Source organism: Azolla caroliniana, unplaced genomic scaffold, assembly GCF_043228905.1.
Source record: "Azolla caroliniana isolate FFs.n. ecotype wild unplaced genomic scaffold, voAzoCaro1.0.p SCAF_10, whole genome shotgun sequence".
In the NCBI taxonomy this organism is placed as follows: Eukaryota; Viridiplantae; Streptophyta; class Polypodiopsida; order Salviniales; family Salviniaceae; genus Azolla; species Azolla caroliniana.
In genome coordinates, this window is record NW_028230445.1 from 5,853,104 (window position 1) to 5,924,771 (window position 71,668).

The following is a 71,668-nucleotide window of genomic DNA, read 5'->3' on the forward strand; positions in this document are numbered from 1 at the left end:
TAATTGGAGGCATTGTAGGATCATCCAAACTTAATTAGATTTTAATTAGAGGCCGGATTAATTGGAGGCAAAACTCTTTCTTATGTAATTTTTCTGTTAATTGGTGATTTTTCCTTTTTTTCTAAAGTGAATTGAATAATTTTTATTATGTAAATTTATTTTCCATAAACGAATGGTTTTATAATATTCTTGGAGCAATTTTATATTCTCGAATACCACGAATATTGCAGATGTCAAATACCATGCATATCACGCATGGGTTAATCTATGGAACTTCTAACCATAACTGCCAGTATGAATTTGGAGATCGAACAATTGGATGTCAAGGAAACATTCCTGCATGGGGAGTTAGACGAGGAGATCTACATGCAACAGCCCGAAGGCTTTGTAGAGAAAGGTAAAGAGAACTTGGTGTGTCGACTGAAGAAAAGCTTGTATGGTCTAAAACAAGTTTCACGCTAATGGTATAAGAAGTTTGAATCCTTTATGTTGGAACATGGGTTCCATAAAAAATAGGCCGATCACTGTGTGTTCGTCAAAAGGTACAATGAAGGTGACTTCTTAATTCTCTTATTATATGTGGACGACATGTTGATAGTCGAACAAGATACAAGGAAGAACGGAAGCTTGAAGAAAGCACTCGACAACTCATTTGCCATGAAAGATCTGTGCGAAATAGCGCTCAGCCACAATCGAGTCTCAAACTAACGATGGAAGAAATAAACAAAAATAGGCAATGCACTTACATAGACAACACCGAATGTTTACGTGGGAAAAACCCTAATCGAGAAAAACGATGGGAGCCCACAAACTCCAACTATCACTATGAGAGGGAGGATACAACAAGAGACTCGGAGGCAACGACCTTGAGTTCTATATCTTCGTCAATCGGCGGTTACAACAGAAAACTTTATGTGTCTATCTCGCCCTCTATCTCTTTATACAATGATGATCACCACCATAGATTGACATATTCGCATTCGTCGCATTTCCTATTCGAATGCAAACGAATACGAATATGAATGGGTGGTCAAGTATTCGTTTAACCAAAAAAAAAACACTCTCTCTTTTTTAATTTCCTAAGATAGAAAAAAAGAAGTTGACAATAAATAGGGATAATAAAAGAGGGACTTGGGGACTTGACACTACTTATAAGTATTCGTTTTATTTTTAATAAATAAATAAAATAAAATAAAGGCTCATTAATTTCTCACTTTTTATTCCCTCAAAATTTATGGATATTTTTATCTTGACATTAAAAATAGTACTTCAAACTAATCATATCTTCAAAGTTCATACTAATCATATTTGTATAATAAATATAAAAATATTCGTTTTTTAAAAATTAATCAATTAATTGATTAATTAAAATAAGTTTCATAAATTCTCTTAACACTATAATCTTTTAATGAATAATTGTTCTTTTTTTGGTAAAATATATTTATTCAAATAAATAAATAAATTTTTTATATTTATTTTGCAAAACGAATGGTTTTTTAATATTCTTGGGGCCATTTCGTATTCTCGAATATTGAGAATATTGTGCGTGGAGAATATCACGAATATCACGCATGGGTCAATCTATGGTCCCAATAGTAGAGAATCAACATGCTTGGAAACACGAGTTTTTGCAATTGATTTAACTAATTTAATTGGTGAAAATAAAGTTTACGTAATATATATAAAAAGTTTTGGATATTGTTCAACATCGACAACATGATCCTTGCAATTTGTTCTCACAATGAAATAATAATAATAGTAATGTTGATAACGAACCTTTCTCAAATTTTATGGTATCTAACTACACTCAACAATATCATAGTAAACGTTGTAAATTTTGGACCCTCTTTACGATTTCGATTATAAGTTATTGTTTGTGACGGTTTCTCTTGTACATTTTATGCCATAGGATGTCACTTGCAAACAATCAAAAGGTAATAACGAGTTTACAATACATGACATGTTGAAAGGCTAAAAAGGGATTTAAGAATGTTTTAGTCAATGGGTACATTGAGTGGTTGTTAGTATCAATGCACTATATTCTTATTGTAGGACCCAAGACATTTATGGGACCTAGTATATGGATCTGTGTATATCAAGAGTCAAGACTTTGCACAACACCTCGACTATAGGGTTTTTATACCCAAAAAAAGTAACCATGTAGCATTCAAAGTTCAGCAATATAAAGTCAAGGTCCATAACCGAAAGAAAGCAAAGTGCATGTTAAAAATATCGTTGAGAATGAGCAATTATGCTCATAATTACTGTAAAGAGTCAAGTGTATGATTGAATGCAACGGAATGAAGATATGTGTGTGTGTGAGATAGTCAACAAAGACAGAGATAGACAGAAAACAAGAAACTATATTCACAAGAAAAATCATGCCAGACAACTACAAAAAGGAGGAGACAATTCTTATGTAGTCACCTTCTCTCTATATTCTCCTACTACAACTACCTATTGGGAAAGAGGTGGAGACATAACTACCTACTAACTATGTATGATAGGAGTTGAGTTCTATGACACATGAGTTATGATACAAAGTGGTGGGGTGTTCACACACTTGGATTCTCCTAAGGTGTGTGTTCCCATACTAGGGAAGTTGAGTTTGATTCTCAACACGCCCCTTCGAACACAACTTCCTGTCACTAGATTGTTGGCTTGGGTCTTTATTGGTCTGGCTCTGACATCATGATGTCCAGTTTCGGCTTCAACTTTGATGGCCGGCTTAATATGTTATCTATGTTCATCTATGTCTTCTTTTCGTCTGAGCTCCGTGTCGGGCGACTCACTCCCCGTCAAGATCGGCTAGACAGTTGTCACGAGTCTTAGGTTCGTCGTAAACCGCCGTAACTTCTTGGCTCCTAGGGCCTTCGTGAAGATGTTGGTCGTCTAAAAACTTGTCCGATATGTAGTAGGTCGACATCTCCAGTCAGGACACGTTCTAGGATAATGTGATAGTGCACCTCGATGTGCTTAGTTCGAGCGTGGAAAATCGGGTTTCGAGCAAGATGTATGTTGATGAGGTTATCATAGTAGAGGATTAGATCTTTGATGGAGACATCGAGAACCATTAGAATCATTTTTAGCCATACGACTTTACAAGCATCAACAGTCGCACCCCTTTATTCAGCCTCTGTGCTTGACAACGCAATTGTCGACTACTTCTTATTGCTCTGCTCCTGAGGGAGAAGACGAACCCGGAGGTTGATCATATGTCGGCTTTGTAGCTGACCCAATTGGCATTGCCGATTTGTAGAGAATGTCATAATTCATCGTACCACTTACATATCGTAACACTCTCTTAGTGCAATCTAGATGAATATTGCGAGGTGTCAACATGATTTGGTTAAGGAGGCCGACTGGATAGCTGAGGTCGGGTCATGTGATGGTGAGGTACATGAGGCTTCCGATAAGTTGCCGATATTGTGTCGGTTCGCACTGTATGGTGCTAAAGTCGGCATCAAGCTTTAGGTTTCGATCGAGAGGGATTGGCACAAATTTGCTTTCAATCATGCTAAAATTATATGGTAAGTTGAGAATGTAGTGCCATTGACAGATCACGATGCCAATCGGGGTTTTAATTACCTTTATACCAACGAAGTAATGGAGCTCCTTTATATCTTTCATTTTGAATCGGCTGGAGAGGAGCTTTTTGATGTGATCAATATCGACTAAGTGCTCTCCTCAAATGACCAAATAGTCGACATATATTATGATAAATAACTGTCCTTTGGAGTCGCTCGGGATGAAAAGGGAATTGTTAGATTTGGACATCTTGAAGCCGATTTGATGAAGATATTATGTTGTCTTCGAGTACCAAGCTCTAGGTGCCTACTTGAGGCTGTAGAGTGGCTTTTTGAGTCAACAAACCGCTTTTGGGTGAGAGCTCCACTTGAAAGTGGGTGGTTGTACTACATACACTTCTTCTTCTAATTCGCCTTGAAAAAGGATGTTCTTTACGTCCATTTGATGAAGGTACCATACTTTGGTTGCTGCCAGCGCAATTTCAGTCTGAATGATCGTCATCTTTGCCAACAGGGCAAAGGTTTCTTCATAATCGACCCTTCCCTTTGTCCGATTTTGGACTTGGGCCGTGTCATGCTTTGATCACTTAGAGGCCGTTGAGGTCCACTCAGTCTTGTTGAGATTGGACTATCCTCCAGTGTAGGCCTCAACCGATCGCTTTCCTCTGAGTCTATTTCAAGGTTGGTCGAAAACGGTTCAACGTCTGATGCCTAGAAGGACACTGATTCATTGAATATTACGTCCCTAATCACACGAACTTTTCGAGTAGAGGGGTTAAAACATTTGTCCGACGAAGATACACTTCTCCGATTTCGGATCCAACTTCTATCGTTTTGTCATTGGGAACGTGCACGTATGCAATAGTGTCGAATATCCGTAGATGGAATAGATCCGGCTTTCTTGCGTAATATTTCTCATGGGGGGTTACGTCGTGCACTCTAGATGTTCTGCACCGGTTCATGAGGTAGAAGGTAGTATTTGCTACGTCAGCCCAACACAATTTCAATAGGTTTTTTTCGTTCATCATTGCCCTAGCCACCTCTAGTATGTGCCGATTTATTCATGTAATAACTTTCATGTAACTAATGTTTGGAACTAAAGAGCTATTCAACATTGATGACATGGTGGGTTAGGCTTGGTTGAGACAACCCAATATATTCAACGATAGTTTTTCCACAAGACCATTTGAAACCATTGAAGATCGCATCATTTCTCCACAAAGCTATCTTAAACACACAAGAAGATCAACGAGGTCCTCACAATTTGCAAGATTAACGAGGTTCTCACAATATGCAAAGAATGCGGAACAAGAGATTCACCAATCCGTGTGGAATATGAATTAGTTTGGGCTTTCCATGTGCTAAAGTCATGAGAGACATGGACAAAGACAACAAACAGTTATACCTAGAGCCATTGGGAATGCATGACAAGGACCATGGATTGATTTGAGGAATCGTGTGATTTCCACATTCAGAAATCTTCTCTCTATTCTGTTCTCTCCTATTTTTGCTTCTTGATTGTGCAAGATGAGGCTTGACAGTAGTCACCAAAAACAAACAAAACTTACCTCTGTCTCTCTCTACTTTTTGGGCAAAGAGTACTTAAGGCAATCAAGGAAATCATCATGCAATGCTCTTCTTTTGAAGATAATCTTGGCTCAAGTTTATCACAATTTTCTTGAGCATTATATATAGGTGCATTTGCAAAGAATTTTGTGGATTTTGGCTCAATGTTTGCCAACGTTTTGCTAGATATGCAAGAATTTAGTGGGATTTCACTTTGGCTCAATGTTTGCCAAAGTTTTGCTTTGGTTCTCAAACTAAGGTTTATTTGTTTAAGTGTCTCGATTTAACGACTTACCCCTACAAATTAAAAAGTTACTTCAAGAACAAATTTTGAAAGATGTGAACACTTAAACAAATACTTCATTATAACAAATTCTTCCGTTTTTTATGTATATTTGGAAATGACAATGAGAATGCCCTAGCATCCATTTGTCAATAAGTTGCAAGTTGAAAGTTACTGTAACTTGCAAAATCAACCAAGTTAGTTTTGATGCAAGGGAACACTGTAACTTGCAAAATCAATCAAAAAATATATATTTCCACTTCATTAGAAATAATACTTCCGCTTTTACATATTTCGGGTAAAGTAGGGGTAGGATCCAGAGAAAGGATCTATTCAAGGATTAGTGACTAACAATGTCTATTTATTATATATAAGCGAACAAATGGAACTGATGTCTCCTTAAAGATTAATTAATCTCTGAATGTCCCGTGACAAATAATGATAGTTACCCTATACAAAAAGAAAACTGTCTGCCTTTTCTTTACCTATTTATATATTTTGTTCTCTATAACCTTTTGTGTATGACCTCCTGTATAAACAAGTACCTATAGTTGCTCTTTTTAAAGTATATTTCCTATAGTTCCTCTTCTAGTTATTTCCTAAGTGAATTTTACTCAGTTTCAGGCAATCTGTATCCCCATGGATTTTTGCTCGCCCAGTTCCACTGGTCACGACACATTTCATCAATTCCATATTGAGCCCTGTTATGCCAAAATATACAGTTAGGTTTTACAATTCAGAAACACTCTCTCCTTAAAAGAGCATGAAAATGTGATACACATTTGGCCGACAACAGATCATATATAACTAGATTTTCACGCTGCCCCCCAAACCCAAACTTCAAAAAGATACATCAAAGAACATGAAATTGTAAACATTCTGATTACCAAACAAACCAAAACACATTTTGACTAACATCAATCGTGAAAGCAAAACTTACTCCCATATAGCTACATGCACAGTTCATAAAATACTAATCTAAAAAGTCCTTCAAATGGTATGGAAGTGTACACATATTTGGAGTAAGACATCGATCATGAAAATCAAAACCAACTTCCATTGCAATTCAATTTCAGCTTTTTCCATAGAAGCATGAAGGTCAAAACTTACTTCCATTACAATTCAATCTCAGCTTTTTCTATAGAAGCATGAAGGTCAAAACTTACTTCCATTGCAATTCAATTTCAGCTTTCGCTGTAGAAGCATACACCTCACTGACATCACCAGGCCGACGATCCGCAAACTTGAGGGGTATCTTCTGCAAAGATAAAAATGATAGTGAGTAAAGGGTTCCTCAGAAAACTTAAAACCTTCTACAATATTCATATAAGTTGATTACACAAACCTTTCCAGATGCTTTTTCAAAGCCAGTTACCATTTCCAGTACTGATGTCCCACGCCCAGTTCCCAAGTTATATACAGTGCAGCCTGAATATGCAAAAACTGATGCGTCAATAACAGTGATGTGCTTTCATTTTCTAAAGACAATTGCGTAAATCTTTTTACCTATGTCAGGTGACTTGAAAAGTTTACGAAGGGCTGCAATGTGCCCATCCGCCAGATCCATTACATGAATATAATCACGAACCTACACAACCAAACTAATTCTACATTAAAATATTCACAAACTTTTGGGGTTGGCGATTGTAGAAATAACCAGGCTAATGCCAGTTAACGGGTAGGGATCATCCCAAAAGGTTTTCCCCAATCAGCCAATACATCTACTAGTCTAAATATTGTAGTATCTATGTAGAGAAATGTATAGATTTTACTAAGCTTATATAAGCTCTAAAATAATAATAATAATAATAATAACGCCCCATATTTTCATAATTTTAGATCAGAAGTAAATGAGTACACGTACCCCAGTGCCATCTTTTGTAGGGTAGTCCTTTCCAAAAACCGTCAATTCTTTTTGCCTTCCAACAGCTACTTGTTGAATAAATGGCATCAGATTGTTAGGAATTCCCTGTGGATCCTCTCCAATCATTCCACTAGGGTGCGCTCCCACTGGATTGAAGTACCGGAGAAGAATAACTCTCCAATCAGGATCTGCTCTTTGAACATCACGAGCTATTTCTTCGATAAACAACTACATATCCAATGTTTTGATACACTTAAACTTTCTAAACTTCAATATGCATCCATATCCATCCATACATTTGATGGAAATTCACATAAACATAATAAAATTCTGAACTTCGTTTATAGGAAACACTCACCTTAGTACGACCATATGGATTTGTTGCAGATAATGGAAAATCCTCAGTGCAAGGAACCGTTTTGGGTTGACCATACACAGTTGCAGAAGATGAAAATACAAGCTACAAATTGAAGAGCTGTGTGTGAGCACATACTTATGACTATCATAATTCTAACTAAGCGTAATGAAATGTAATTCTAACCAAGTGTAATGAAAAGTAATTCTAACCAAGTGTAATGAAAAGTAACTCTAACCAAGTGTAATGAAAAGGGGCACATGCAATTGAACGATACAATTTATAAGAGAAATATTAATGAAAGCATCACACTCCTGAATTTGAAGTGCCTCACCTTTTTACATCCATGGTCACTCATAACTTCTAGAAGATTGAGAGTTCCTACAAGGTTGTTCTGATGGTATAACAATGGCTTCGCGACACTCTCACCAACAGCTTTTAAGCCTGCAAAGTGAATGACTGCATCGAAGCTGAAGAATAAAAACACGAGAAGAGTTAGACATTTAAGCATGTCCACATTGCTTCTTGGTTATCAAATGACTAAAGGTGCAAGGTCTTGTAGAGTACATGCAAACCCAAAATGACATTAATGTGAATGCCAATGAAAACATACCTTAACATGTTATCATATCAAGCCTGAAGGCTTAACTCTTTGTGTTAAGTAAATATCTAGTGTTACTGATATGTACTATCTGCTAATTTGGAGATTAGTGCTATGCATTCACAAACTGAACATTGCCCTATGTGTGTATGTGTGATTGAGGAATTACCTGACTGTTTGAAAGACCTGCTTTAACAACTCCTTATCCCTGAGGTCTACCTGCAAACAATAGAAGGTCAGAGATTTTGATGTTTAAGTACACAAATGATTATGTTCTTATACTCTAGATCCACGATAGGAAGTACATTTATGTGACAGATTAATATTGACCATTCTGTGGAATAACAATGCTTTTAAGTAAACAAACGATCATATTGGTGTGTAAATTTTAAATCCATGGTTATAAAAACTGTGTAAGATGTTAATTGTACACACCATTTAGAGTATTTACAAAACTTCAGTATCCTTTCATATCTATATACTTTCATATCTATATAACTGAATGCAAAGGTTTCATGTCAGAACTCCTAGATCATAAACTATATTTTATAACGCAGATTTAATGTCATGCAATTACAACAAGTTCTTTATTGTTTATTATTTACCTTGAAAAAATAGAGGCTTTTTCCATTCTCCCCAGCAAGATCAGCAACTCTTTTCACCGCATCCTCCACAGAATTGTCTAGGTTATCAATAATCACAACTTTATAGCCAGCCTCAAGAAGCAACAAAGCCGTATGACTACCAATATAACCAGCTCCACCCGTCACAAGGATAAATTTCTCATCAGAATTTGGATCCCTTCTGATCTCTCGAAACCCATGACCCATGATGATGGATACAGGTTATCCAAATAATAAAACAGCAATACACCCTGCATTAACAAGATGAAATGAGTTCAGATAAAGGTATCTTCCAATTTGAAGTCTAGTGCTGAAGAAATTCCAACCATGGAATAAAAAAAGCCTTGTTTGAGCAAATATTATTTCTTGGATAACTCATAGACTCTATCAGTTCTTCAAGTCATAATCATCGCTTATCAGAGATTAATATGTAATAATCACTTGCATAAGTTTACATGCGTGCATAATATAAACACATACATATGTATAGCCCAAGAAGAATAGAATTACCGCCATGATTAAGCTTTTTAATTCAATATTGGATTGCAGCTTTTTATGAGCCAGAAATGACAAATAGCTTTCTACGGAAAAAAATAAGGCATTATATACGAACATCACATGCATGCATGCATGCATGCAAACCTACACAAATGCATACATATACACACAGACACATATATCTACCATTCAGACACATGCAGACGCATACAAACACATATACCTACAGTATGTATTCATTCTGATCAAAATAATGACCAAGAAAATAGAAGGAAAAAAGAAAAAGAAAAAGAAAAAAGAGAACCCAAAACAGGGCACTTGCCTGTTAGAGAGTGGATGTGATGAAGAGGAAGATTTACGTTAACACGTTTGCTCTTGCTTTCTCTCCTTTCTTGTTCTATTGTTGTGTGTATGTACGGTAGGTTTTGCTGCGTCGATGGATGGATGGATGGATGGAAAGCTTCTCAGTATGTTCTGAAAGGGTAGGAGAGGAGGGGTAGAGATATGGGTATGCAGCGATGGAAAGATTTCTGGAGCAGAGCAGAGCAGAGCAGAACAGAGCTTTCAAAACGTATTTTGCGTGAGTTTCTTCTTCTTCTTCTTCTTCTTCTTCTTTTTGAACCTTCCTGCGTTCGCAGGGAAACCAAAATCCGCCCGCCACGTGGCACGACTCCACGTCATCACCCCTCGTCCTACGTGGCTCCCCCTATCCCAAAACCAATCAATCCCTATGCTGACGTGGACTCTCTCTCTCTCTCTCTCTCTCTCTATACATATATATATCTCTATATATATATATATATATATATATGTGTGTGTATATTACATAGTATGAACCCTACTTGCATTCGCATTCGCGTATGTTTCAATCATTCGAGTATCGTAAACACCCTCGAAGTATGGTAAATACCATACTTTTATATTCATTATTTATTATAAGGTAATTTTGTTTTTAAAGTAAGAAAGTTAAGGTAAAAAGTGTAAAAATAAAAACATAAAGAATCTTTTGATAACATACGCATTCTTTTTCATTCGTGTAAAAAAGAATGGTTGCCAATGCATTCGAGTATATTCTGTACTATACATATATATATGTATGTATCTCGTTTTGTTTTTTTTATTTTTGGGAAACACACAATTATATTAATAAATGTATGTGAGAAACACTACTTACAATGGGTTGTCTCTCTTCTTCTTCTTCTTCTTTGGTAAAGGTCCTCTCTCTCTCTCTCTCTCTCTCTCTCTCTCTCTCTCTCTCTATTGGGAACTCTACCACCCCTCTTGTCTTTTCGCCTTCTACTAAACATAGAACCGGAAAATCGCATTTGCCATCTCCCAACCAACCCTCTCGTATTTTGATTGAATGGCCTCTCGAGAACTCCTTCGATCGCTTTTATGATGCTCGATTCTTCTACCCACTACTACTTTTTCCGAACATGCAATTGAGCTTGTGAGCTTTATATCTCTTATTAAGCATGCGATGAAAGGAAGGAAACCGTTTCCAAGAGTAACTGGTAGTAAAGTCTTAATGATTTCTGAGCAATCAATTCTGCTTTCAACCCTTTCTTTCTATGTCGATGTCTACACGAACAATTCTGGGTTTCTGTGTTATTGTGTGAGTCGATCAGCCCAAAATCCGAGTCGTTGACATGTAAACTGATGAGCAAATTCATGTGAACACATGGATAGAATAAGTCTTTCTTGGGTCATATGTAGAAAGTGTCTCATCCTTACATATTCAATTTAGTACCATTATAGAGAAGGAGACATAGAATTGCACGTTCGTGAGATAAGAGATTACTTGTTTTTCCTTTGCCCTCTCTTTTGACTTGGACCCTTGATTACACACACAAGTTCAACCATTCAACATATACAAGTCCAACCCTTCATTTTGCTCTCTTCTTCCTACGTCACATCTAGTTCTCTTTTCCCTCGTGTCTCTCATTTTTTTCAAATTGTGTTGAAGACTTCAAATTTGCCTTTTATTACGTGGACTTTCTGCCCTTGAGAAATAAGACGCGTGTCATTATATTTGCACCTAACGGATGAACAAGACCATAATGTATTCTTGTTTTCTGTTGCTTTCACTAAAGAAAGTGTTGTGTAATGTGTTTGTTTTCAATCTTGTTGTTCTCATTTAGAACTTGAATTAATTTCAGTTGAATAAAATCCACTTAGTTACTCCTCGATGTTTGTTGTTGTACATCCATTTTTTGTCGAACTATTCGTTATAGTGATATAGTCATTACCTACTATTGTTTTCTATAAGGCAATTGATTTTTTTTTGTCCCTTTTTCTTCTCACTCTTTAGCATGGTGTCTATATTTTTTGTGCAATTTTTCCCATTTCTTCGTTAATACAAATACTTAGAAGTTAGAACAACCTTTTGAACATTTTGTTTTCTACTAAACTAATGAAATATAGAACTTCACTTGGGAAGGTGTTCTATTCAAAGTTTAAACTTAAAACTATGCATAGGAAGATAGAAGTGAAAAGTGGCTCATGTAATTGAAGAATGCATGTCTAGGAGAAGAAGTTATAATGGAGAATTATTAATGAAAGAGTCACACTCGTGAATTTGAAGTGCCTCACCATTTTACATCCATGGTCACTCATAACCTCTAGAATATTGAGAGTTCCTACAAGGTTGTTCTAATGGTATTAGCAATGGCAACGCTTTGATTGACAACTTTCAAGCTTGCAAAGCAAATGATTGCATCAATGCTGAAGATTAAAAGCATGAGAAGAACGAGACATTGAAGCACATTATTATTGCTTCTTGATTTACAAATGAAAAAAGGTGCAGTGTGTTGTAGAGTATATGTACACCCAAATACATCATGTGAATGCCAATGAAAACTTGTCTTACTACCTAGCCCTTACCCATCCTTTCATGTACAACACATGACCATCCATGTATTGAATCCTTGGAATATATCTATCACTTTCAATGTTATGCCTTTTTTAGGAAAACAAAACATTTCACAACATTGGATAAGGTTAAGATTTTCTTTTCTTTAAAAAGTTAGTTATGGACCATGGTGGCATCTTCATTGATGCAAGGAAAAGAAAATGTGTGGCCTTATATACAAAGGTTTGGCTCAAGACACTTCACTATCCAGATTCAGCCCAAGTTTATGGCTTTACCCAAAATCATATCACTTGTCTACGTTTCAATTCAATCTTCTCGTAGACTATACTTATTTTGCATGCATGCATGATCATGCACTCGCAACTTTCACAAACAACCAGATTACATTCTTTTATTTAAATATTGTTGTTTGTGTTGGTGAAGTAACATTTGAGTATGAATCCCTTTAAAGATATGGTGGCATATGTGCTTTATTGTTAATCAAAAGCTTTAAAGATCCATTTGCCAATCGTAAGACATACGAAGATAATAAATGGTATGCACTTATACTTATTGTTTTCGGATAAACCATGTTAAGCAATAGTGCTTTTATAGTGGCATGCTATAAACATAAAGATATCCTTCTAGAAAGGCATATCCATATATGACTACTACGATCAACCCGGATCATCCCAAGCGTGTGGAGATTGTTTTGTTTTATTTTGACAATCAATACGTAAACCAAGATGGCTTTGCAACATTCACATTGCACTAAAAGCACATTTATGTGGACCCTTATCCTATGCATATTGTCATCATGCTTTATGCATATACAATAATACAAATGATATATAAGTTTTCTTCAATTGCATCCCATTAGCTTTATTAAATAATATTTGCACAAAGATTCTCCTGTCTCCTATTGATTGCCACGCAATGTACATTTCTTGACATAGTAATGTGTGTGTGTATGCGTATAAGAAGTAACAAGAATAATTATTTACCTTGACTAGACCTAGACGCAACAAGTAACATGTGAAGTTAAAAAAAAAGGAGCGTCTAAACCTTAAACTATCCAAAAGTCTCCATTTTATAGTTCTATGCTATATGTATAGTAATGGCCTAAAATAAATCTTAGAAGTGCACAAACAAAAGGATCATTACTTTCAAGAGTTTATATTTAAGAACATTCTTGTTGCACATCTTTTAGTAATGTATTTCATTATATTTATAATACATATAAAACCTCACAATATTACTTTTTAAATCCACATTAATTATAATTTTTTATAAAACCCACATATTTTTAGTTTATAATGAATTCATGAAAATTTTAAAATTAAGAATATAGCCTACAAAAATGCATGATTATATCACATAAATTGGGTTGTTCAGTCTTATGATAGTCAAGGGGGTAATCTAACGTATTGGGTTGTTTGTCCTTAACATGACGATACATTGTGAAGTACATGTCATGCACTTCACCAACATGGATATTAACATAATCATGGCAAGAGAGTCATAATATGTTGAGCATATAGGTATTATTCTAAGAGCCTTGTTAATGTGAAATAGGATAAAGGTTGTAACACTTAAAATTCGAAGATGTGAAGGTGATACCACATTTAGTAATGGGCATATGTGCATAAGAACAAATTAACCCTATCTCAAACCTTTTTATATATTTTCATAAATACATCTATGCAAAAAAGACATTGCCTTAAGTTTGCAAAGTAGAAGAAGTATCACAAATCTATAAGCCAATAATTTGTTATAACGAATTGGTTGGTGGAAATTGTTTATAGATCTAATTATATTGACTTTAACAATACAAAGCTTCTCAACTCCAATCAACAACAAAATTAAAGAAAAGAACACAAGAGGTGCATGAATGGTGATACCAATAAATAGATGCATTATATAAGTCACACTACAATGACATGTAAGTTTGGTAACACTTTTGGCAATTTCCACAACATCAATGTTCAAGAATTTGGTGCATTAGCTAATATAGTGTCATGTTATGCTAATTATCTAATAACACTTATTCTCTCTTACAAGGGTATTATTTTGTATAAAACATATTTTTCTAGCACGCAAAGTTACCATGTTCAATTAAGATCTTAAGAAGAAGAATAGTTTCTCAAATTGATTGTGTCCTAGATAATTATATAAAACTTTAATTGGGTAGAAGGCATTTTAGCATGAAAAAGAACCATATGGACGTTCTCAAGGGGTGAAATTTCAAGGTATATAATCAAAAGATTGGGTCTGGTGTAGATCAAGAATTCACATTTGGTTTGATTACATTTGGTTTGATTAGGTTTGATTAGGTTAGTTTGGTGTTAAGCAATAATGATATTGTTATTGTACACATGCAAACAACCACTCTCATCTTAATGGCTTATGTTTTGATTGCGTTAGTTTGCTGTAGATAAAGGGTTGTATTAATTTCAGTTAGCATGTGGTATGATCATGTTAGTTTGGTGTTGTAACCAATACTTACATGGTCATTTTATATGTGCAACCCACCACTCTCATCTTACAATGAGAAACTGACCTTTATTGTTGACCACTCACATCCTTGATAGACTACATTCCCCTAGTATGCCCTACGCTTAAATCTCAACAAAAATCTTGATGTCACATGTTTTGTTGTGGACAACTTTATAGCAAATTTTGCTCGTCTATGGCACAAAAGCGCATTAGTGTTATTGTGAAGAGAGTCACTCCCATCTAGACGTGAACCTTCCCAATGCATGACATGAAAGAAAATAAAAAATGTTAACTGCCTTTTGTGAAGAGATATAGAAAGACAATTCTCATTTCTTGGAAGATAATAAGGTTAATATTAAATAAGAGTTTTTGTGATGGCATAGACATCCTGGTCAGCATTTCTTCGCTCACGGCTCTAGAATTCACACAAGAAGAAAGGACAAATGTTGTGCGAAATAAAGGGCCAAATCTATGAAAACCACAAATCATGTATTAAGGAGATGCAATTGGCTGTCCTCCCATGTTCCTCTAATGGAGTTAGGATAACAATCAGTGAAAGGACTAGTCAAGAACCCCAACTTAGCTAAAAGATTAGATGGCAGGATCCTTCGTATACCTTCAGAAACTTGAGTGACCTAAATTAGCATATACCCCTCAGTAGTGTGGTATTTCTACAACAAAAACTATCTCAATAGGTCATACCTTTCTACTGTCAATGATGAACACTGACAAATTAAACATGATTTACTTCTTCAGCAAGCAACTAATGTCTTGGCTGACACAATGTGTATCCACTCAATGGGAGCCTTTCAAATTTGAGCACCATGGAGCACCAGTGGTACCTCAAATGTTTGTGGCATTCAGCATACAGATTTTTTAAGAAATAGCTTGTGAGGTGCCTTGAAGTCATCATGTAGTCGTTGAACAACTGGAAGGAAACCGTTGACCATCATACAGCAATTGCATATTTTAATATCATTATCACACCTGCAATTTGACAAGCTAGCATGGATTCTTAGCACATTATCAATAGTGTAGTAAAGCTGCATCAGTAGATGGATGTAACAAACAGGTGGCCAATTTTCCTCTGTTAGAATCTGCATAACAGCTCATCATAAAGGAAAAGGTGAAGATTGGAACAGGTCACACCAATGTTTTGCATGTACTTTGAGATGTGAACCCAATTCTTCATATATGCCAATAAGAGAAACCTATTCTAAAACAAGAGACGGTCCGTACATGTTAGTAATACAAGAGTATTATCTTTAAACAGCAAGGATATTATCGTCATATTCGCCAATTTTGGAAGAATCTGCGCACATAATAACACACCTTGACATCATATCAGACTAACCCTTTCTTACTTATCTTCCGCTCGAGTATTCTTGCGCAGCAAACCTTGCTAGTTGACTATCTTCTGGTGTAGTTAAGCTCCGAATTCTCATTCACAAACTCTCCGATTAGACCAAATTATACAATACTAGATGCACATATTAAAGTTATTACAGAAGGTATTCACTGATCCTTTCATGTTAGAGGTCCTGATCGTGCAGTGCCAGCAGCAATACCCTCTGTGAATGATACTTTGCGCCCACCACTATAATCCAATGGACCTGAAAATCGGACACCATGACCTCCATGTTTCCTTGGTGTTGAGCTCTTTCCTGCAGTTCTTGGTGTTCCTCCACGGAAGCTTGAAAATCCACCATTTACATCTCCATTTCCATCCATTACAGAGCCAGTTCCCAAAGCAACTTGACTGGTGCCAATCCCAAACCCTTGTCGTCGAGCACCCATGAGCATTAAAGCTGGTACCGCATTTTCATAGTATAATTGATATATAGATCTCAGTATTGTGTAAGGCACATGGTTTTCAAGTGTGCTTCTTGATAGATATTCAGAAATGTCACAAAGTTGCTCCAGAAATATCAACTTGGCTACCAATGGAGATCTGCACCCAAAGGTCAATTGCCCTCAGAAATACTAATTCTCATGCATAACAAATTGACTTACGAAAGAGCATACCTATTGCTCTCATTCCAGGAGTCCAGAACAATGGAGGCAGAACATTGAACATAAGTTTTCATCATGGACTTGATGCTCGCCTCAACAGCTGCAACTCCCTCCAAGGTAAGAGCCTCTGACTCCAAATTTTCTGTTTGAGAGCCTGCCCCATCAGTGTGGCTCTGAGAAAGTTGCTGATGTTCTTTCCTCTCAAACCTGATGAACTCACTTGAAACTATTACAGCATTGATACACCTTCAACAATACATCACAGAACCAGATGTTAGATGAACATCAGAAAAATACAGAATTCCATTAGTGGGACACATAGATAATTGATATACCTAGCCAAACAATGTACATTGCTGTTGAATCCTCCTGTATGGATGGTATAGGCACTAGTATTCCACACATTTGAGATCATGCAGCATACATACAGATACGGAAGCAAGATCCACATTGAGTCACCAGCTCCTGATACCTTTTTAAGAACTGAATGCAGAACTGCAGCATCTTGGCTAGTACCATCACCCAATCTTCCTGCGAGCATCTTCAGCCTCAAAATATCTTCCTTTTCAGGAATGGATGATGGAGCATAGCGTGCAAAATCTGACAGGAGGGAAAATACGCTAGGGACATTTGCCTCTAGCACACCTGCAGCAGCTTCTGAAAGCAACAATCTGAAGTTTATCGCATGTCCAATCTGTATTGAGAAGGCCATCAAAGACTCGATGTCTTGAACTTGTTTCAGGGCTGAGCCTCGTTCATAATGATGATGCATATTCAAAGCAAGGGTTTCTAAAGCATCCTTATTTGCACGCAATGCAATATCGATGCCCCCCACAAGTATACCAAGATACTCGTTTAGTAAGCTTTCCAGCTTATCCACTCCATAGGGTCCAAATATTCTTATAAATGCTTTAAGCTCATGGACATCTACAAGTATCTCTGGAATAGAATTTCCAGCTTTACAGGTCCTGAAGCTCTTGTCTGATGTATCAAACACTATGCCAGCACCATTCACATCTTTGACAACATTATCCATGAACCAATTGCTCATAATCGTCACAGCTTTACCACCGAAAATATCCTTCACATCAAAATCCTGAAGACCTCGCATAGGACCTGAGAATGCCTCTTTCAATAGAATCTCCCTTAAACCCTGTTTTAGATCCATACTAACATGCTTCTCAATCAGATGGATAATCTGCATGTGACGTAGTATAAGGCCTTCAATTATAGAAGGGCGTGGAACACCTTCAGCACTAACGATTCCAATAAGCCTTCGTTTGAAGTTATTCATAATGTGTTCCCTCAAATACTGCAAGATGTATGCACGTAAATCTATTGCAGCAGAAAATTGAAGTTATATTTTCACCTGATAAGCTGAAATTACCTCTTGTGAAATAAAAACATGGCCCAAAATACAGATTGGCTCCATTTCATTCAGAGCAGTGCAAAGATCAGTAAGCCTTTGAACAGCAGCTTCAAGCCTGGCCAAACAAACCCAATTTTACATGCAATCAAACAACAATTCACTTCGCAGTCTAGCGAATAATATAGAAGTCCAGCAAAAGCTAATTACATCTTAACACCATCCATATTTGCAGGCTCACTTTCACTTCCTGGTAAAGGTAGATCCAGGTTACTTTTCAAAGACTTGCTGGAAGGATTGCCACTTCTTCCTGCTTGATTAAGACGAAATGCAGCCTGTTCTGGTGAAAGCTGTGAAAATAATCGAGAAGCCAAACTCAATTTCAATTTCAAACTGCTTACGATGAAGGTTATGCAAGACCGATGGAGTGGAAAGATAGACACAACTAGATTCACAGCATCAATTACCTGTCAATTGTGAATCTAGTAGAGTCTATCTTTCCACTCCATCGACCTTATGTTAAAGTTTCATAACTCCTGTCATCATGAGTAGGGGAAATCTGGGGAATATACAGTGTTTCAGTGTGACAGGTTGAAATCCTGACACCACTAGGATTTTTACCCACCCCCAGAATGAAACCTGTCGACCTTATGTTAAAGTTTCATAGTCGAGTCTATCAATCTTATGTTAAAATTCCATAACTCGTGTCATCATGAGTAGGGGGGATCTGGGGAATATACAGTGTTTCAGTGTGACAGGTTGGAATCCCGACACCGCTAGGATTTTTACCCACCCCCAGAATGAAACCTATGATTCTGCTTGCCAATTATTTTCATAGGTCAAAATTGGCCACCTCGTGTATGATAAAAAACTCTATTCTATTCAGTGCTCGTATACCATTCCAATCACACCCCTTGTCCAGGATACAGTAGTTAATGATTGGAATTAAGACCATTACAACAAGAGTGTCAGTCATAGCAACAAATTCTGAATAAAAATATGCATAAATAACCACAATATTCTCTATCTACCTTGTATTCCAAGGATCCAAACCCTCCATCTGAATCTAAAATGTTTATGAGGCCTTCAAAGCCACCCATAATAGACTCCAAGACCGATTCAACGTAAGATATTGAATCCTGAGCAATCCTTGATTGCTGCAGAAAGTTGACAGATATATGTCAGTAGTTTATTGCAAAACTGGCACAGGAAATCAATGGATAAGTGATGAATGAACCTCATCAGGCACAGCAGTATGTGAATTTTCTGAAAATGTGTTGGCAATCCTGAGCCATGCACAACAATGCTGGGGTCTTCCTTCTGGACCAAACATGGTGTGCCTGAAAACCTTAACCACATTCAAAAGTTAACAAATCCATTCCTGCAAACAGTAAAATGAACACAAAACAAATACTGCTTAAATCCTTACTGTTGTGAGATGTTGCCGGTAGAAACAAAGAACTTTCAAAGATGAGTGTTGCCTTAATTGTCCTTCAATGTCATCAATACTCCTGCATACATTATTCCAAATTAGATTGTAATACAAGCTACAGACAAGTGAGGAAATTATCTGAATAAGTTTCAAAATAAAGGGTTCGGAGGTCAAAATATCCTGTGCAGACATGAAGCAAATTTAGATTAACACTGGAATATGTTTCATCCAAGCATAGATTTAGACAGTGGATGTATAGGATTTTTCTTACTGGAATATGATGGCATAAAAATAATTGTCATTTCCATCCATTGTTTCACCCTCATTCACAAAGAAATTACCAGCAGAGATCATGTATACATAAATAAATACATATATGGTTCATACAACTAACAAGTGGCAGACAAGGTACAAATTTATGTACACAATGGCTTCCAAACATGAGCAATTATATACCTGGACCACAAGTATGCTCCATTTCCCTCAGAGATAATGCTCTCTTTTCCGGTTGAAACAGCTGCCTTCTCAAAATGCCGTAAATTTATTGTTGCCCTTGATGACGAAACCAGCATCATCAGAGAAATCCAATCTTTTCTGAAACCCTGAAATAATACAGGAATGCTTAGTGCTTCAGATTATGGCACAACAATGTGATATACAATTTACAGAAATCTAATGTCTAAAACATACAGACAGGCTGATCTCATCAATCAGAGCAGTTTCATTATGGAATTTTGGAAGCTTATCCAAGCAGTCAGATATGGAGCTTATCACTTCTTTAAGCGGTAGCTCAAGATCAAGTGCAATCATTCCCGGTGAATTCATGAGTGTCTTGATTCTCTCAGCTGATCCTGCTAAATAGCCTAAAGCATAACCCCTGATTGCTGCACCAAAAATGGTTAGTTGAATTAGTGGTAGGGGACAAATCATGCGTTTTAGAAAAAAATACTGTATAAACCGTGCCAAAAAACCATCAGACTTGTCAAGTGGCCTAGTTATGATGATCGTACACAAGTATATGCAGGTACTAGAACTACAAGAATCACTGTCATTAGTTAAGTGCTGATGAAAATAAACTATTGTGGGGCAGTGTACTGCAAATTAATGTCTCTAAGAGAGAGATAAAAGAAATGGCAAGAATGCCCCCAAGAAGTGGGGAAAGCCTGCCTTATTTTCTTTGCTGCCCTTCATGATCTTGGAAGCATCCCATTAATTCCTAAAAGTGTGAATGACCTCACACCATGCATTGACTAGAGTTGCAAAGGTGAGAGTATCATCTAGAATGTGAGACCAGAAAATCTTCCAAACACACCTCAAAGCAACTGTACAAATTATTTTCTAAGATAATGACCTATCCCTTCAGGAGGTGACATGAAGAGTATCCAGTATTAATGAGCATGAAGGCAAGGTCTCAAAATCACACCTGATACAAAATATGTACATTCAATTTATGCTGTAACCAGCGAACTGCCCCAGTGAGCAAACCATTGGTATGTTATGTTTTTCACTGACATACACATACATACACAATGGTGAATTAGAGTCAGCATTTGTGACAATATGACCAGCATGGAAATCAACTAAGCTGAAATGTGTAAGCATTTATATGAAACATCTTTCAGGAACTCATATAAAACCCTGCAATTTACTGATTATTCCAGCTCATTTGCACAAATTTACTTTGATCTTTCACATGTAATACTTAATATTATCTTCCTCATGTTTAATCATTCTAGAATTGTAGAGTGAAATGCATATAAACAAAAAGACGACACGCATTCTCATTGGCAAACCTGAAATATACTTGAAAATAAGCCCTTGCAGTTTGTCCATGCCACTTAACAGAAATCCAACACTAGGATCAGCAGCTTCCTGTGTAAAATTTCAATCTATGCTTAGGAGTACAGTAAAAATCATGTTAAGCAAAGTTTATTGAGCACACATCAACTTTTGGAAGGATCTTAAACAATATTAGAAGGAGATGGGGGACTCACAATTTCCACCGGAACTAAGCGTCCAAATTTTGGTTTTCCAGCCATGACTCCTACATGTGTGAAGTACCAAACCAGCTCATTTCGAACCATGGACAAAGATGAAAACGTCATCTGAAAAATGTATCAACAAAGTGGTGTGAAGTCCTCAATAATAATAAATGCACCAAACCCTCTCATGAAAAAAGAAAATAAGAAGCAACTTCCATGCTTTGCCATTCTTTTTTCACTTTCTTATATAAAATCTTACAAACCTTCCTTTAAACTCCACATAATCAGGCAAGAAATAAGGAAATCGTACCGTCAACAATAAACAAGCTGTGGTGCGTAGGATCCTACCTGGATATTTGGTGCAATAAGACTTGGTTGATCTGAAAAGAATAAAACCATTCGACTGAGCTCTTGTCTAAAGAATGTCCTGCGTTCCCTATGATTGCTTTCAGCTCTACTAATAGCCCAATCATGAGCATCACTGCAAAAGAAAGATAAAAGAAATATTGAACAAACACATACAATGAGGACAGTGCATAAGAACCAACTTTGAGGTGTGAGTCAATATGTAATATCACTAAGAGTGACGTTAAACACTCAAACAATCAAGATGTGCTTACAAACACTCAAACAAGATGTGCATTCAGCACACCGATAATAACATTAGGTTTTTTAATGCAATATTTATACCATTTGAGCACATTTGGTGATCTTGTCTATCTATAGATAAAGAGATAGACATACACATACACAGCATGTATATGATCTTTTGTGATCGTTCTAAATAGGGAACAGTTTAAACACAAAAACGAATAAAAAATTCATACCATATAGCTTTCCTGACGTGTTTCGCAACATTATAGTCTTGATCTGAATCCTTTTGTTTACGTCCAGCTCTAGCCGTTCTCTTGGACTCGTCAATTTTTGGGAGCACATGAAATTGGTACTCTTCATGTACAAGGATGTACTGCATTGCATGTTGAGTAAACGTTTCACTTATTTGTGTAGCTGAATATATTCTTTAAGAAGGTTTTAAACAATGATCCTAAAAAATTTCAAGTTTGGCTCTTACCTCTCCGTCACTCATCAGCTAATTAACCCAGGGATTGGCTACATGTTTTAGACTGTCTTTGATTTTTTTCACCTTTCTAACATTCCTCGACTATTTTAAATTATTCTACTGAATTTGATTTACTGACTTATTAGATCCTCCAAAAACTTATTGAATGAGTCACAATATATCAAGAACTACAGTAAAGATTTTTATCCTTGTAGAAACTTCGATAGATGCTATCAAGATCATGCACTAGCACCTCAAATCTTCCTATATATGAAATATCACTCGGATAAGTAGTGGACAGTGTTGTGGAACTAAGTTACTAAGTTAGAAGCCGGTCCTTGCCTTCACGAGATTACTAACTTGAAAGCAGCTAATTCAAGGCTCAAGGTTAATTTTGACAGTTTATGTGATTAGTCAATGGATTATAAATCCAGGTACTACTGCCTGTTGAAGAGACTAATTCCTCCATGATTAATAATCTATAACATCACCATAAATCTACCCTAAAGCATATTGTGATTCAAGGCTCAATACAACAGAGCAAAAAAAATGCTAAAAGAATGCGTACCTCATCTCTAAACAAAGGTAGGACCAATGTATCCCGCAACAATGCCTGCATAAGACTTTCAGCGATTTTTTAGTTGCATGTTAAGTTAATATATGGCAATTAAGATGTTATTTTAAAATAAATGTGCCTTACTGAGTTCAATTAAGTGAAATAAAAATTCAATTTATAACTCAAATTTAGTTTTTTCATCTGTCTAATAAGTGACAGTGAGATGACTTGGCCATGAAAAAGTCTACAATTAAGGCGAACCTACTTTCAAAGCATCCGCAACAAGTGCAAGCAGCATACTGGTTGTGCAACTAAAATTGAAAACTACTGAATATTTCAATTTATCTAATGAATTAAAATAAGTCAGTGTGCTCCCAATTTTCTGAAACGATATTATAATATAATTTGTAATCATATCCTCATCATGATAGCATTGTAATGATTGCCTCCAGATTCTATAGGTAGAAGGGTAAGAAAACTAGTGTAGGCTCTATATTTCATATAATCCAAGCAAACAAAATTATTATACTTTTATAGGACCCAAAATAGTCTGACCTTACAAATCATGTGTGTAGGTGAAAGCAAGTGAGTGAATTAGAAAGGGTAAAATAAACATATAAATGGAGAAATGCAAACCACTGCAATGTCGATTGCACTTCCCCGTAAGAGTTCATTTGGGCAAACAAGGTAGCCAAGTAGCACCCACTCTCGATAGCTGTCAAAATGTGCTAATTCTTGGGCTCGCTGCAAATATAAATCATGCATTAGCAATGAGGCTGTTTTCCAGTACAGATACAAGCCTTGAAAACATTTGCATTATTTAATGGAATGACTCTAGGTCTTAAGTTTTAATACCGCTGGATGTGCAGAATTTGTTAGTTTGTCAGGATACCGTGGATGAAAAGGGCTTAGAAACCCTTCACTTCGAAGCTTCTGAAAGTCCAGTCCAAGAAGTAGAGTTGGTGCTATTCCCTCTATTATCTGCAGGGTGATATGTAATGCCTGAGCAATCTGTGGGAACACTTGAATGTATGTAATACCATGGAGCAATCCCATCATGAGTGATCTCTTACCTCTCCAATACGAGCACTAATTACAAGGTTTAGATCCTCTTGCAATCCTTTCAATGGTGAATCATAAGAATCAACATACTGCACTAACCTGCAATAGGCTAATATATTAATACATACAGGACCTATAGCATCCTAAATCATCCAAAGTTTAAGACACATATATGTAAATGTAATCATAGAATGAAGAGGAGGTATATAAATGTCATTACAACATTCACAATGGTTTGATCTCTGATGATTACATCCAAGGCATACCCATATAAACTGGTTAGCTCATATAATTGATAATATCCAAGTGATTATTATGTGACATTAATGTCCAATATGTACTATAACAGCTGTCCTCCAGACCTCCTGAGCTGCCAAACAATCCCAGATTGAATGCCACTATGCCTCATGACTAAATAGGAGAGACATTGTATGGTTATTGTATCATTGATCTATGGACAGCTGTCCTCCAGACCTCCTGAGCTGCCAAACAATCCCAGATTGAATGCCACTATGCCTCATGACTAAATAGGAGAGACATTGTATGGTTATTGTATCATTGATCTATGGTAAAGTAACCATTCACTTTAATAAATATTAGCCAATTTCTTTTTCAATCACATTTTACACAGAAAGCATACCTATGCCCTTATAAATATGGGAATTTATTAATTAATCTGACATAGGTACATTCATATTGATGAATAGTGTTAAACCACCAACGATACAAGGACGTAGATATCTCACCCATCTTACCGGTGATAAAATTCATAGTCCCTTCCATTTTTAACTAAGGTATGTGTAAGATTATAGGTTTGCAGTAACATTTTTCTGGGCACCTGGCATAGATTTGTACTATTAGAAAAAAAGATGAATCATACTGCTCATAAACAGGTTTCATGTTCAGGAAAAACAAACAGGTTAACTCACCTTTCCAGAGAGAAGGTTCACCCGAACAAATGAGCAGATCAGATTCATCAATGCATGAAGAATCAATGGGTTTTGATTTGGCTGTAAATCATTGAATGAAAAATTATGTCACAGCAAAAAAAATCGCAACCAAGCAATATAAAGCCATTACTCAAAAGTATAGTACCAGAAAAGTAATAACTGTGCTGCTCAGATCCAATATTACTTTCAAAGCCTCTTCTCGAAACATCATCAGGTCAAGAAGAACCTAAAGGAAGACATGTGAACATTCTCCATCACTCCATTTAAATAAACAGTACCAATTAGAAATGGCATGCATACTGTTAACAAGGGCTCCATGGAAGAAAGAAACATTTCCCCTTTGTCTTGAAGCTGTTCCATGCCTACTTTATCAACCTATCAAGAAAAACACATATTCAGCTAATATTTTTACAATACTAAAACATTCAGTGAGATGTGAATTCTATTCAATCAATAAAAACTATTAGGATAGATAAGAGACCGCTCTACTTTCATCACACCATCCAAACAAGGTTCACCTTTTCCGGTTGCAGTTTCGCCGTATGTTCTGGAAACTTCTTTCCCAGATAGACACAGAGTTTAGGGAGGTCCGGAAATATGCCAGCTTTCCAGAAGCTTTCAGAAAACTGGTATCCTGCAGCTGGGTTATCAAGAGTTTTCCTTAACTTATAAATCTTGGTCATCAATCCTTCAGCAACATCTTGCAGTTGGTATACTGTATCTATTTGTCGAAGCTTTTGATATGTTTTTGAGTCTTGACTGAACGTTGGTTCCTTCCACCTCGGAGATGGTGTGTTGACATTATCATGTAGATAGGAATGCATCAACTCCTCCATTTTACTGTTTACATTACAAAAACGGAAAACTGATAGAAAATCTTCAAAATATATGTCAATCCCCACCACTCTATCACTCCTATTTTTTTAATTCTCAAACTATAAGAATGGAAACACTCTAGTACTACTGTTTGCACTGAGACATTGTAAAAAAGTACGAAATTTAGCAACTGAAGTGATGGAAGCACTACAAAGTGTAGAATGCAGAAACTAATGTTTCTGCATCCCAGCAATAAAAGAAAACAAAGAAAATTTAGAATATGCAAAAAACTCCATTCCAATATGTTGCAACAGAAACTATGGGAAAACTTTGAAATTTTGGAAAGATGGTGCAAAACCTCTACACCATTACTCCGAAAGACTAGATGTACCCTTACAGTAGAAACCACGTGAAAAAATTTAGAATATACTATTGCTGTAGAAATCTAAGAAAATTGAGAGAAATTTTTAGAATGCTGCATTGCTGTAAAAACTAAGGAAATATAAGAATGTTCAAAATCCTCAACTTCACCGCTTTTGTTTGCAGAAACAGAGATAGGGAATAGGAATAATGATAAAAATGTTGAAATTTACAACGTCAAGAATTTCAGAGAAACCTCCATTTACACGCTTTACATAGAGGTAAAAATAAAAAACACAGGAATTTGAGTAAATGTAGTTCATTTTAGTTAGAGGTACCTCTGAAGGAAAAAGAGATTGCCCGTTTCATATTTTGCATAGAAGAAGAAGATAACATGCACATTTAGATGTACACAAAATTCTGAGTGTATGATTCCTTTTAAATGTATGTACCTGGTGAAAGAGGAGAAGGGAAGAAATTCGTTTCCTCCTCTGCTATGTGCGTGTGGGGTGAGTGATTCTTTGAAGTGATGGTCTTGATTTTGCAGGCAGATCCAGAAGGTGGAGCCTTTTTACTTTGACAATCCAGCAGCGAGAAATCAGTGGCTCATACGTCCATTGCTATCTATCAATCGAAACATACTACTAAGTTACTTACTACATACATTCTTCTCCGCAGAGACACAGAATAGACTAGACAGACGGATCCAGCAAGAAAACGCAAACACACGTCTTTCTTCCTCAGACCCCCCCCCTCTCTCTCTCCATCTCTCTCTCTTTTTATCAGACTCTCTCTCTCTCTCTGTCTTTGCAGAAAGTTCCATAGTACGTAATGTTCGTCTCCATTAGCCCAAACATTCGTTTTCATACGTATGCGTATGTTATAAAAAACATTCTTGTGTTTTTTTTTTTAACGCTTTTTTACCTTAACTTTCTTACCCTAAAAAAACAAATTTACCTTATAATAAATCATGAGTGCAAAAGTATGGTATTTACCATACTTCGATGGCGTTTTTCTTATGCGAATGATAAGAATGTTTGAGAATGCGAATGCACGAATGGTACTATCCTTCATACTATGGCAGAAAGTAACCCAGAAACAATGTTTCGCCATTCATAGTGTGGACTCTGCTATCAATTCTTTTATTCATTTATTTATTTCCTTTATTTTATTTTATTTTTTTTATTTATTTATTTTTGTTAATTTATTTATTTATCTATCTTTTTATTAACTATTGTTTATTTATCTGTTTATTTACTTATTTATTTATCTATCTATCTATTTATTTATCTATCTGTTTATGTATGTACTATGTATCTATTTATTTATTTATCTGTTTATTTATTTATTAGCTATTGATTTATTTATTTGTTAACCAATTTATTTGTTTCTTTGTTTGTTTTTTCATCTGTTTATGTACTTATTTACTTCTCTACGTATTTATTTCATTATCGATTTATTTTATTATTATGTACTCTATTATCTATTTATTTACTTACATACTTATCTATTTATTTGCAGCTGCTTTTCTTTTACCCATTTATTTGATTCATCGGGAATTTGGCATAATTACATTTCTGGCCATTTCTTAGCTTCGAAGGTTGGGTTGCATCAAAATGATTAGAAGAGAGAGAGAGAGGAGATTGATTCTCTTGTGGGCCTTCCCTCGTAAAACAAAACAACAACACAATCGGCTCAATTGACCATAATAGAACGTTCGATCAATCAAACAGCATCAATCACTTAAAGTGCGCATGGATCTCGGTATATTTGTCCTCGATTGCAAGCTAAATCAATCCTCCTCTTCTAAATCTAGACCCCTGAATGAATGAATGAATGAATGAAAAAGAACACACTATTTCCTCAACTAGACAGAAAATGAGATGATTTGTCTAATGCTACTGGACTACATCTCGTTTGTCTGAATGTAGCTTCAGATAGTCAATAAAGCAAAACTTAGTTGACAGTATGTGAACTGTGACACAAACACCTTGTACAACGTCAATGCATAATGCTTGAAAAATAAATCTCTGCGACCAAATTTATAGTCGGTATCATCGATCAAAACATTAATTAGTTACGATAGCATTCAAATAATCTCTCTACAAACAATAGTTTAAACTCTAAACTATATTATTGTCTTGCCAAGCGATATCTAACGATATATCGTCACCCTTTGGAAACGAAAGGACATACATCCAATAAATTTATTGCTTATAAAATAATTTGTTTGTCTTAGTTGACATTGGTACGTATGCCCATGGTAATGTTGTTCAATTCACTTGTTTTCTATAAAACCTATGTAAAAAACTTGAACATTGCATTTGATGATGTGTTCATTGTGAATATATTATCTTGATCGGTTAAACGAAAAATATGTAAAGTTTTATTGGTATTTTAGCTTAAGATGGTGCATTAACCCCAAGAAAGACCTTTAATGGGTTTGAGAATGATGATGTAAATTGTTCATTAAATTTTTGTTCAAGGTAGGCCATGAATTAAACCCTAAACTACTTGAATGGATTTTATGTTGGCATGCGTCCACCATAGCCAATGAAATCGATTGAGCGTAACACCCACACAGTTTTTTTGTTCTCGAACGCAACAAAAAAAACATCATCTATCTTCTTGATGTCGTACATATCAGAGAATGCCTTCTACACCAAGTAATGAAGCATTTGAGAATGATTTGTTATTCAACTACCTTCTCCCCCCCTCTTCGTCATGAATCATGATAGTTTAGCTTCAAAGCATCCTTAGAATTTGAATGCTTAAATAATAATGTAAAATATAGTGCTAAGACAACAATACTAGAGCATTCTCCTTGATACATCAAATGAGACATCCCCGCTAGTTCCATGTAATTTTGTTTAGGGTGATCGACCAACCCCCTTTTACTCAAAGTTACTTGAAAGCCCCTCTTTGAAACCGAAATGTATGAATATTCATCGTAGATATGGTGGAATCTAGATACCGACATCAAAATAACAACACTCTACAAGACCCTGGCTGGAACCCCAAAGGTATGAAATCAATCACAAACGTTGATCCAGATACCGCCATCAAAATAACGACACTCTACAAGACCATGTATGGAACCCCAAAGGTATGAAATCAATCACAAACGTTGATCCAAATACCGCCATAAAAAATAACGAGACTCTACAAGACCTTGTCCAAAACCCCAAAGGTATGAAATCAATCACACATACCAACATCAAAATAATGACACTCTACATCCATGAACATTCAAGAATCTTAAATGTTTACTCGAAAAACCCTATCGGGTGCCCAAATGATACAATGGAATGAAAATCGAAGGTGGTGATCATGAGACCAATGCTCTGCAGTCTTCGAACATTTGGGATGCTAAGAGCTACTACAAAAACCCTATGGCAAAACGAACAATCGGCAATGGTTCAATTTGAACCGAACCGCGAAACCGCGGCTTAACGGTTTAAACAGTTAGAAAACGTGGTTTAAATGGTTTAACGGTTTTTTATTATTTTAATTTTTTTAGTTTAAAAAAAATTAAAAAAATTGTTTTTTAAACAATCTTTTCATTTTCATGCCTTATTCTCACATTTTAGGAAAATCTTTAAAATTTTGAAAATTTAAATAGTGAAATATTTAAAATTTTAAAAATTAAAATTTGACCTAAGTCGAAAACCGAAACTGAACCCGCGGTTTTACTGGTTTAATGGCTCAATGGTTTGAATTTTTTTAATGGTTCGGTTTAACGGTTTCATGGCTCGGTTTGGACCCTCCCAAACCGAACCGATGTTGATTGTTAGACGAAACCCTGAGGAGGCAGTCCCAGGAGAGACACACCCATGAAGAAGCATATATGTAGTCTAGACTCTATACTATATATACTATACACCCATGGTTCGTTTCCTAAAATTCTAAACGGTTCGGTTCGAACCCTCTCAAACCGAACCGAACCGAACCGATGCTGATTGTTAGACAAAACCCTGAGGAGGCAGTCCCAGGAGAGACACACCCATGAAGAAGCATATATGCAGTCTATACTATATACAATCTAGGTAGAAAACAGAGCAGCCATGGTTTAGGAGACTGAAGCAGCCATGGCTTCAACTACCTCCTTCTTTCCCACACTCTCTTTCATAAGAACAGGTAATTCTTCTTCTTCTTCTTCTTTTTTCACAGTAACCGCCCATGCTCAAAGAGTGAAGACAGAAGGCTCCAAAGGGCTCAAAAGAAAACCCACCAAAACCTCCAATTTGAAAGAAACCAAACAAAAACCGTCAAACCATTCCATAGCCCTTGAACCTAGCCCTGCAAATGAGAAGGCTCCGACCTCTTCTAATGCAGAAGAAAAACTTCTTCTGTATGAGGATTCTCCTGACTTTGAATTTGAGAATGGGTATACTATGAGTGGAGTTTGTGACAGACTGTTGGAAGTCCTCACCATGGAGAAAACTACAGAAGAAGAATGGAGAAAGCTGTTGATTTTAAGTGGGGAATGGTCCAGAATTAGACCTCACTTCTTCAAGCGCCTCAGCTATCGTGCAAAAATGGAGACGGACCCTTGCAAAAAACAGAATATTCTCACTCTCTTGGAGAAGTTGAAAGTGGTATGATATATTCTGGTTCCCGACATTACATATATTTTACATACATACATACGCATACAGATATACCCCCCCCCCCCCCCCCCCCCCCCATGTGGACATATTAATGAAATGAAATCTGACATTAATATGGGTGAAAAGGTCAACATGATACCAATCTCAGATTAACGGCTAGAGAAAGAGAAAACTAGTAGTACAACATGGATCGAAAATTAAATTAAAAACTTGTGCACGTTTAAAGGAAAGCAAAAAAGAATAGCACAAATTCTGGAGCCAGAGAGAAAGACTTTGAGTGCAAAGAATAAGGGTACAAACATCAAGTTACTATATGATGGGGAGAGGCATATGTGACCCCATGAATTCTCTCATATATTTCTGTCTGGTAGTGTTATGTTCATGTTATAGAGTAGGTACGGCACCGAGCTCAGGAACAACGTTGGGATGGGTATTCAGTGCTCGCGTGGGAAATTGTGGACTGGGCCAACTGTGGTCAGTCATCTATAAATGGAGGACTGAGCATTATTTGTGGTATGATGATTGCCAAAGTATCCAAAGAACACTCATCTTAACCAAAAGTTAGTTCTAATGGTGTAAATAAAAGTCTACTACATAGAAGCCAGAATTGTAATCAATGCCGACTTAACAAGACAATATGTCTACATAAAGCTGACATGCTACATCCACTAGAAAGTTTTGATGCCAAGGGGCAAAATATATTTATGGATTTATTCTTGGTTTCCTTCGTAACTCACCATGGCGATGCAGAGATCTGGATTTTGGTGGATAAATTTGCAAAGATGCTAAAGTTCATCGCAACAAAAATAGCAGAGAAAGCAATAATCCATGATTTGACTCAATGTTTGTTGACCAGCTCTGGAAGCTGTATTGTTTGTCAGTAGTTATTGTGATTCTAAGTTTAATGCACGATGGTGTGATGTCGTCAGTATTTGCTTACCATGAGAAGAAGTGAACCATGTCATCATCCTGTTCAAATTGAAAGAATGAATCAAACATTGGAAGCTTGGGCATGTGTTAGTGATCAAATTGGAAAAGATATCTCCCACAATTAGAGTTTGCATATGATAGTAGTAATCATTTGGGTATTGATTTTGGTAAAGTTATGTTGATGTATGGATATGAACTCAAATCACCAATTGTCGTGGGCTTAGAGAAAGTCGAAATATGTGAAGCTCATCTCGAATGACAGGAATAAACAACCTGATTTGGTGGGGTTGATATAAAAAGAACTTGTGATGGAGTTACAACCTATGCTACCCAAAGATTATAAGTTTATGAGAACTGGAAAGTGTTTTTCAGCTTGATTTTGTGGTCCTTTTAAAGACACAAAGAAGATTCCCTCAATCACTTATAATTCAGCTTTTCTGTTAGATGTTATGGTACATCTCGTTTTTCATGCCAGTTGTCATTCTTATTTAGGAAAGTGTTTTGTAAGATGATTATTGGCCATTCAATGGGTCATTTGTATAAAAGAAAATATTAAACAAGGAAAAATATTAAACATTAGTATAGGAAAAATATTAAACAAGGAAAAAAGGACAATTTTGGAATCAGGAAATTAGCTGTTGAATAGTACCGTCAGATACCCAATGGTCAGACTAATCTCGAAGGGAGGGGGAGGAAAGGCAAACTGAAGTTAGAGTAACTCAATGTTTGGAGTTGAGAGGTAGTTTACCATCTCTTCCTTGTCTGATTTTGATGTTATTATGTATGGATTTGCATTGAATGTCTGCTCATTTTATATATGTATTTATAGGATCATTTCACATAGATCCATAACTCCTACCTTGTAAAGGCTGAGATATTTTGTTGGGATCTTGAGTTTCGTCACGTATACATGTGAGAAATTGTTTTAACAACTTAAGAATTTGAAACCATCTTATCAAGAGGATTTCTGTGATGTGTACAGGTTGACGAGGACATGGAAAAACATAATCAGCTTCTCAATTACACAAAAGAGCATTGGCCAGAGTTGGATGTTGTAGTTGCTGGAAGAAGAAAAGCTTTCAGCAATGATTTCTTTCATTACATCGAATTGGTTTGTGATTCGTATTATGATCGAACTGATAAACGTGATGGTAAGGTTTGATGCCTATTGTGAAATTTGCTTGCATTCTTCTACAACATGTTTTTGCAGGAATGGTCATACATAAGGGGGTTTGATTAGAAAGTTTCACCATCATATATATTGAAAATCTAGGAAATGAACCCATGTCTGTGCTATAATAGGATACCCATGAACTTTATGTAGAATGGATTTTGTGATGAAGCATCTGAAAACTTCTCTTCATACGTCTTGTGAGAGTAAGGCAACAATCTTCGAAGATGTGCACATAGAAAATCAGAGTAATCGTTTAGATTAGATCTGAACCAGCTCTTAATGTTTAGTGGGGGGAACATGTTAATTTGGTAACTAAAGTATTTGGATTCATACATATACAGACCATGATTTCATAAAGAAAGTCATGCAAACCTCTCTTTACTGTGTTATAGCTAGAAAGGATAAGAATGAAGATGCATCTTTGTTCATTGGAGAGGGAATTAGAGTAGTTCAATGAGTTGATGGGTAGATAAGTACTCTTCATTCACGAGGATAGAACACAGCAGTATGGCTGCTGGTCAAATGCGAAAAATAAAAAAATCAAACACCTATATGTACTAATTAATATCTGCTGACTAAGTAAGTTGCTTTAGTGAAACTTAAATGTGTGACTAATTAATTTACAGTGAGTAATCAACGTGGCAGTAATTAATTAAGTGCTTTAATGTCAATAAATTAGTGAGCGCATTAGTTAATTGATTGATGGGGCAAATAATGTGGGATTTTTGGCAATTACACTTAAAAAAGAGAGTGACATTTTGACAAATTTCCCTTATACTTTTATCTTGTCAAACTACCAAGCCATTATTCCTGGAATTTGGTAGCATGAGCTTTTGAAAGCCTGATAATTCCAGTGAATTTTGCCCTTCATGTGCATTACAGATCTGGCCAGAGTGGCTGCAAAATGCCTTGCTGCAGTTCAAGCTCATGATAGAGCTATAGAGGATAAGGTGGCAGTTACCATTGCTCAACAGAAGTTTGATGATATTTTGAACTCTCCATCTCTCGAAGAGGCATGCAAAAAGGTTGATGTTTTGGCGAAGAAAAAACAATTGGACTCAACTTTAATGCTGATGTTTGCGAAGGCATGGGCAGCTGCACAAGAATCACCTAATATGACTGAAGAGGTTAGAATTCCAGTTAAAAACCAAGGGTTTTGATAACTTTTTTTCATTGAAATGCCTCCTTTTAAAGGTTATTGGATGCTATGTTATCATGTATTATGCAACATAGGTCAAAGAATTGATGCATCATCTTTATCTCGTGGCAAGAGGACACTTACAACGGCTAATACCCAAAGAAATCCGGATGTTGCAACGTATTCTTGCTATTGAAGATCCAACTCAACGTTTCTCTGCTTTAAGTGAATCCTTTGCGCCTGCAGAAGAGTCTATCGACAAAGACAGGGAAGACTTACACACGTAAGGCTGCCAACTTGAATGCATTTGTAAAGCTTTTGACTTAAATGGATATGGATGGCATCCACTTTGCATGCATAAGTAAACGTCTTGACTTGAAAGAGATATGTCAGACCTTGAATTCTAGGGTCTAACCTTTAAGCATGCTAATCTACTGGAGTGCATATGCAAGCTTTGACTTGAGTGCACTTACATATGGTCTTGACCATTTGAATGCATACACATTAGTCTTTAGAGCCAAAAAATGGTAATCTACTTGAAACTCTTGACTTATAATGATGCATGTGGATTAGAGAAATGGAAAACCTTGGCTTGAAATTGGAAATGCATATCCATTTGAGTTTTTGGATATTATCTAAATGCTCAAGTACTAATATGAGTGTCTTTCTTATCAGGAAGCCAGAAAAGCTACATAAGTGGATGAAGCTTGTCCTTGATGGATATCACCTCAACAAGCAAAGTACTACAATGGACTCAGCTCGTCAATTGATGAATCCAACAATCATCAATCGCCTGATACAACTCAAAGATATTGTAGAAGATCAATTTATGTAAGGGTGTTTGATGTGAAGTGCTCTGGTCAGAATTATTCCACCAAAGTCTTTCAAACGTTGAAGATCATCTACAAGCTTATAACATCGAAAGAAGTTTCATCAATCATTTGTTATCAGAGCTATTGAGTCTCTTGCTTTGCATCATTGGAATGATATTGTCCTCCATAGGTCATAGCAATCAAATGATGTAGCTCAGCATTGGAAAATTCCCAAAGCTATCTAACCTTCTCTTTTTTAAGCCTATTATGGTTTTCAAATCAAAGGATATGTGACATATGCTCTCGTTCTTGATTAACATAAATATGATCGAACAGATCCGTCCCCCAGATATTGTACATTTTTAGCATTTCCTCTCCAATGAGGCATTCTATTATTTTCGGAAGCCTCATTGAGCTATTTATTGTAGAGTATGTCTTAAATAGTTTAGTATCGTTATGAAAATAACTGATTTCTTCTATTTTTAAGAGGACAACTTAAAATTTTCGGATATCCATTACGAAGTGCTTTTCTTTTCCACCATTGAAATTTTATGCTAATTCATAAGTACATTCATGCAATTGTGTTGTGTACATAGTGCCATGTTTTAACATTGTGTTAAACTCTATGAGGTATAGCTTTGTACAATCGTGTTGAATGCTAGTTTGGAACAAGTCCAAGGTTTGATCAAGAAGCTAATCTTTGTAGTAGCTTCAAAGTAGGCAATTAAGTTCTTGTGAAGAAAGGTTCTTTTCTGTTCAATGAATACCCCCATGCTTTTCAAAGGCAATATTGTTGGCAAGACCAATGTATGGATGAAGTAATTTTTCAAATACATTTGAGGACAATTGCAACTCACGGGGGAATTATCTTGTGAGTATAATTTAATATGTAGGATGTCTACATATTTGGGGTTTGTGACTAAAAGAAATATTGTGCAAGTAACAAGGGGATTCAATTTTGTACATCTTCAAAATCAGCATGTTCCCCATCCCCTCTTTCCTCACTTTTAAAAAGTAAATACACTGAGAAAGAATAACATTTGGACATCCATGGTCCATTCACACACTTTATGTGTGTGGCCAGAAACACTAGCATGGCATATGCATGCCAATAATTTGTTCGCAACAAACGTAGTTGAAGCCATCATTAATCCTCGGTGTGTGGAATGAGGAGGATCTCTACACCTGAGATCGAAAGGAAGGGTGTGTGCGGCCAAACACAAGCAAAGCATGTGCGTGCCAATAATTTGTTCTCAACAAATGTTGTGCATTTTCTCGAAGCTATTATTAAACCTTGGTGTGTGGAATGAGGAGGATCTCTACATCTGAGATCGAAAGGAAGTGTGTGTGTGGCCAGAAACACAAGCAGGGCATGTGCATGCCAATAATTTGTTCTCAACAAATGTAGTGTATTTTCTCGAAGCTATTATTAAACCTCGGTGTGCGGAATGAGGAGGATCTCTACTTCCGAGATCTGAAAGGAGGAGTTCTACAAGAACTAAGACACGAAAGGAGGGGTGCTACGAGAACTAAAACGCGAAAACACGAAAGGAGGAGGTCTACAAGTTTTACTTCTGAAGCTATTTTCTTTAATTCCACGAGTGACCCTTAAGTTTTTCCATGTTGTTTTCTATGGACAATGTCCTTGGCTTTTTTTTCTTCCCCGGTAAATATTTGAAAGGCCGGTTGTTTGCTCAAAGCGGATGAGACAAACAGGGGCCCGAATCGACAAGAGAAGCCATCGGGTTCGAACAGATATCATGGGCATGGATAGCATTTCAAAAAATAGATGAGAATGTAGGAGGGGTATTTGAGGAAATAAAGGAAAACCCAGGAGGGTTATTTCTGAGTTTTTCCTGAACTTTCTTCTATACAGATTCAGGAAGGAATCTACACGACAGCAGAATTTCTTTCTTCGTAAGCTCCCGGTGGGCGATCCCGTCAGAAAACGCAGAATGCGATCTGATGAGATTGGCCTCGAAACTCTTCTACGATGAAGAATCTAATGGGTTTGTGACAAAAAGAAGAAGTAGCTTGCATAGATCTTTCTGATCTTTGGATGCTTTAACCTAGAGAGAGCTTCAAGTATAGCTTTTGAATGGGTCCTCTGCATTTCCCACCATGCCTCCAAGCTCAAAACGCCAAAACTCAAACAGAAGAGGTTCTTTTCTTTGCAAAAATTCTGTATTTGCTATTAAAAGAAGCACAATGTACTGCATTTTGCTAGTTTTGATCATCATATCAATTTGTATGTTACCAATAGTTATATTTATCCTTCCTTCTATGCCCCCAACGCCCCCATTGAGAGCAAACAGATTACCTTGTCGTGATGATACTAAAGGCTATACACTTGGAGAGATGGATATTTGCACTCATACTTGTGGGACCTTATGCTTTCCAAGGGTTCGTGGCATATGTTTTTCTCATGAAAAGGTCACCATTTGTGATGGGCGCCCACTAGTAACTCGAGAAGTGTTGAGCCAATTACCTTCGGAGATGGTGTTCAAAACCAATAAGAAGGCAAGACAAAAGATATCGATCCAACATGGTAACAGCAATATTTGTGATGCTGCAGGAGCTCACTGGATCCCAGGCTTGAATATGGTTGCCGATCTTACCTTGATGCCCACTGGAAATTTTGGGCCGAACCCACATCATGAGGCCGAGAAAATTATCCCAGCCATTCTTTTCTCACAGCTTAAAGAGTTCAAGAATTCTACGCTATATTGGTTCGCAGATCCCACAGATCCAAAAATGATCTCTAAGTGGTCCCTTGGCCTCTTGGAAGTATTTTCCGATGACCTAAACGTGAAGTATCTGTCACCGGTTGGAAGAAACGAAGGTTCGATATGCTTCGAAGATGTGATCCTGTTTAGTGGAGTTACCAATTCTGGATACATACCAAATGTGGTGACCCATGATTGGTTCAGAAACAGGGTGTTGGAATATTGCAACATCCCTAGTGTGAATGCTAGCCGTCCAATCCGTGCTGCCACCATTGTCCACCGGAATAACTCCTCCAGAAATATTGGGAACCATGAGCTGGTAAAAAATACAATGGAAGAAAAACTAAAGGTGCAGATAAAGATAGCAGTACCTGGACCATGGGAATTTTGTGACCAAGTCAAGTTGGTTGCCGAGGCAGATATTGTCTTAACGCCTCATGGATCTCAGAATGCAAATTTAGTGGTTCTTCGCCCTGGGGCAATAGTAATAGAGGTTTTTCCTCTCCTTTATTACATTGATTGGTATAGTCATTACTTGCATGCTGGTAGAATAAGGCATTATGAGGTGTTTGGGACATGGATATCAGAACAGGGAGGTAGCATGCCACTAGTTATGCGGCTTTATGCCTACCTATATGGATGGCAAAAATGCTTCTTTGTTAAGAAATGTATGAATTATGGGAAGAATCAACAGATCTATGTTGATGTGGCTTATCTAGACAGGCTTTTGCAAAGCCTTATCGATAAGTGTGATGTAGTTGTTGAACATTCTGATTGCCTTCTGAGAAGCAAATAGATGATGATGAATAATATGAGATTTACAATTTTGGCGTATGACGCTGATACTTCTATCAATAATTACGATGTTAAAGAATAAAATGGATGATAGGATTACAACTCTGGTGCTGATCGCTCACCTTGTTCAAAATGAATTCAACTTAGTGATGAAACCGTATGGCATATCATAATCACGTGGCAAAGAAATTGAAGAGCTTTCCCTTAAAAGCTGTTCAAATGCAATTCAAATGAGTATGAAACCTTGACGTATAAGATGTGGGGAGAGAACATATAATTTTGATAGAAAGCCGTTAAAGATCCCTTTTTATTGATATACCTAATTCATAACACTCTGATCATATTCCCTCCATTCATTTTGGTGATTCAGATAAGTTATTCAGTCTCATGCTGTTAGGACCTATTCATGTAACTAGATTGTGATTTTCTGAGACTGTCATGATTCAATATTAATGATTCCAAATTTATTACACACAGCTTGATAACATTGCCACTTATGGAATGTTTTTTATTTGCATCTAGTGTAGTTTCGATATTTTAATTGAATAGCTTTTTAGAGTTTGTTTTATAAGACAAGACAAATTTTTGTTTTCCAACCATTGTTCAATTTTGAACGGAGATATGTTCAGGATCCAATTATGATGGATGAAGAATAATCAATTTTTCTTTTTCCATAATATTGTGAATCTTGAATATTCGGTACATAATAGCATTTAGATATATTTGCGTCATGTTCTTTTTTATGGGACTTCATTTAATTTTCAGCTCGTTGAAAAATGGAATATGAAACAGGATCTAATTACTGATGATAATGTAATCTCATTGCTGTTTCATGATAATGCTTCATGTACTCATTATTTACTGTACATGCTAGTGCCGACTGATATGGGCATATACATCTGCAAGAATATTGTATTTTTTTGGTAAAATACCAAATATGTGACCCAATCACAAGATTTTGGGAGAATACTGAAATTTTATTGCAATATGGGACAAGTGCATACATAGAAACAAGGGGCAGAATTGTCAAGAGAATCATTATTTAATGTAGATATTCTTCTGCGTGTATTAAGAGCTTTTAATTGCAAGCCTTAGAGAAGTATGTAGCTCAGCATCTTACTGAAAGCTGTATAACATTATCAATAAGCAAGTTTATTGTTCCAGAAGTTTGGAGTTTTGATTAATAGTGGTTTAATCATTAGAACATATTGGGGTGGAAACTTTTACCAATTAATGATGCTGAAGCATTGAACTTTCCAGATAAAGATGTAGACCCATCTATTTAGTACAAACTGAATATATCCCATGAGGTGACATCTCTCTATGTATGTAAAGTCAATGCAAGAATATCATGGTAACAAGCATTTGTTTATAATATTGCCAACATTTTCCATGATGTGTTGATGAACTCGACCACATGATAGTCTAGTGTGTTAGGAAACAGGTATCCTCATCATGGCTACGAGCATACATATCCACATTCTTCATAACCTCTGGGTTGTGGGGGACAAATGTCTCCAATCAAATACATGAGTGAAACATTCATCGGAGGTATTCCCATTGTGAACACTAGGTGTCAGTTGCTTTGTGAAAAAGAATGAGAACAAAATAAGTATATGCTTGTTGATTACATAGAAAGTACTTCCCCTTGCATTTAAATATTCATCAGAAAGGAAAGGCAAAGGACATATGCATATAAATGAACGTGAAAAGAAAGAATCATACTTCCCATGTTGTTAGATCTATGGCATTGATAGCACCAGGTCATTGAGCCGAAGAAGCCCTATGAACCCAAAAAGAAATTATCTCCAGAATGTAGCACCAACATCTAAAAACAACTCCATCTTCTCTTCAGCATTGGTTAACCCAAAAAGAATTCATCTCCAATATGCACTATCACTGCAAAACCACTTGACTGTCTCCCCTTTGGCATTGGCTAATACACTACAATATTTGATAGAGATTAACCAAATACCTTAATCTATGAAGTGGGGAATATGCATGACAAGGTTATGGTAAGTACATATACATGAGGTGCAATGACTCATCCTCATGATGGTGACAACTTGACAAGGATACTACAACAGAGAAATATATCCTCAAGAATGATGAATGATACTAGTGTTAGAATCATCAATATTTCCATCATAATGTAGAACTTCATTATGATGTGAAAATTGCATCAAGCGTGACCGTTGCGAGGTTTATACATTCTTGGAATATTCTCCAGCATTTCCACCTTTAATGGTTTCCTTATATAATCTCTCGTTCATCACCATCTCTCCTCTTTATGAAACCTGCCAAGAGCATGCTCGATAACCAACATGTCTGGTTATTGTATAGCTTTAATGTCTTGTAAGGACTAGACGAACTTGACAAGCTCACCTAGCACGGTGAGTTAAATTCCTTACTACCCACTTCTTACATCATTATCTTTGCGTCACCTGTTGGATCTCTGTTGCCTGAGGTTCTCAATTTTTATCAAATGTGTGTTAGTTCACTACAATCAATTTCAAGAGATCACAGGCCTCAAATATCTCTATGTTTTCAAATCCTTGAAAGTAGATTTCAACGACAAAAGATTGTCATAACCGCTACCTTAAAGGAATATTGAGCCCAAATGTTTCTTTTTTCTACTGTTGCTTCAAACCATGCTTAACCTTGCATGTGGCCAGCAATATAGATGTTATACATGCACACATAAGCTGATATATCATCCACATTAAGTTGCACAGCATGTGCAAAAGCATGTTCTCCAAGTTCCACAATGCCCCATTTTTTAGAAGCACTTAAAACAGTATGCCAAATTAATAGATTCGGATGAAAAGGCATTAAAGTAATTACTCTTAGTGCGTTGTCCACCTGGCCTGCACGGCTAAGAAGATCAATCATACACATATAGTGTTCCAAAGTTGGCATTAGACCATAGTCCCCAAGATTCAGGACCTCGAAATAAGCATGGCCAGTATCCACAGCACCAGCATGACTGCATGCATTTAAAATGCTAACAAATCCTATCTCCTTTTCTTTGTTGGATTCCTGTCTTTTTCTGCTTAATTCTTGAGAAACACCCTCTCCTTTATCAACACATGTCATAAAGAAAGCATCCCCTGAATCTTTTTCAATCTTTTCAAAATATTTAAATGCTTGTTCAACCTGCCCATATTTTGCATATCCTGTCACTAGTGTGATCCATGACCTTGTGTCTCTAGCGGGAAGCTTAATAAGTACTTTCTGAGCTTCTTTAAGAAAACCATTATTAATATACATATCAACCAATGCATTCCCAACAGGAACATATCCTTCCAGTATGCCTTTCCGAGAAATCTCGGCATGTATTTCTTGGCCCTTGTCTGCAGCTCCAATGCAGGAACAAGCTTTCAAGGCACATGAAAATGCAATACCATCTGGGGAGATGTCCTCGAACTGCATTTCTTGAAACAGTTTAAGTGCCTCCTCACTGCAGTCATGGTCAACAAATGCTGCAATAAGCGCTGACCATGAGCAGATATCTCTTTCTGGAAGAGTGTCAAATACTCTACGAGCATTTGCGATCAAGCCAAGACTAGCATACATATCAATCAGAACATTTCCAATAATTGGATCTGTTTCAAACAGCCCTTTTCTGCAAATTTCAGCATGTATTTCTAGGCCCTTTGCAGCCACAATACCTTTGCAAGCTTTCAAGACACAAAGAACGGTAGTAGCATTTGGAGCAATGCCTTGTACTTGCATCTTTTCAAAGTAACTCAATGCATCCTCATTATACCCAAACTTGGTATATCCTTTTATCAGTGAAGTCCAAGAGACCACATTGTGCGTTGATACTTCATCAAACACTTTATGTGCTTCCTGCAACAATCCACAATTAGCATAGAAGTCAATTAGAATGCTTCCAACAATATTATGTTCTTCTAGAATACTGAGGACTGCATGTAATTTATATCCCTTCTCAATGGCACAAGAAGAGGTGCAAGATTTCAAAACGCAGAGAAAGGTAACAATATCTGGCAGGATACCCTCCATCTGCATTTGTTGAAGAGAGTTCCATGCCCTTTGACTATGTTCATGGTCATAATATGCTTCAATGAGTATCGTCCAAGAAATTGTGTTTTGGCCTGGAAGATTTTCAAACACATCCTGTGCTGTTGAGAGCATGTCAAAGCTAGCATACATGTCAATCAGAGCATTGCCAATGACTATATCGCATTCTAGATAGCCTCTTTTGATGATTTCAGCATGCAGTTGTTGCCCTTTTTCTACATATTTGACAGCACCGCAAGCTTTCAAGCTGCAAACAAAGGTAAATATATCTGGAGTGGCACCAGTCACTTGCATCTCTTTCAAACAATGCAATGCTTCCTTTGTACGGTCATATTTAAGATATCCTACAATAAGGGCAGTCCATGAAGCTGTATCTTGCGCTTTGAGTTTGTCAAGCACTGCATTTGCTTCTAAAAATAAGCCACAACTGGCATACATCCCGATCAATGCATCACAAAGAAAACCCTCAATTTCCAGTAATCCCTTCCTTGAAATGTCACCATGTATCTGTTGCCCTTTCTTAATAGCACCACTGTTGCCACAAGCTTTCAAAACATTCTTATAGGTCAAGCTACTTGGGCTGACTGCTTCTACTTGCAAGCATTCAAAACAATTCAATGCTTTTTCACTACACCCTTGATTGATGTATCCTGAGATGAGTGTGGTCCAGCTAATTACATCTTTAACAGGAAGTTGACCAAATACTTCTTCAGCCTTTCTAAGATTCCCACAACTGGCATACATAGCAATTAATGCATTGCCAATATCAATACCGATGGCTTCTTTTAATAAACCTCTTTTATTGACTTCATCATGTATATTGCAACCCTTCTCTATGGCACAAATGCTGCCACAGCTCTTTATGACACAAATGAATGTAACGATATCAGGAGAAACTTTGCCCAGCCTCATTTGATCAAAACAAGCCAACGCTTCACGGCCATAACCCTGTTTTGTATAGCCTGTTATCAATGCATTCCAGGAAACAATATCTCTAACTGGAAGCTTCTCAAAGACTCCCTTTGCATCTTCAAATAAGCCACATTTGGCATACATATCAATCAATGCATTGCTAACATTGAGGTTGTTGTCCAAGATCCCTCTCCCAACAACAACTGCATGTATTTCTCGACCCTTTTCAATGATGCCCTCAGAGCTACATGCATTCAAACAGCAAAGGAATAAAATAGCATCTGGACAGATGCCTTCGAGCTGCATCCGTTCCAAAAGACGGATCGACTCTTCGACTTGCCCCTGTTCTGCATATCCTGTGATCAATGAAGTCCACAGAACCACATCCCTAACCTGAAGATTTTCGAACACTTCCAACGCTTCTTCAATGAATCCATACCTGCCATACATGTCTACCAAGATGCTGCCGAGGAAAATGTCAATTGCAATCCCTTTCCCCTTGATGTGAGCATGGATTTCGAGGCCAGTTCGTATGCGGTTGAGTTTTATGCATGTTTTCAGTATGGCGACAAGTGTGTACCTGTCAGGATCAACAGAAAACTCTTGCATTTTCTGGAAAACCCTTAAAGCATCCTCTGGGTAATTGTGTCTGGCATATCCATTAACCAGGCTGTTCCAAGAACATACACTTTTGTAGCTCAGCTTCTCGAAAACCTGCCTAGACTCATGTAAACTGGTGGCCTCTGCTGCCAATGATTGCACAAGAAAATTCCCAAGTTTTGGATGAGTTTCCAGACCAGCTCTAGAGACCTGTACATGGAGAGAAAGAGCATGCACAGTGTGCGTCTTTGTCACCTCCCCACTACGAGACATACACATGGAGAATTCCTACAGCATATAACTTTGTGTTAGGGATGCACATGCTATATAAAATATCTTGGTGCTGCCACTACTAATACAATAGAATACAGGAAAATACGAGAGTGAGGTGTGGAAAATTGCACAAAAAGTGTAGCTAGCTTATGTATATATATCTGTAAACCATAGATCAAAAACTGTACAAACAAACACACACACACACACACACGTTGAGGATCGTCCATGTAGGGCAAATTTTATCGCTCAGAAACTGAATTTGATAGCATCAGTATATAGATGTTATCAAATTCCGATGTGCATGAATACATTCAGAACAAAAGGACAAGACACATACTGCATCAAATGTTTCCCTGCTCGAGAGAGAGAGAGAGAGAGAGAGAGAGAGGGTTTAGGGTTTAGGGTTTAGGGTGTGTGTGTGTGTGTGTGTGTGTTGGGAAATTCATAGACATGTCTGGAACCCAATTTCACAACCTCAATATATATATATATATATATATATATACATAGATAGATAGATAGATATATAGTAAAGCCCTATAGTGCATGACATGTAATGAATCAAAATTTTCCTTGTTCAAAATGCATTGGAAATTGGCACTAGCTAGCTAGCTAAAATCTTTAGCAACAGACAATCATCCAAACCCCCAAAACAACAGCTTCTTGAAGGGGGGAAATAGAAGACATGGGAATGATCCAGCTCCAAAACTTCCCCTGCAAAACTCCTCCTCAAGAAAATTTTGGAATCCATCACATTCTGATTCTAGCCATTCGGGTGAATCTAGAACCTTCCAAGATTCTTTGTCTGTTAATCTTGTTCAAGCTTCCATCGCTGATGTAGCAGTGAGAGAGAGAAACCCCTCCATTTTCTTAATTACTTAAATACCCCTACTATTTCTTTTTTTGCAAAGTTACCAAAATACCCCTGCCCATGATTTCAACTAAATTAGCACAAATCATTTGTTAAATTAACTAGTAACACGAGTAATTTCATCAATGACTGCCGCAACCAATTGTTAATCTAAAAACGATAAGTTGGTTATGTAGTTTTTAATGTTAATTTAGTTCAATTGAAGTAGTTTTCACAAAAGAAACTTCATTACTTTTATCATATGAGTCGCTCTCAATCCTCCGTCAAATGGCTCTTGTTCCCTTGCACATCGGCACATTCATATTCCGGACAATTTTGCAATATGTACATTAGCATGATAAGCTTAAACTCGTATGATGCGGATTAACATTCTCCTTATGATTTTCATGTTGCTATCTATGAGTGTGTGATTAAATTGACTAGCTTTTGTCACCATGACATTTAGTTAGAAAATTTCTGATGATTAGCAAAAGAAAAAACCTGGTGTTTTAATAAATAACTAGATTTTGCCTTAGCATTAATCTCTTCTTTTTTTTGCCGGAAAAGATATTACATTAGTATTGAGAAACGCCCTAAGGCTATACATAAAAGGTGTGCCTTTCAGTAATGAGCCCCTATCCTATCTAAGTTCTAAATTCTAATTGTCGGCTTAAATAAATACTTTAGTGTAGAGTAGAACCACTCCACCTTATCGAAAACCCATCTATAAAATATTCCTTTGTCCCATATGGCATGGTGATGAAACTCCAATCGTTTGAGCTTTGCTTCTTGCATATTGCGTTTTATGTTATCCAAAAAACCTCTAACATTGTGCACGATCTCTGTCCAAATCCCAATAATTATCTGGGTAGGTCTTTCGGTCACATTTTGGAATACCTTCAAACATAGAGCCTTCCAAAATACCAAATTGCGATACCACTTACCAATTGCCATATTTTAGGTTTATGAGTCTCTATTTGTGGATTCAAAGGTACAAATGTTTTTTGCATCAAACCATGTCTCATAGCAAGAGCATTTGCAACCTCCTCTTGTTCATATACCATTGGTTTATTTGAGCATTAAACAACTATTGTCACATAAAAACAATAACCTTCATTGTTAGTGTTCCCTACAAGAGAACTACAAACGCATAAATCGATCAAAACTGTTCAATGTACCAACTTGGAGAACTTGACAATATTTATCAAAGTTGACAATTTCATTCTCTTTCATAAAGTAAATTGAGATTGCAAAGGTCGATATTCATTGGCCAAAAAAGGGATAGATCTCAAAGATGACTATTGCTTGACAATTCAACAAGTTTCAAAGTTATATATATATATATATATATTATCTAGCTAAGAGCAAACATCAGTAGTTGATTAGTCAGTAATGATTTCTTAATCAAACTCATATTTGTTGACTTATTGGTTATTACAACAATACGTGATTGATAGTTGGCAATGAGATAAATACAAGATCATTAATGTTTTGGAGAAGGGATTCTAACATCCAAGAGCAATAACAAGGGAGAGAGATTCACCTTGAATGATATCTCTAGGTTGATTATATAGTTCATTACCTGACCTTTATAGGTTTTAAAACACAAAAAAGGTGAGATTTGGCATGCCAAGTTATTGTTATTATTATAGAATGTTCATTGTTGTGGCACACTTCCATGTTCATGCTCTTCGTGTTATAATACTTTATAGGTAAATGTATATTGAGGAAGGCCTCAAAAGCATAAAGCATTACAATTATTTTAAGAATTGAATAACTTTATAATTGCAATGATGCATATGAAGAAATAGGTTAATATAGTGGAGAGTGGTCTTGCAGTGAGAGATTAGGAGAGGGCGTGAAACCGGCATTTTCATTTACCTTTAAAAGGAACGTTCACTAGAAAAGGTTGGTTATAAAGCCATGCTCAACTAAGTGGCTAAAAGGATCACATAGGAGATAATTCCCCTATTCTTTTTATATGAATTAAAGTGAAGTTTGTATCTTTGGCTTTAATAGTCAACTAGATGCTTTTTTATTATTATATCTGATTTGTTGAAAAACGATTAAAACAATTGTAACGGTTATATTATCTTAAATTGTCACAAATGTGACAACATGCAATGCACACTTAGGAATTCTTTGGGCTTTAAAAGGATGTCTTAAGACATAACAAACCACACCTCCAACTAATATTTATTGATGTGCACTCAAATAATCGCGAAAAAACCATGCCTTCTTTTGCATGTTGGCATTTGGTATTCCTTGCGCGAAAACAAGAGAGGCAAATATTAGATCTTTTCTTGTTCGCACTTCCCTTGGTTGCTGATATGAAAGGTCAGAAATCTTGTGAGGCCTACGAATCAAAATATAGCATATTGGCATGTCACCACATGGTGTTTTAATGATGACTATTTATGTTGAAAAGAGTAAAACAAGACAAATTCACCTTTATACATTATCCAATGGCATACTTTAGACGTCCCCGATGCCCATGAATTCAATCTATCAAATTATTGCATATAGATTCCCGAGCTCACTTTAGTAAAATTCATTAAATATATAAATGCATATATATGTAGGGTAGTGTAAAAGGTAATGATTTTGCAATATTAAGGTCAGGTTCGAAGTCCGAATGTCAAGCAACGGTATGGTGTTGGTGTGATCAAGCACACTAATATTTTACTTTGAAAAAAGTGGCTTTATGGATTCTATTTCCACATCCTCAGGTTTGAATACCTAATGTCTCTAACATATTCCTACAAAGAAAATTGGTTATAAATTCATCTTTGACAACTTACGAGACTAGTGTTCAAAATTGCAAGGCTACTCTAAATACATTTGTTTCCTTGAACTAAGTATCAGAAAAGAGTTCCACGAGTTCTTATAGTCTTAAGAGTTGTAGCGAATAGGTTTATAATCTTTGGCTTTAGGTGCAAACACCAACTATTCCAAAAATCATTTGAACTTCAAACATTAGCAAATTAAGCTAGAGAATTGTTCACCAACAACTACATTTGTGCATTGCTTGAATTCTAGGTGATGGGATTAGCAAACACACCATTAGTGGGTCATTTTGAGCATTTCTAAGATCTAGAATCTAGATGAGGAGTTTCGTTGTAGTTTCCAATCTGTTTATTTTCTAGTTCACGAAACACGTTCATAAAAGAGAGGTTTAACAGATTTCAAGTTATAACCTTATGTCTCAATATGCATATGTATTGTTGCATGCTAGATTGGTTGGGTTAAAACTTGTTCCATATGGTACGCTAAGACACAAATTTCTAGTAAGGGAACCATCATTGTGAAAGGTTTAGTTATAGTGTTGTCGCTCTACAATGTACATCATGGTCTCCAAGGGGGAATTTTGATGCCAATGAAATATTGATATAAACAAAGATGCACTCTTGGATCATCGATGCAACCCTATTGACATGTGGCAAAGAGATAAGCACAACTTTGACCCCAACCATTTTATGTATTTGCACAACGCGTTTTTCCAAATTAAAACTCGACTCTTAAATAGTAATCTGTGCATAATTGTGGAAACTATGGACAAATATGGCTAGAACTTCCATTAAGTTTTAACGAAAAACAAGTCACTAAAAGGATATCATGCAACCCTTTATTTGTACACATATATACCTACGAACATAGGCTAAACTAAGCGAGGTGTCTTCTTTTGTTTAATGCATTGCCAAGGACACCTATTGAATATATGTACAATGTACATTATGGATGCATGCACATACACATTTATATACATATGTGTGGTCCGACCCATTGCAAATACATATAAATATATGTCGATGTATGTGTGTGGGTAAATATGTATGTATGTGTGCACAAACATTGCTAACTTCGAAGCATACATGCATTTATGCTATGTGAACTTGTTTGACTTTCTTCATCACATCATGTGCATTGTCGATTAGAGAACATTTGTTTTGGTTTTAATACAAAGATATGGATTCTGGAAACTTTGGAACTCACGACGAGGCAACAATGAGCATCGAGAATGGCAAAATGTTGGGTCATCCAAGAAGCTACCTACCTCCTACTTAATTCAATGAATAACTACTAAGAGCAATAAGGATTTTGAACTCGCACAACAATCAATTTCTCCTGGGATACAACCTTAGGGTTCAAGGGCCTAACTTCTGACTACAAAAAATGGTTAAAGGAAGCAAAAAAAAAGTGGTTGAAGGAAAAATAACATGATTTAGAGTTTTGAGGTTGAAGGAGTTGAATTTGGCCCTATTTCCTAAACTCGAAACCCTAGACGCTCGACATAGGATCTAGAGAGTAAGTTCAAACACTAAAACCCTCCTTAAGGGAATTAAATGGAAATTTAGGGTTTATGGTTGAATGATGTTATGTTTTGGTCCTGTAAAGTTTCTTTCATGGAATTAAAGAGGTTTGGGATTTGAGATTTATCTCTAAAACTGTCATGAGCAAATTAATGCAAACAATGGACTACAAGCCGATTTCTGACCTTAAAAGTCAATTAATGGGACTTAACGCAAATTACGGAGTAGCATATAGAGAACCCCATTTAGATTTCAAATTACACTTGCAATTAGGGTTTTTAGTTTTGAATAGTCAAGTTTTGAAATGAAGCCCTACATGAGGATAAAAGAAATCCAATATTAAGCAAAGCAAAGAAGTTTACATGAAATGGTACACCATATTACACAAGTTAAAGAGTATTTGACCAAAATTAGGAATTAGGGTTGAAAGGGGCATTTGAAAAAGATAGATATATTTTGAAAGTAGTGAGGGATTTCTCACTTTAAAGAACAAATTTAGATTTCAAATTACAATATTTTTCTTCTTTAGTGCTCAATTTGACTGAGAATAAAAAAGAAATCTTGGTGATCTCTAAAGCTTCATGAAATGCTAGTTTGCAATGATCAATAAATTAATGTGTTGGATCTCAATTTAACAACCAATCTTTTTGTACAAGGGTCAAGAAGAAGAAGAGGAAGATAACAAACATTTGTCTAAATTTCGTTGGAGTGATTAATCGAAGACATCTCAACATTCGAAGATTTATATCCGAAAAAAACATCACAATTTGGAGATATATATGCTTTCAATTCTGAAATTGAAAGGCGTTGCAAGTACAAATTAGGCACCCTTTATTGACACTACCGTAACCCAAATTGCATCACTTTTCGAGTGCCTCCAAGCCGAACAAAACCATTTCTTCTTTACTATCTCTCATTCACTCTCTACTACGTAAAAACAACGAATCCAAACAAAAAAGCTGGTACATCTTTCATTTCAGCCCGCAAAAAATGCTTATTTTTTACGCTATCATCTTCTTTCATTGCAGACATTGATTGCTCAAGGCCTAAACAATATTATTTGTGACAAGTTAAGAGGGGGGGTGCGAGCATCCGTCGCATTCGACGCGCTCAAGGATACAAGTATTTGCTCATTCCGAGGGGTTCGGTGTGCAAGTGTATGGGAGATCAATGCTAAAGGACATTTAGTTATTGTGTTTGGTGGCCTAAGCTCCAAGAATGAACAAATAGATGAATGACAATGTTTGGAACTTGGTAGTATGCAAAACATTCGGGACAATGTGGTTCATGTGTTTGATGAATTGGATAAAGTTGAGGCCAATCCAATTTGTGTGCTTGTTGAACCAGATAACGTCTACGGAAATCCGGTTTATGCGCCTAGTGAATTGGATAACATCAAGAACAATCTGGTTTTATGCGGTCAATGAATCAGATGAGGTTGAGGATGAATCTGGTTCGTGTGATCAATGAACCAAATAAGGTCAACGAACCAGATAGTTTTGAGGAAAATCAGGATTGTGCGTTCGATGACGTTGTTGGCCGTGGCGCGAGGAGACTCGTCGGAAGGGAAGGAATAAATAGAACGGAACAAAAGCAGACTATAGATAGAAAGGTAAAGGGGGAAGGGAATTTACCCAAAATACCCCTGAAAATATAACATTTCATGAAATTCCACAAAATACCCCCCCCCACCCCACCCCAAAGAAAAAAGATGTGGGGAAAAGAAACAGAGTAATGTTAATCAATCCCATTATGTATATTAAATAAGCTTGTCCAAAATCAGAACTAGAGTTATGTATGTATGTACATATCTTGTGAATCTCTGATTAATTAAGCCATTGTCTATTAATCAGTTAATTAACTGCTTAAGAGTGAGTTGAGTTAATGAATTAATTAGTGGGATTAATAAAGTAATGAAATTTAAAAAAAAAATCTGAAACTTTGCATTATTTTGAGCTGCTTCTGTTTGGGGGAGCAGCTTTTGCTCTGTTCTTTTTTCTTTCTTTCTTCCCCTTGTATTTTTGCTCTGTTTCCCTTCTCCCCTCCCCCACCCCCAACCCCAAAACCTGTTCTTTCCTTTTGGTCTTTTGGCCATTGGAACTCTTTCCATTTACTTCAGTAAGCTTCAAACACAAGGGAACTCCCCATTCCTCTTCTTTCTTCTTTCTTTCTTCTTTCTTCTTCTTCTTCTTACCATTGATTGCATTACTCACAATTTTGACAAAGGCAATGGTGCTCCTCTCCTCTCCTCAGCTCCAACTAGAAGAGCTTCTACCGCCTCCTCGCCCCGCCATTGCGCTAGTATTGCTAATGTACTACTATACACTCTCCCTCCACCTAATTATAGCAGCATCAGGGGCCACCCCCAATTACAGCAGTGCCGCGGACATGTCCGCGCTCCTCGAGTTCGCGGCAGGAGTAAGGCAGGCCGGGCCCCGGCCCGGGACTGGAGGTGCCAGCTCAGCATCGCCAGGATGCGTCCTCTCGCTGAGCTGGACATCCAATGCCGGCGATGACCCGTGCAAGTGGTGCGGGATCTCTTGCGATGGCGACGGGGCCGTCGTGTCGGTCCAGCTGGCGGGCCTCGGCCTCCTCGGGGGCTTCCGGCCAAGCAGCCTCTCAAACCTCCGCCGCCTCTCGTTGCTCGACCTCTCCTCTAACAACCTTTCGGGCCCGATCCCCGAGGATCTGGGCGGGCTTTCGGCCACGTTGCGCCGGCTCGACTTGTCCGGGAATGCATTCACGGGTGCCGTCCCGTTCACACTCGGCGGCCTCTCGGCCTTGATTGACCTCTCATTGGCCTCCAACCAGCTCCAAGGCCCCATCCCCTCGTCTCTCGGGGCCCTCCTCAGCCTCACCTCTCTCAATCTCTCCTCCAATTCTCTTCACAACCCCATCCCTTTGGAGCTCTCCCAAATCCAGAGCCTCCAAGTCCTCGACCTTCACGCTAATCGGCTCTCGGGTGGGATCGATCCCGTCTTCCTCGGCTTCCCTTCTCTTGTCTCTGTAGACCTTAGCGACAACGAATTGTCGGGTTTCTTGCCATGGCAACCTAATGACACCTTGCCTCTCCTCAAGACCCTTCAATATGTGAACCTTAGCAATAACCACCTCACTGGACCCCTCGCGCCTTCCAAATTCTCCTCCATCTTCGCCGAGAAGCTCCGAGTCCTCGATATGAGCCATAATGAGCTCACCGGAGACCTTCCCGACTTTGAATACGTTATCGAACTAGTCACGCTACGGCTTAGTAACAATCTTTTCACAGGCTCTGTCCCATCCACTCTCTTGTCGGCGAATCTTGGCCTCCTCGAAGAGCTTGACATTAGTATGAACAATCTTACAGGTATAAATTTTAGAACTACTCTCTTGTATCATTCATTCTTTTAACTCTTCCAAGACTATAGGATTCTATGTCTCTTGCAAACGACTCTAGTTAACATAAGATTCTTTAACCCTTCAAGACTCTACGATTCTATGTCTCTTGTAAATGACTCTAGTTAACATATGATTTAATGCAATGCATGTTTTGAATAGTCATGATCTCCGACCCATTTTAGGAGATAAAAACAAAAAAGATGGAATCATCAGACTATTGTTTTTGTATACACTCAATTGGTTTATGTTGTTATATAATCTATAATGGTGTTATTTATAGGAGGCATTACTAGGGTGTTATCGTCATCGTTGAGGGTGCTTAATCTATCTTCGAACTCTTTGGTGGGTCCGATTCCTCAAAAGATCGGCTCATGTTCCATCATTGACTTAAGCCATAATGGATTTGAAGGTGACCTATTATCGATGCGGTATTGGAGCGAGATGATTGAAGTGATCGATTTGAGCTCCAATAACCTCGACGGTAAACTAATCGATGATGTTTCGGGTTTCGTTCGCCTCCGAAGCTTCAATGTATCTCACAATGCACTCGTCGGATCCATACCTCTCATGTACGCGAAGATTGCCTTTGTGGATCTTAGTTTCAATCAGCTCATCGGGTCTGTTCCCGCCTCTTTCTTCAATTCTTCGACTCTCTTGTACCTCGATCTATCGAACAATGGATTGAACGGGAGTCTAACGATCGAGACCCCGTTCGCACCAAGTAATATCTTAACTTATTCACCATCGGTGCCTCCTCTAGTACAAAATGGGCCAATTTTTCCGCTGGTTTATATGGATTTGTCGACCAACAAGATCGAAGGGAGTATTTCGGATGGGATTGGCCAGTTTCGCAACATGAAGGTATTGGATCTGAGAAGCAATCACATCTCAGGATCCATGCCAAAAGCCCTTTGCAACCTTACATCCTTGGAAAGGCTAGATTTATCCCTGAATGAGATGACAGGGCCTATACCAGGTGAGCTTCCAAGCACCTTGACATATCTAAGCCTCTCAAAGAATATGTTATCTGGTACTATTCCACAAGACCTCAAAAGGTTCCCAGAAGCCTCTTTCTTCCCAGGGAATGAAGGTCTAGTTTCTACATGGACATTTGCCCCTACTAGCCCACAAGCCGGACATATTATGGCGAGTTCACATGGGGGAAAACACATGTCTAGGTCGGTTAAATCCGGCATCCTCATTGGGGGGTGCACCGCGGGTGTTGCACTAGTTCTCATTGGCATTGTGCTTGTGGTCATATATCCCAAGGTTTATCAAAGGTGCCGAGACGGCTCCGGCTCCCACGAAAGCCGAAAAAGCAAAAGCATGTGGATGACTGGCCCCATCTCTCGCAATGGGTCGTCCAATCTCGGCTCCTCCACCGTTCTACTACAAGAAGCATCCTCGGCCTTCCGGTATAAGGGCTCCGCTCCCATGGACAATGACACGATCACGATGGGAAGTGAAGACGAAACTACTACGTATGGCATTAGTAACAATGAAGATGGTAATAACAAGCATAATGCTTCTTCTTTGGGGGCGCCTGTCCTTAAGGTGCAATCCCCTGATAGGCTTTCTGGGGACCTTCACTTCCTTGATAAGTCCCTTCGGTTTACACCCGAAGAGTTGTCACGCGCACCGGCCGAAGTGCTAGGGAGAAGTAGCAACGGGACGAGTTACAAGGCCACACTCGATAGCGGTCATGTGTTGGCCGTGAAGTGGCTTCGAGAAGGGATCACGAAGAATAAGAAGGAGTTCGCGCGTGAGGTGAAGCGGTTTGCGAAAATCCGGCACCCGAACTTGAACCCACTTAGAGGCTACTATTGGGGCCCACATGAACATGAGAAGTTGGTCTTGTCAGATTTTGTTAGCTCAGGGAGCTTGGCAGCATATTTTGTTAATTCAGGTAGGTTAACAAAAAAACATCACTATTTTTTGTTATTTGTTTTAAAAAAGGTGTTTTCAAACTTGTTCCCCAAACTTGTAACCCAGATCGTGGAGCATGGCAAGTGGGTCGGACACCGGGCACAACACCCACGACAACTACTACCATCGCACTATCGTGGGAACAACGTCTTACAATATCGGCCGACATAGCGCGAGGTTTACGCTACCTTCATGATGAGAGGCACGAGCCGCACGGTAATCTAAAAGCCTCCAATGTGCTCATTTACGTGGATGGCTCAAACAACCTTATAGCACGCCTCTCGGACTACGGGCTGCATTCGTTAATGTCCAAGCAAAGGTTAATCCCTAGCCAAAACGTGAATGTGAACGCGTTGGGATACTTGGCCCCAGAGCTCTCGTCCATACCCAAGCCCACTTTCGCAGTGGACATTTACGCATTAGGAGTGTTAATGCTCGAGCTATGGACGGGGAAATGTGCAAGTGATATTGTCTCTGGGGAATGTGGGGTCGTGGATCTTGTAGATTGGGTTAAATCGTTGGTCTCTCAGAGGAGGGCCTTGGATTGCTTCGATCAATCGTTGTTACTCAATCATCTGCGTGATGGTTTAATTCGGCCGAAAGGCATGGATGAGATGCTTGCCTTGGCTCTCCGGTGTGTCTCCTCGCACTCCTCTGCTAGGCCCTTGATTGCTTCGATTTATGAACAAATCTCATCCTTTTGCTAACCTTCGATCCTCGTGCATTCAATGGGAAAAAAGCTTACATGTGTCTACATTGATGCCATGATCATATCATCTTTGTAATTTGTTGTAATTATGATTTTTTTGATGCTCTTCTTTGTTTTGATACCAAGCAGCAGCATCAATGCTAATGGCACTAATACGTTTCTTGATTAGGAAATGTATGTATTTTTAGCACCGATAGTTTATAGTTTCGACTTTCAATTAATGTAGTCTAGCTAGTATTATTGACCCACATTAAATTCAATGGAAGTAAGTGTGTATGTTGTTGGTATTGATTTGATCAACAATACTTTATTGGCATTCAATGCTAGCCATTTTAAAGTTCCAAAATCCTCAAAATCCATGCTCTTGTTGTACATACATACATACATACATACATATGTACATATATGTATGCATGTATGTGTACATATGTATGTACGCATGCATGTCTTTGTTGTGTGTATATGCATGTAGTGAAAGGAGTTTTTGCATCCATACCTACTATTAACTAAAGCCCCCTTCACACATTGTTTATGTTTCTTTTGCTTTTGTTTGCTTGCTTTACACTATTACCCATTCACATGGTTGGACGTTAGTCGCATGCATACAAATGCATTCACGTTGTTGTTCGATGTTACCCATATCATATATATGCATGTGCCTGGTAGGTCCTTGTACCTTTACAATACAATGCTTGGCCTTGTCATTCACACATGTGTGCACATTGGTGAAAGAAGTGCTTATATTTTTGTACACATGTATGTATAACCACATGTAAAAATGCAAGCATGCATGCATCCAATATAATAAGACACATGTGCGTGTCATGGCTATTGGAACTTAGTACATACACATGCATGTGTAAACATACCGGAGTGTATACACCGATTCACCCAATTTAATGAAATGCACCCTAGTGCATTTCACAAATATAGCCTTAATGACCATTGTTGAAAGTTACTTTTAATGGATGTAAGGTAAGGTAAGTGGGAAATGGGTTATCCTTGGATTTAATTTAGGACAACTCATTAGGATTTAGAATTTGTGGTAGAATGGAAGCCCAATGAATACATTCTATGATTCTTGTAAAAAAATGTAGCTTGTCTTGCAGATCCAATGGCATACATCTTTCGATCATGAGGCATTGTTGGTTAGAGTACTAAAAATACTTACCCATCTAAAGCCATTCCTTGTCATTAGCAATTGTTTAAAACCGAACTATTCAAAAAATTGAAACTTAAACAGAACCGAACCACGAAAACCTTTAAATTGAACCTTTACAAAAAAATCAAGCTCAAACCAAACGGTTTTAGAGACTTTTAAACCTTTAAACCGTTAAAACTACAGTTTCATTGTTCAGTTTTGGTTTTCAAGTTAGGTTAAAATTCAAAATTTCACATTATCATTTTAAAAACTTTAAATTTCTCAAACTTTAAAGATTTTGCTTAAAAGATCAAAATTAGGCTTAAAATGCTAAAAAAAAATATTAAAAAAAAAGATCAAGTGTCAATCCTAAATAGTTGAACAGTTTGAAATCATTTAAACCGAAAATCGTTAAACCAATAAAGGCTTGAACCGAACTGAACTTAACCATTAAACCCCCAAACCGAATTGACCTATTTACTAAAACCTAAACCTAAACTGAACTACCAAGATATTTAAACCGTTAAGTTGTTAAACCTTGATTTTGTAGTTTAGTTCGGTTCAAACCGAACTGTTGCCGATTACTACTTGTCATTATGTTCCTCTTGAACATTGTGCACAAGGTTCTTGTTAAATTGTAAGCATGTGCATACGAGGACATAAAGACGTCTAGACCTACATATTCATTTATAGAGTGCATATGTTCTTCATCTTCATAACTTGCCCTTGACAACATGTCTGCCACATTGTAGTACTTCTTGCCATATGCCAGACTAAGTGATTTGTTATAAGAAATGTATCATAGTATAACAACGTTGTTAAAAATTTCCATTGAGCATCTCACATTCTCATATCCAGTCTGAAAATACAATAAAAAATCCTAGTAGAAGTAGGGTATTAGATAGATAGATAGAGACTAAGATTGTCAATGTGATATAAAAGGTAAAATATATAAACCTTTATATCTATCTTCTCTTCCAAGTGTGAAAGGGGCAACATTGTAATCTAATAAATGAAAGAGGTAATATAAGTCAATGAAATTATAAACATTTTACACGGGTTTTTCCTCATTTTAACGCTCTCTAGAGCTAAAACTTAAGCATTTCTTTCTCTTCTTAATCGCTTTCTTAGTCTCAAGTCCTAACCCTAATTGTTAAATTAACTTAAGCATGTATTTAGCTAAGTGGACTAATAAAAGCTAGATCATGTTGATGATTTCTCATTCCTCCGCTCTTCTAATGTGCATGGAATTGTGGTAAAGGATTTTCGTGATTAAATGTTAATGCCTTGCCTTATGAATGTGATTAAGTCGTAGAGTAAGATTGGAGTTTCCTTTAGTAGTTAGTTTACATATTTGCACTGTGCGAGTGGTTAACAACCATTCTCAACCATCCATCCCACAAAAGGGTAGATGGTGATGTTGGAGTTCGAGACCGTCAGTGCGGAAACAAGAAAACACCGGGACATTTGAAACAGGCAATATGTCATATTCTCATTTTCATGACCGGTTGAGCCGTTAAGAATTGCCTAAATTTGTCAAAATTTTATAGAAAGGTATGGGCATGCATACATCTATTCTTAAAATATGGTGGATTTCTTAAGTGTAACATTTCATGACAATAAAACCAATAGTCTTATATTCAGTTAGTCACGTTTTTCTACCTAATTCTTAGGTAATAATTGAAAATCCATGGAACATTAATTGGATTTATCCTCATTCTACATCTGTGAGTACATTTCTAGAGGTTCTGAATATGAAAGACATCTAAAACAAGGGGTTTTTCGGTTTAGGGTGAAACACATGACACCTAAAATGTCGTTAGAAATTCTCGCATTCTACTCACTCTCCAATCATTACAAGAAAAATTATGATTCCAAGAAAATTGAATGGAGATTAATACGTAAACTTGTTAATTTCTATTAAACTCGAAGTTGGACACTTATACTTTATGTCTAAAGTCATACTATCTAAGATTAAGTCATACTATCTAACATTCCGAGAGAGTCTAAGATCGTAAAGTTCCTCTAATGATCTAAGATTAATTCATAGTATCTAACATTCCAAGTGAGTCTAAGATCGTAAAGTTCCTCCTACTATACTTTTTGTCTCAAGTCACACTACTATCGAAGATTCTTAGAGTGTCAAAGTTCAACAACTATAATCAAGTCAAAGTACTATTGAAGATTCCAGGAGTGACAAAGTTCAACAATTAATATGTAACTATATACATTTAGCAATGATTCAAACAATATATATACTATACTCCAAGAGAGGTAAAGGTCAAGAACAAATACAATAAAGAATTGTAAATTTTGCCTTCCTATTGATTTTTAAACACATACACTGTAACATATGTACTAGCGATTTATGCATTTATTGAACGATTGACTCATACATGTATCCATATAAAGCTAAAGAACAACATATGTACTTAAGAAATATACAACACAACTTACAATGACATCAAACTAGACTATATATTCGAACGAAAGAGTTAAGTAACCAAATCATTGCTTGCATTAATAAAGTCAACGAGTTCCAAATTCATCATGTTCAATTGCATTACGTCATATGCAATCAATCTATCAACAAGTCTGGAATGACGGGCTCTTCTGAACTAGTTGGTTATTGTACAATATTTGGAAGCGATTCTGGAAGTCCGATTGTCATCATCCTATATGTTACAGATGATCTAGTCATTGGAGGTGAAAATCTATTCGACATCAACAATGTCAAGTCCCTCCTCTCCGGCAAATTCAAGATGACGGACATGAAGGAGCTCCATTACTTCCTTGGCATAGAGGTAATTTGAAAACTCCAGTCGTCATTATGATCTCTCAACGACACTAAATCCTTAACTTGTTATACAAGTTCAAGCTGACTGAGTGTAAGTCTATGGCAACCCCTCTCAGTCGGAACCCGAAGTTAACTGCTGACTCCGACACAGAAGTGTGTGAGCCAGCTTAGTACCGACAACTGATCGAGAGCCTCATCTATCTTAGGATCACTCAACTGGACCTCAACTATGTTGCTTCCTCTCTCGAAGATATACTTTCGATTAGTCCCTGACTAATCGGGTCAAGGGAATCGTGGTTACGTAGGAGGGTACGCCAAGGCCGAACAAGGAGATTAACTACGAAATGGCTGGCCACAACTGATCTTATGACTTATGATTTATGAATAGGACTAGAACTCAATGTAAATGTGAATATTGAAATGACACCGGAAATTGACATGAACATAGTATGTATTATAGAATTACTGTATATATCGATTACATGACTTCCCGCCGACAATACCGTTACTCTCTCTCTCTCATAACAGAAAACAGATATACATATAGGTCCTTTTCTCTTGTATATCATACACATATATATTGAATCTCTCTTCTACGCCCCCTCTTGTGCTATTGCACCTTGCTTTATATAGCTTTTGTGTCCCCTCGTCGCGCTCTAACCACTCCTCTGATTTTCGGCTCCTATTCTAGGTTGTGTCATGAAGACAACATTTTGGTTATCAAGAATCGAACCCATGACTTCTTGGTCTATGTGTTGAACCCTTAACCATTGTAATAACATATATGTTGTGTGATTATAATAATTATGTTTCTAGTTATTACAAGATATTAGAATATTCTAGAACATTCTAGATTATTCTAGAACATCCTTTAATATTTCATGATTATATTTCTTATCATAAAATCTAAAATATTCTAGAACATTCTAGATTACTCCATAAGGACCTATAAATAACTGTCTATACATTCGTTTCAACTCATTCGGTTCAACACCCGTCTTTAGCCCTTAGCCTACTCATTGTAATCTTGTTTCATCATAATATAATCTCATTTCTATTTCAAGTCTTATCTCTCTCACTCTCTCTCACTCACTCTCTCTCTCTCTTTCTCACGCACACACACACACACACCCTCTCTCTTTCGCTCTCGCTCTCGCTCTCGCTCTATCTTCTACCCACGAGTCTCGATAGGTTGCGCGTATTTCGCTCAACTACTTTCTTCACGCTCGGGTCAATTCTTCTTTTCACACTCGCCTACTTGTTTCCTTTACACGATTCATTTCACACCTCTTGCCTTTTTGTCCCATGGCTAACACCTAGCACTCCCGTGGGACAATGCATTGCACGTCGAACCTACATGCCAAAACTTCCAAAAAATCGAAATCGAAAAATCAAAATGATAGTTAGTCGAAAAAATATTGATATGGTACACTTAGTCTTCTTCCAAAATTGCGAGGATATTCTCTGGTTGTGAGGATGCCCTGGTTTGGAGATTGACCATTTCTTCGGCCGTTGGCTCTATACTCGCAAGGGCGGCAGGTGGCTGTGTTAGTGCTGGAGGTGGCTCTTTATTTGTTAGCTTGTCATCTTGTAACTCGACCGATACATCGAGCTGTTGATCGTAAGTTTCCGCCGTGGATATTGGAGCCGTTGCCTCCTGTTGGGGTTCTGTGGTCTGTTTAGCCACTAGCTCCGTTTTTGGTCGCTATTGTGTCCCCTCTTCTTCTTCTTCTTCTGTTTGTGCCTGTGTTACTTCCTCGGTTACATGGGCTGTTGATGCCTGTGCGATGGCTTCTGCTTCGTTTTCAGCTAGCATGCGCGCTTGTTCGTAGCCTTCCATTTCTAACATGAGCAACATCTAATCATCGTTGAATTCCTCGAGGATGTTTTCGATTTCTGTGGTGTGCGTTCGTGCCAGGGTGCTGAATTCCTCAATGAGGTCTTTACAGAGGATCTGGATGCTGTTCTCATCCATTCTGTAGAACCTGCGACCCTCTTTTTTCCGATTTTCCAATATCGTGAAGATTTCCGGCTACGGTGCGAATACTGGATGGAATGGCCAAAATTGTCGATGTGAAACATGTGCACATGTACATAAGGAAATGTATATAAAATAATAGGGGATATTTATCCCACATTATAACGTCCTTCCCTCCTTGGACTATAAAACGAGGGAAGGGTCTCTTGTGAAGGGGTTGCCCATTTTGAGTTAGGAGGGTATACTGTTAGATCTAAGGTATGCTAGCTTTTCTCTTCTTCTTACTTTCCTTTAGGGTTTCATTTAGGTCTTCTTCTTCGTTGTCATGTGGGTGGGGTTTCTCTTTTTGAGTGGAGTCTTGTTAGTTTCGTATACTAGGGTTCTGTGTTTCCTTTCTGTTAGGGTTGCGAGGTTCTAAGTTCTTGTACTCTGAGGGTTTCCGTTTGTAGCTCTGTGTCCTGTGCAAGACCCCACTTGCATAGGTGAGCCTGAGTGCTCCTCGACTGGCGGCTTCGAGGCAGGCAACTGTTGTGATTCTATAGGAAGGCCCATCTTCAGCGCAAGGCTTCCACTTGTGTAGGTGAGCATGAGTACTTCCCGACTGGAGCTTGCTTGTAGACGGTTGTTGTATCTGTTCGATATTGGACTGGCTTGAAACCGGCGTTGTAATTTGTTGTTTGTATATACATTTATATGTGGTTGTGCATAAACCATGTCCTTGTCGGCGTCGTGTGTGTTTTCATTCTTAAACACTGGGTCATTTGAAACAGGTAATATGTCACAATTTAAGAACAATCCGTCCAAAAAAGGCACTGAGTAGGTCATTTCACAAAAAGGATCATCGCATGCGTAAAGGGTTTTGGAAATTGAATCAAAATATATTGATTTAAACCATGTCCAAAAATTTAGGGCTTTCAAAAAATGCCCCTAATAATTGACACGTGAAATTTACAAGAGAACGTACAAAAATTACAAAATGACTAACATTTATATTTATACATATTTGTGAATCTCCATATTGATGTAACATACAATATTTACATTTCATATATGAGATCCATCATTTCCCAGAGATACGGCTTCCCCTTCAGACCCACCCGATGAACTAGAAGAGCTTTGTGAGGTCTCATCCTCATCATCACTAGCAACCAATGCATTGTCTTCATCCAATTGCAATCCAATGTCACCGTGATTATGAGACATACTCCTTGTTCGTCTCTGTGTTGCGTCAACAAGCACATATGGGATCTTCTCTTTTATTATCTTGATTGTAGTCTGTCTTAGATGGCCCGTTTTGGTCAAGGAGAAGTCATACACGAGTATTTCGACATTATCAAGTGTTAGAGTAGACGTACTTGGTAGATTCTTTCTTCTTTGCTTTCTCCTTGTGCCTTCGACATCCTTAACCATCTCTAAAGAGTACTTCCCAGTAAATGCATCTTTGGAAGAGGTATGATACCAATGAACCATAATAGACTTTACTTGATTGCCTTCATCATCCTTAATAATTTCAATGATTTTGGCAATCCAGAAGGGATGGCCCAACTTATCACCCCCTGCTAATGTTGCAACCAACATACCAACTTGTAGCTCATGTAGATTGCCTTGCCACCTGGCCTCTGCAACATGCGATAATCTTGTTCCCACGTAAATATCTCTTTGTCATGGATGAACTAGATTATTCAATTCAAGATTATCTAGTGGTTGTAAAGGAGTCGTGTTTGCCATTGATGGGCCACCAAGCGCCCATTCGAATTGATTTTGTAGTGGCCAATACCTTGTAAAGTGGTGATGATTAAAGAAGACATCCCACCAATCCACATCCTGATTACCAGCGTACTTTTTGGTTCGCTCAATATTTATTTGTATTTCGTCAAGGCACCACATCCAATATATCTTTTGCTCTTCAATTGAACTACCAACAACCAATCTTTTATCGTCGTCATAGGGCATTTGCTCAGCACCATAGATTATTGCATCTGGGAAATGCAATAAGAGCCTACATCCGTCTTGTGGCTCCCATTGTGAACTAGATGAGTATTGTTTGGCATACAACATGGTCTAGTTGTGATCGACCACACTTTTTTGGATGAGGAAGATGTGGTTAAAACTTATATTATTAAGTAGAGCAAGAACCCTACATCCAGTCCCATCACCATCCAAACAAAAGCACTTGAAATCATATACTTCATTTAAATGTTGCACATCTGGCTTGTGGGTATAAGCTTCAACAATCAACCTTGATAGCACAGGAAGTGTGAAAGCATCACACCTCGCTAATTTCTTGGAGAACCTACTACACATTTGATCTATGTGATCATGTGTATGACCAACTAGCAAGAAGTTGACCTTAATCTTTTTGAAAATACCCTTGTCTACTAACATGCTCAAATAACCAAACACAGTTGAGTTCTTGTTTTCTCTCGCCGTATTGTCAAGTTGCACGTATAATACTGGTGGGAGTAAACCTTGCCAACTCTGCAAACCTCTTTGCATGACTATCACTGTAAGATTAGGGTTGTTGTGGATATTTGGATAAGTTAGGAACACTTGAGGCCTTATTGTTTGACAATACAGAAGACATCCTACTAAGTGCATCTGCACTAGGCATTCATCTCCAACATCCTTGGGCAACCTTCGAAAATGTGGCAAACAAGTTTTCTTCTGATCCATCCCATCTAAAATCAAGCACATATATCTTTCTGGTGATTGAAGCACTTTTTGACGATGGTGCATAGCTTTAGATCTTTCCAACGCTTGGCTTTCTTGATGTTCTCTCAATAAATTCTTATATTTTGTTATTTCTTCATTTGTTGTCCCACTCTTGGCCATGCTTTTTAAACTCACACATATAGAACAAACACCCATCCGGACCTTGCGGGGCATGACCACATTGTTAAACTTCGATCTCCATAAACGATTAAAATATCGATATTGTATGTAAGGTACACTTTCTAATAACATGTCATCCTTATACGCTTGGTATACCTCACAACGAGTGAAGTTATCTGACAAATGTAACCTTCTAGTGGTGGGCATAACATCACATTGCTTCGAGAAATATATCTCCATCCATCTAACGACATGCCACCCAATTAGACCCTTACATGTAGATTCTGTATTGTTGAAAGGTACCCACCACCCCTTAAGTAATCGATGTTGAATTCTTTGTAGCCTCATGTTCCCGATGCTATAGGCAATTTTAAAAGAAACTCGACAACTCTTCATAGTAAGTGAAAGGTAGTATTCCACCTGCTGAGAACATGACACTGCCAGATGGTCCTTAACAAGTTGCATATTGGCAATCAAGAATGTATCTTGTTTGTCGCCATTGAGAGACAAATACTTTGGTCGCAACCCCCAAAAGTTTTCCTTTCCAAATATTGATAGACAAAAGCTCCCACAACATACCTTGCATATATCAATTGCAATTTGGCGATCCGAACACAGAAAATTATATCGTTTAGCACTCACTTGTCGAGGAACTCTTTGAAAATTTAGAGGCTTGTTGACACAGTCGTCATCAACATTCGGAAAACCGGACTCGTCATGATTTTTATCTACTTTAATATTACTTATTTTACCTTAGTTAAAAGGCTCTATCGAAAAAAGTGACGTCGAACTTTGCTCTCAATCGTCGTTTGACTATATATGGCATTGTTAATTATTAACATGGTTATATTCCTCGATTGAGAATAACAAGTTATCAGATAATTTAAAAGACTCAATAGAAAAACAAATTTTTTTTACTCGAGTTTGAGGACATTTTGAGTAAGGGGGGCTAAGATCACGGGAGTCCAAAATAGGCTCAAGTTTAGTTCTATAATAAGCACCATGTCCAAAAGCATTAATTTAAAATAAAAAAATTTAAAAACTATTTTAAAAAATAAAAATAAAAAACAAAACTATATAAGGAAAAGTCATCTTCTCATTGTTCAAGCAATAAAAGAGCACAGGAGCACAAAGCAACCAAGACTTCCAATTTTCGCCTCCCCAATCAAGTCGACACCAATGTCACCAACATGAACAAGGGAACAAAGATTGCCAAGTATGTTTTCCGAACTATATTTTTAGATTCTTTAAAGATTCCTAAAAGATTCCTTTGTGTGTTTGTTAATTTCTGCATCCAGAATTCGATGCTTTCAATCGAGTTCTCATAATTTCAACGGGAACTCGATGCACTGCGGCAAGTTCCCATTGAAAGAGAACACCCTTTCAACAGGAACTTGATGCACTGCATCGAGTTCCCGTTGAAAGGCGGGACTTTCATGATTGATATACTAGAATTGGTCACTTTCTTGCTATTTTTTGGCATTTTTTTCAATGTTTTTATGTAACATTACACCCCTAAACGGGTGATTTTCGCCTACTTTTGCAGAACTTTACCTTAGTTTTCTGGTTTACGTTGTGGACTTTTAAGATTATCTATATATCATTGTGTTATTGCCTGTTGTTGCAGTGAATGACGACAGAAGGTTCCATCCTTCAAATTGAAGATTCCCTCCCCAACAAAGAAAACTTCCGACACCATGCCCAAGCCTGACTCACGCAAAATGTTTGTTGAGTTGAGAGCGGATGGAACTTCGTACACTTTAGGCGAAAAGAGTAGTGGGGAACCTCATATGAAGAGCTACCCTCATGACGAGTGGACACTAATCTATACCCAGGACGAAGGAGATTTGCTCCTTATTTTTGCGAAATCTGAAGGTGAGGGCAAGTTGCTGGGGAAGACTTTCACCTACAATCATGTAAAGAACATCGAATACAAAGATAACGAATCATCGAACCTCTTGTTCGATGTTGATAGCTTGATGGGGATGCACAAAGTCAGGATAGATGAACAAAATTTTGTAACTGACTCATGCCACCCGAAAGCTTTGAAAAAGGATGTCCAGACTAAAAATAATTTGATTGTTGCTTTGCGCCCTTATATTAAGGGAGAGTTGATGGTCTCACAAGCTACCACACCACCAAAGTCTGTCAATAAATCAAAACCGGAACATAAGAAGTACAAGAAAAGGCAGCAACCTGAGGACGACGAGCCTGAGGTACTCAAGTTCGTGGAAGATGAGTAGGAAGATACCGAGGTCGAATTTATTCTTCCAGGGGGTCACATTGCATCGGGAGTACTCACCTAAGAGCAAAATCGGATCAGAGAAAACATTGTAAAGACGAAGCTTGTCCATAAAGGACAACTATTTCACTTGCCGATCTCCTCTATTCAGAGGCCACCCATTGATCCGAAAACAGGGAGACGGGCTCTAGAAATAAGAGAGCCACATTCAATGCATGTGCAAAACTTAAAAAGAAAAATGAAGATAAATCCACATGCCACTATAGTGCCATTCTTAGTAATGGTAGACCCTGATCAGTGCACAACTGTTGCTGACTTTAAGTACAGTTTGGCTGACGATTACACATACTATGTGATTGGAGGATCCCACTCTGCTGAAGCTCGATGTCAACTTGTGAAGGAGTATCCTCTTACTCCATTCTTCAAGTATGCAAAATGTAAAGTGTATGTTGTCCTTACACATGAAGAAGCCAAGTTGTTAGCTTGGGATCATAACAACGATAATTGATAGAAATTGACGCTTTCAAAACCTTCACCTCGCGGCCACAACCGAGGAAACACGAGTCAATGCAGCAGTAAATCGAAAACACAGAGAAAGGCTCGAATGCACAGGGTTTAGCGTGGAAAACCCTAGACGGGAAAAACCACGGGAGTGCAAGACTCCAACTATCACTATACGCAGGGAATGTACAATGGCGAGCTGCAAGGCGACGACCTTGAGCTCGCTGTCCTCGCCACAGACGGCGGTATTACACAGAGGCGTCGACCTCTTCCTTTCTCTCTCTCTCTCTCACTCTCTCTCTCGTCGGCTCTCACTTCGCTCCCTCTAAGTGGAAAACAGAAAAATGAGCAACAACAACAAAACTGTTTGCCCTAAGTCTTATTTATACACATATGACTTTCGGGCTATTTACAAATATAGCCTAGAGGGCCCTTGGCAAACATATTCACAAATATGTCCCCGCATCCGGATCTCTCTCCGGGTACATTCGTCATCCGGTTCCGATACCGGGTACTCCTCATTCGGGTCTTCATTCCCGATTCCCGGACATCTGACCATCCCATCCGGAGGGACCGTAATCCCAACAAACTCCCCCTTCACTTCGGCATGGGATGTCTTTCCAGTCCGACCCTCTTCCGGCACGCTTCCAGCTTGTCGGGTGTGAGCACTTTGGTCAGCATATCTGACCCGTTCTCGTCCGTATGGATCTTCGTCAGCACGAACTCCTGGTCTTCTATCCTTTCCCGGATCCAGTGATATCTTCGCTGGATGTGCTTCGTCCGGGAGTGATAGGCCGCATTCTTCGCAAGGTGGAAGGCACTCTGACTGTCGCAGTAGAGTCGGTACTCCTCTTGCCGGATACCGAGCTCTCTAATGAAGTCCTTCATCCATATTATTTCCTTGCCGGCTTCAACAACCCTAAACCCTAAACCCTTTGTCTTGGGGCTTTGCTTGCTGGACAACTTGCAGTTTGCCGGGAGGGTTGACCCGACCGGTCTTGCTTCCGACATGTTGAACCGGTGAAGCACCTTTGTCACGTACTTCTCCTGTGACAGCCACAACTGCTTCGTCTTCCGGTCCCGGATGATGTGCATCCCTAGTATTTGCCTCGCCGGACCCAGGTCCTTCATTGAGAAGGTTCGGTGAAGCGCTTTCTTCAGCATCCGTATCTTGCCCTGGTCCCGTCCGACGATCAACATGTCGTCCACGTACAGGAGGAGTATTAGAAAGTCTCCTCCTTCGAACTTCTTCACAAACACGCAGTGATCGGACTGCGTTTTGTGGTACCCTTCGTCGGTCATGAAAGAGTCGAACTTCCGGTACCATTGCCGGGGAGCCTGCTTCAGTCCGTAAAGGCTCTTCTTCAACCGGCATACCAGGTGCTCCTTCCCTTTCTTCTCGAATCCTTCCGGTTGCTGCATGTAGATCTCTTCTTCGAGGTCACCGTGAAGGAATGCCGTCTTCACGTCCATCTGTTCTACCTCGAGGTCCATGCTTGCCGCTATGCTCAGCACCGTCCGGATGGAGGTCATCTTCACTACCGGGGCAAATATCTCGTCGAAGTCGACGCCCTTCTTCTGCTGGAACCCCTTCACCACGATCCTGGCTTTGTATCTCGGGGGGTTTCCGGCATCTCCCGGTTTCAGCTTGAACACCCACTTGTTTCGAAGTGCCCGCTTTCCTTTCGGCAACTCCACAAGTTCATATGTGTGGTTCTCATGCAGGGAATCCATCTCCTCCTGCATGGCACTTAACCACCTGCGGCTATGGGTGTCAAGCTTTGCTTCTTCAAAACTCTCCGGCTCCCCCTCGTCGGTTAACAGCACGTGCTCTGGTTCCGGAAATCTCCGGGGGGCCCTTCTCTCTCTTAGAGGATATCTCCGTTCCGGAGCTTCGGTAACCGGCTCCTCCGTTTCCTCTTCATCCGAATCCATTTCGGGATCGGGGCCGGTTCCGGTATCAGTTTCATCTTCCTTGGCCGGTTCTGTTTCTTCACCGTCTTCGGCCGGATCCTCGAGTGCTAACCGGTCCCTTGCCGGTCGGGACTGCTCCTCGTAGAGTTGATCCTCACCGGTCGACTTGGAGCTCTTCATCTTCTTCTCCGACTCCCAGTCGGCGAGTGTCTTGTCCTCCATGAAGATGATATCACGACTCCAGAATATCTTTTTGTCGACCGGGTCCCATACTCGGTAGCCGAACTCGTCATCGCCGTAACCGAGGAATATGCATGGCCGGGTCTTTGGATCTAGCTTTCCTCTCCGGTCCTTTGCCACATGCACATATGCGAGACACCCGAACACCTTCAGATGCCGGTAGGATACTTCCCTACCGGTCCACACTCTCTGCGGCGTGTCTCCGTCCAAAGGTACTGAGGGTGATCTGTTTATCACGTATGTCGCCGTCGACATTGCCTCAGCCCAAAACCCCTTGGGTAATTTCGCATGCGCCAGCATACTCCGGACCCTCTCCATTATGGTCCGGTTCATCCTCTCGGCCAGCCCGTTCAGTTCCGGCGTCTTCGGCACAGTAAACTCGAGCCGGATTCCCTTCGAGCGACAGTACTCCTCGAACTGCCCCCGGTATTCCCCTTCGTTATCCGCTCGTATCGCTTTCAGCTTCTTGCCGGATTCCCTTTCCACTCTCGCGTGGAGTTCTTTGAAGACGCACAACACTTGGTCCTTTGTCTTCAACGGTGCCGTCCACAGCTTCCGGCTGTGGTCATCAATGAATGTCACGAAGTACTGGGCTCCGCCATGTGACTTCGTTTCTACTTGACACACGTCAGTGTGCACCAACTCCAATGGTGCGCTACGTCTCGTCGGTGGCCTTGAGTGGAAGGAGGTTCGGTTCTGCTTACTGGCCAGGCAATCGGTGCACTTCTCCAGGTGCACATGCTTCACTGGAATAAGGTTGTCTTCTGCAAGCCTCTTCATCCCCTTCTCACTCATGTGGCACAGTCTCTTGTGCCACAGCTCACCGGCAGTGTCGGCTGCCACGTTCAACTCCTCCGGACACAACCAGGCATTCATAAGGTACAGTGTGTTGACTTTCCGGGCCCGAGCCACTATCAGGCTCCCCTTGCTGAACTTCATTACGCAGTTCCGGATGCTACCTGTGTAGCCTTCATCGTCTAGCCTCCCGGCCGAAATCAGGTTCAATCGAACCTCCGGAACGTGTCAGACATCCTTCAGCAACATTTTGCATCCGGTCGAGGTTGTCAACCACACGTCTCCTATGCCGGCAATCCGGCACGTACCTTCATTTCCCATCCGAACACAGCCATGCTCATCGGCTGTGTAGGATGAGAAGTATCTTCTTTCCGGGGTCAGGTGGAACGACGCTCCGGAATCGACCACCCAGGTAGTCTCATCGCCGGCAATGTTTAGTTCACCTTCTTCGGTGATGAGCATGATCTCCTCTTCACTTGCCGCGAGTGCCGTCGTTCCTTTCCGGTCCTGCCCTCGCCGATCCGAACCATTCCGGTCCGTGGCTCCCCGGTAAGCACCGTTCCGTTCCGAAGACTTCTTCGAATCGGTGTCGTCGGCTCCATTGTCTTTTCGGTAATGCTGACAATTCTTTCGGAAGTGCCCCGGCTTCCCACAATGGAAGCATGTGGGCCTTCCTCTTGACTGCGACCGGGTCCCCGACTTCTCCCGTCTTTGCGGACTCCGGTTCCGTTGTCTTCCCCGATCCGATTCGGTAAGCAGCATCTTCGGATCGGAGGCCGGTTCTTTATCTCTCCGACGCGCTTCTTCGTTCAAGATGCTTGTCTTTACCGTTTGTAGGGACAAGTTATCTTCGGTGCAGGAGGTGCTGAGAGTCACCACCAAGTTCTCCCAGCTTTCCGGCAATGTACACATCAGCATGATGGCTTGCATTGCATCCTCCAACGGGAACTTGATCGCCGCAAGCTGGTTCACGAATCCCATGAACGTGCTTACGTGTTCCACCATACTCTCGTCGTCCCGGTACTTGAGGTTCACTATCTTCCTCATCAGGGAGGTCCGGTTCAACGCATTCTTCCTCTCGTAGAGGCCCGACAGCTTCTGCCACATCTCATATGCGTTGGTGTCGTTCGCCACATGTTGTAGAACGCTCACGTCGACGTATTGCCGAATGGTTGCAACGGCTTTCCGGTTCAGAAGCCTCCATTCCGTCTCAAGTACCCCCTTGGGTATTTCCGACCTGTCGATCGGTTCATACAGGTCCCGAACAATGAGCAGATCCTCCATCTTTATCTTCCAGTCGGCGTAGTTCTGCGCATTCAGCACCATCATCCCCGGCTGCCCGCTGCTGCCGCCTTCCATTTTTTGCACTGCAGTCGCTCTGATACCAGATTGATAGAAATTGACGCTTTCAAAACCTTCAACTCTCGGCCACAACCGAGGAAACACGAGTCAATGCAGCAGTAAATCGAAAACACAGAGAAAGGCTCGAATGCACAGGGTTTAGCGTGGAAAACCCTAGACGGGAAAAACCACGGGAGTGCAAGACTCCAACTATCACTATACGCAGGGAATGTACAATGGCGAGCTGCAAGGCGACGACCTTGAGCTCGCTGTCCTCGCCACAGACGGCGGTATTACACAGAGGCGTCGACCTCTTCCTTTCTCTCTCTCTCTCTCACTCTCTCTCTCGTCGGCTCTCACTTCGCTCCCTCTAAGTGGAAAACAGAAAAATGAGCAACAACAACAAAACTGTTTGCCCTAAGTCATATTTATACAC

General features: G+C 38.5%; 6 protein-coding genes across 7 annotated transcripts; 3 read left to right on the forward strand and 3 right to left on the reverse strand.

Moving 5' to 3' along the window:
- Nucleotides 1–5,617: 5,617 nt before the first annotated feature.
- Nucleotides 5,618–9,772, reverse strand: LOC147858850 (UDP-glucose 4-epimerase GEPI48-like). 2 transcript variants are annotated; one of them, XR_015530377.1, is made up of 11 exons: nt 9,640–9,772; nt 8,802–9,070; nt 8,366–8,415; nt 7,930–8,065; nt 7,599–7,700; nt 7,241–7,468; nt 6,883–6,964; nt 6,722–6,804; nt 6,531–6,634; nt 6,431–6,474; nt 5,618–6,077 (listed from the first exon to the last, which is right to left on the reverse strand). XR_015530377.1 is itself a non-coding variant. In XM_087326048.1 (10 exons), exons 2-10 carry the CDS (start codon nt 9,024–9,026, stop codon nt 5,987–5,989), a joined length of 1,089 nt encoding a protein of 362 aa, XP_087182174.1. In that variant the 5' UTR covers nt 9,027–9,070; nt 9,640–9,771; the 3' UTR covers nt 5,618–5,986. The 2 variants fall into 2 exon arrangements, 1 of the variants encoding a protein (XP_087182174.1); XM_087326048.1 differs by lacking the exon at nt 6,431–6,474 and having other exon boundaries at nt 6,543–6,634; nt 9,640–9,771.
- Nucleotides 9,773–15,390: 5,618 nt separating this feature from the next.
- Nucleotides 15,391–25,947, reverse strand: GRL (transcription activator). Its single transcript, XM_087326154.1, has 23 exons — nt 25,604–25,947; nt 25,386–25,460; nt 25,231–25,311; nt 25,065–25,145; nt 24,891–24,973; nt 24,147–24,234; nt 23,929–24,054; nt 23,710–23,817; nt 23,086–23,130; nt 22,285–22,424; nt 21,806–21,938; nt 21,470–21,580; nt 21,269–21,347; nt 20,166–20,359; nt 19,932–20,077; nt 19,473–19,554; nt 19,281–19,391; nt 19,075–19,200; nt 18,254–18,393; nt 18,065–18,161; nt 17,013–17,989; nt 16,690–16,923; nt 15,391–16,615 (listed from the first exon to the last, which is right to left on the reverse strand). Exons 1-23 carry the CDS (start codon nt 25,919–25,921, stop codon nt 16,192–16,194), a joined length of 3,999 nt encoding a protein of 1,332 aa, XP_087182280.1. The 5' UTR covers nt 25,922–25,947; the 3' UTR covers nt 15,391–16,191.
- Nucleotides 25,948–30,334: 4,387 nt separating this feature from the next.
- On the forward strand, nt 30,335–35,464 carry LOC147858852 (uncharacterized protein At4g37920-like). The gene is made up of 5 exons (XM_087326382.1): nt 30,335–30,859; nt 32,784–32,952; nt 33,858–34,102; nt 34,209–34,396; nt 34,789–35,464. Exons 1-5 carry the CDS (start codon nt 30,350–30,352, stop codon nt 34,946–34,948), a joined length of 1,272 nt encoding a protein of 423 aa, XP_087182508.1. The 5' UTR covers nt 30,335–30,349; the 3' UTR covers nt 34,949–35,464.
- Nucleotides 35,465–36,930: 1,466 nt separating this feature from the next.
- Nucleotides 36,931–38,916, forward strand: LOC147858853 (uncharacterized). The gene has a single exon (XM_087326403.1). The coding sequence runs from the start codon at nt 37,047–37,049 to the stop codon at nt 38,445–38,447; it is 1,401 nt and encodes a 466-aa protein (XP_087182529.1). The 5' UTR covers nt 36,931–37,046; the 3' UTR covers nt 38,448–38,916.
- Nucleotides 38,917–40,307: 1,391 nt separating this feature from the next.
- On the reverse strand, nt 40,308–45,116 carry LOC147858854 (pentatricopeptide repeat-containing protein At5g27110-like). Its single transcript, XM_087325840.1, has 2 exons — nt 45,067–45,116; nt 40,308–44,290 (listed from the first exon to the last, which is right to left on the reverse strand). The coding sequence occupies exon 2, from the start codon at nt 44,279–44,281 to the stop codon at nt 41,102–41,104; it is 3,180 nt and encodes a 1,059-aa protein (XP_087181966.1). The 5' UTR covers nt 44,282–44,290; nt 45,067–45,116; the 3' UTR covers nt 40,308–41,101.
- Nucleotides 45,117–51,505: 6,389 nt separating this feature from the next.
- On the forward strand, nt 51,506–55,556 carry LOC147858855 (LRR receptor-like serine/threonine-protein kinase GHR1). Its single transcript, XM_087325782.1, has 3 exons — nt 51,506–52,784; nt 53,097–54,722; nt 54,809–55,556. Exons 1-3 carry the CDS (start codon nt 51,668–51,670, stop codon nt 55,447–55,449), a joined length of 3,384 nt encoding a protein of 1,127 aa, XP_087181908.1. The 5' UTR covers nt 51,506–51,667; the 3' UTR covers nt 55,450–55,556.
- The last annotated feature ends 16,112 nt before the right edge of the window (nt 55,557–71,668 follow it).

Bases quoted from the DNA above. Each gene is read 5' to 3' on its own strand.
- LOC147858852 (XM_087326382.1), top strand. From the start codon at position 30,350: ATGGCTTCAACTACCTCCTTCTTTCCCACACTCTCTTTCATAAGAACA. The intron at 32,953-33,857 runs GTAAGGTTTGAT...TGTGCATTACAG, and splicing joins TCGAACTGATAAACGTGATG to ATCTGGCCAGAGTGGCTGCA. The intron at 34,103-34,208 runs GTTAGAATTCCA...TATGCAACATAG, and splicing joins CACCTAATATGACTGAAGAG to GTCAAAGAATTGATGCATCA.
- LOC147858853 (XM_087326403.1), top strand. From the start codon at position 37,047: ATGCCTCCAAGCTCAAAACGCCAAAACTCAAACAGAAGAGGTTCTTTT.
- LOC147858850 (XM_087326048.1), bottom strand. From the start codon at position 9,026: ATGGGTCATGGGTTTCGAGAGATCAGAAGGGATCCAAATTCTGATGAG. The intron at 8,066-8,365 runs GTAATTCCTCAA...TTTATTCTTCAG, and splicing joins CAGGTCTTTCAAACAGTCAG to CTTCGATGCAGTCATTCACT. The intron at 7,701-7,929 runs GTGAGGCACTTC...TTCAATTTGTAG, and splicing joins GTGACCATGGATGTAAAAAG to CTTGTATTTTCATCTTCTGC.
- GRL (XM_087326154.1), bottom strand. From the start codon at position 25,921: ATGGAGGAGTTGATGCATTCCTATCTACATGATAATGTCAACACACCA. The intron at 25,146-25,230 runs GTACTATACTTT...AATGATTTACAG, and splicing joins GCACAGTTATTACTTTTCTG to CCAAATCAAAACCCATTGAT. The intron at 21,348-21,469 runs GTGAGTCCCCCA...AATTTTACACAG, and splicing joins GCTTAGTTCCGGTGGAAATT to GAAGCTGCTGATCCTAGTGT.
- LOC147858854 (XM_087325840.1), bottom strand. From the start codon at position 44,281: ATGTGTATGTCTCGTAGTGGGGAGGTGACAAAGACGCACACTGTGCAT.
- LOC147858855 (XM_087325782.1), top strand. From the start codon at position 51,668: ATGGTGCTCCTCTCCTCTCCTCAGCTCCAACTAGAAGAGCTTCTACCG. The intron at 52,785-53,096 runs GTATAAATTTTA...TGTTATTTATAG, and splicing joins TAGTATGAACAATCTTACAG to GAGGCATTACTAGGGTGTTA. The intron at 54,723-54,808 runs GTAGGTTAACAA...CTTGTAACCCAG, and splicing joins AGCATATTTTGTTAATTCAG to ATCGTGGAGCATGGCAAGTG.